This window comes from Arvicanthis niloticus, chromosome 8, assembly GCF_011762505.2.
Source record: "Arvicanthis niloticus isolate mArvNil1 chromosome 8, mArvNil1.pat.X, whole genome shotgun sequence".
Lineage (NCBI taxonomy): Eukaryota > Metazoa > Chordata > Mammalia > Rodentia > Muridae > Arvicanthis > Arvicanthis niloticus.
The window spans coordinates 50,920,104-50,972,894 of record NC_047665.1 but is presented as its reverse complement, the minus strand read 5'-3'; the positions used below and the strand labels follow the sequence as shown (position 1 = coordinate 50,972,894).

General features: G+C 42.8%; 2 protein-coding genes and 1 pseudogene across 2 annotated transcripts; 2 read left to right on the top strand and 1 right to left on the bottom strand.

Annotated features, from left to right (window-relative positions):
• Positions 1-27,966: 27,966 nt before the first annotated feature.
• Positions 27,967-42,946, top strand: LOC117714322 (isopentenyl-diphosphate delta-isomerase 2-like). Its single transcript, XM_076938803.1, has 5 exons — positions 27,967-28,054; positions 40,697-40,840; positions 41,666-41,758; positions 41,959-42,089; positions 42,629-42,946. The coding sequence occupies exons 1-5, from the start codon at positions 27,967-27,969 to the stop codon at positions 42,944-42,946; spliced, it is 774 nt and encodes a 257-aa protein (XP_076794918.1).
• LOC117714459 (small nucleolar RNA SNORA17) lies at positions 39,838-39,945 on the bottom strand (annotated as a pseudogene).
• Positions 42,947-48,706: 5,760 nt separating the features above from the next.
• LOC117714257 (isopentenyl-diphosphate delta-isomerase 2) lies at positions 48,707-50,942 on the top strand. Its single transcript, XM_034510956.2, has 4 exons — positions 48,707-48,848; positions 49,678-49,770; positions 49,955-50,085; positions 50,625-50,942. Exons 1-4 carry the CDS (start codon positions 48,707-48,709, stop codon positions 50,940-50,942), a joined length of 684 nt encoding a protein of 227 aa, XP_034366847.1.
• Positions 50,943-52,791: the final 1,849 nt, after the last annotated feature.

Genomic DNA, 52,791 nt, shown 5'->3' with positions numbered 1-52,791 from the left:
CCAGAACAAAAACATTGAGCAAGGTAGTTTTGTCTACTATGAAAGTCTCTCCCTCTCCTTCTCTATCTCCCTCTCTCTTTCCCTTCTCACTCCCTCTCTCACTTCTTTCCCTCTTCCCTCCCTTTCTCCTCCTCTCCCTCCTGCTTATTTGATAAAAAAAGCAGAAGTGGAAAAAGACTTTTCCCATAGGAAGACCATATAGTCTTCACTGGTGGTCATCTTTAGGAGCAGTTCTGAAGAGCTTACTTGGACAGAGGACTATCCATTTAACCCAACTACCATCAGAATTCTGAACCTTATAGGTGGCTGTGCACTTCCCTCTAAAATCCTATGGGACAAGAATCTTGCTAGGTTCAAAAAGAATCCCCCATCCTGATACCCAATCAGGTTCCTCAAGCCCTATCAGCCCGGAGTGGGGGTGTACTGGATTATCTAGGTGTTATTTGTTTGTTTCTTTGTTTATTCTGAGACAGAGTCTCATTGTGCAGCCCTGGCTGGTCTGGAACTTGCTAGGAAAACCAGACTGACCTCAGACTCACAAAAATCTATCTACCTCTGCCTTAAAAGTGCTGGGATCAAAGACATGCTTCTCCAAGGCCAGCTCAACCTACCAATTTCTCCCAACTCTCCTTATTCCTCATCTTTATTTCCACTCACTTCTACTCTGCCACTTGACTGTAAGTGCCCACTGTCTGTTTTATGATCAGAGTTGATCCCAATTCTATACCGAGGTCTCTTTTCTTATTACAATAATCCTGAATGAAATCTTTTTGTCCTGATTTTGCTTCACTACCATCTAAATCTGTTTTTTTTTTTCCCACAAGTTTGTCAAGTAAGTTTTAATAGCTAGAGAGTATGAAACCTTGGTCCTATGAAGCATACACCTACAGCAAACATCTGCGTTTCTTTTGAGATGGGGGATTGAAGACAAGATGCAGGCAACCATCATGTGGCTGCATCGTGTGGCTGTCATGCATGCACACATGAGGACCTTTGTGTTTTCAGGGTTGCTATACTGAGCCTTTAGTGTTGTTTTGTTCAACTCTGAGAAGAAAATACTGATTCAGCACCAAGTGGACATGAAGCTTACTTTCTCTGGTAAGTTCACAATGGCTTAACAAGAACAGGCCTATGTGATTTGGTCTAGAGGAATCTGTAACACAATTTATCTAGCTGCTGTAGACGACAAATCTCTGTAGAGGAAATAGACGCATGCTTATCAGCCTGGTGTTGCCCCAAGGTACTGGCTTAGGGTGTTTTGTTTGTTCTGCTTATTTGATTAGGGATCTGTAGGGCCATGAAAGGGGTCTTGGTTTTTGGTAGAAGCACTGGCTGGAAGTGAAGACCCCCTCTCAGGGGAGACCCTTACTCAAGTCTCGGAAAGTCACAGCCACCCAAAAATTCACAAGACACTGAATCTGGATGCAAACAGCAGAGGCTTTATTCGGGAGAGTTAGCTGGCTAACGGTCAATTTGTTTGCTCGCTCACGCAGGAGCTGAATTGACAAAGACCGGCTGGCTGAGAGGCTTTTTAAAGGGGAAAACCACAAACCAGGGGAATGAGGAGGGGGTGAGGGGTTGCTAAGGATACACAACATAAAAATAGTGGAAAATTCCAGAGGAACCCAACCTGAGTGAGTCAGGGTCATGTGGAAAACACTCTGTATACTCATTTTTCTCAAAATGTGGTCTTGCCATTTCACTGTGGCCTTGCCCTGTCACTTGCTCAACTATTTCTCAGTTGCTCCTGACATGGCCCTGCCCTGTCATCGTGGTTACTAGTATCTCAGCACCACCTAGATGACTTGCATTCTTCTCTTCCCTTTGTGGTTAGCCGGTTCCTGAAACCAGCCAGTCTACATTTTTAGCTTGCTTCAGAGAAAAATTTCCATGCCCTTTAAAGTGAGGCCTAAAGAAAAGCCTATATATATACATTTTATAAAATGATTTTTATAATTTTTCACTCTACAGAAGTAGCCCAGAGACCCTGCAAGGGACCAGCATTTATTCTGCTGTGCTCCCAGAATCCAGGCTTCTAACACGTGGCATGGAACTCCATTAACCTGCGCCTTTCAGTAGGGCAATGCAGCCCCTCCCAAAGAGCACAGGTAGAGGGCGTGACTACAGGCCTCAGCCCTAGAGAGATTTACATACTAATGAGATACCTAAAGGCCAGAGGGCATAGCCAATTAAGCATTCTTCCCCAGACCTTCCCCCCCTTTCTCTCTCCCAATAGGAGGGAGAATATAACTCAGGTCTGCCCTGAGTTTCACGGGGGTACTGCAAGATCTATCTATATCCACCATGAAAATAAATCTCTTAAACCCAATGGATCCATGGACTTCACGTGTCTTTTGGGATAGTTCTTGCCTTTATCAACAGAACCATCAGTTATAAAGAATTATAAGACAGTACTCAGAAAAATGAAAAGAACTGACCAAAACAAACGATCACTTGATGTGAAAATAATTGACTATGATTCAGAAAATAAAAACATCAATGCAGAGTCTTTATTTTTATTAAATACGTAGCTCAGTAATAAGAGCACAAAACTTACAATTACTCCTTCAATGCAGGATACACCACAGCAACCAGACAGACCAGAGTGCTCTAGATGAGAGCTAGACAAGTTATCTCGGAGCTGCTGTAGTCCAGATCATGAAAGCACAGAAATACCTCAATAGAGGGTCCTCATTTGAGAGGTGATCAGCCGGCCAAGAGCCACCTTCAGGGCCAGAATCCAGCACGAGTAAAAAGTGCATAGGAGTCTAACAGACAAGCAGTATATTGAGCACAGCCAAGCAGTTGTATAATATGGTCTCCTCCACTGCCAGTGTGAGGTCCCCTGTGGTCATCATTTCCTGTGCTCCCATGAGAAATAAAGCAAGCCTGAGCCTTGTTTCATAACCCTCACTCCCTAACCCCCAACCCCACCTCCCTTCTTTTTACACCAGTACTGTGTTGTGAGTACCAAAGAAAACACCTAGAGATGATTCAAGCTCATGCCACTCATAATGGCATGTCTGAAAACTTCCTAAGAAGAATGGGCAAAGAGTGTTGTGGAATTACTGTCTCTTCCCTTCATGTCTGGGGTTTTTACAGGTCTTTTATCTTTAATGTATATTAAAGGATATGAAGTAAAACTTAAATATTATAGCCATTAACCTAATAATTACAACTACATTAAAATGCCAAACATGATGTTGCTGCTTGTTAAAGAAAAAAAAAAGACTTCCATATGCTCTGGTTATACAGCTCTTGTACATGGGCCCATAGGAGTCTTTGTAAGGGTGCAAAAAAGATACCTGTGTATGTTCCTTGTGACAGTAGTCACAGCAGCCAAATTCTAGAGATAGCCTGGATTGGATATATACAAAGTTGATTGTATTAAAAAAAAAATAGTGTGTGTGTGTGTGTGTGTGTGTGTGTGTGTGTGTGTGTGTGTGTGTTTATGATGCAAACAACAGTGGTTAGGAAAGAGAAAGGGTAACAACATGAAGTATAAAGAGAGGTGAGAGATGTGAGTAAAGTACATTATACACGTGTGTGAAAATAGCGTAATAAAACACATCATTTTATACAAAAGATCTACAATAACAATAAAACAAACGGATCAATCAGTCAATCAAATTAAGCTTTAAGCAATTACCAACCACTAAACAAAGTTATTTGCTTTATTTCTCTACGTTGTCTGCAATTTACATCAGATTTGTTGACATTGTACCAATTTCCACCACAGGTTTCTCTAGAGGACATCCGTGTTTATGACAAGATATTATTATAAGGCAAAATCTGATGTAGTATGGGGAGAACACAAAGTTTGTTTCCTTCTGCTTATCAGGAAAGAAGTCAAGATCAGTGCAGATCCGAGTGAAGTCAGTAGCTTCAGCTATCTGACCCAAGAGGAACTGGAACAGCCCCTAGAAAGCGATACCTGGGGCGAAGTCCCAGTCAGCCCCTGACTGAGAATCATTATGGAGCGGTTCCTGTACGCATGGTGGCCTTGCTTAGATGAAGTGACTCAGTTTGTAGAGCTTGACAAGATGCACAAAGTGTGAGGAGCAGGGAATCAGACATTAGTTGTGAGGATGCTCCAGTCCAGCGCTGAACTCAGGGCAGACCCACAGCTCAGATGCAGCAGTGCACCGGGGCCAAAACAGGGAAAAGACTCTTGCTTTCAGAAATCCATAAATCATAATCATTACCATTAACTCTCAGTCTTTTTTTTTTTTTTTTTTTTTTTTTTTTTTTTTTTGGCTTTTCTTTTTTGACTCAGGGCCATGTATCCCAGACCAGCCTCAAACTCACTGTGTAGCCTAGGATGACTCTGTATTTCTGATCCTCCTGCCTCTGCTTCCCTTGGCTCTTGGGATTCCAGACATACACCGCTATGCCTGCTTGGTGCTGGAGACTGAACCCACAGCTTCACGTGTACCACACAAACATGCTACCAACAGCTATATCCTATCCCTGTTTTCTTGCCTTTTTTTTTTTTTTCAGTTGCTTCATTTCTTTATTTTCAACTGCTTCAGTGCAGGGAAGAAATGTATTGTTTCTCTCTAATTAGAAATAGAAGAACCAGCAAAGAGACGGTCCCTACAGGTAGAGCTGATGTCATCACTGTAGTAACCAAAGTTATACAACCACCGGAGGCAACCTTGAATGAAGAGCATGCCAGTCCTCTCAGAGGCCTGAGGCTTTGTGTGGAGAAAACCACAAGGACATTAAATCCAGAAAAATCTGTTAAGCACCAAAGTTTGGCAAGACTAGAATACCTAGACAGTACTTACTTGCGTCCTGCTCTGGCTGGCGGCTACTGGATAACCTGTGCGCTGGGAGCCTTTGTCTTCACTGCTTTACTAAGTATTTGTACAGAACACAGAGTCACACCGTCAAACTCAAATCAATTGGATAAATGAGTGAGCAATCATTTAAACAAACACAGTTTTTAAAAGTAGTTGATTTCACAAACTATTTTGATGTACTCAAAAGAACACTCCAAACTCCAATTTCTAGACAGCTGTTTTGTTTTTTTTATGGAGGAGAGAACACCATTTTTGGAAAAAAAAAATTGGACCCTTTACATCTTGTTAAATTAAACCCTGTATTTGGAAAGCAATTTGGTTTTGTATTGTCTAGCTTCTGTTTGTTTGTTTGAGATAGCATCACACTATATAGCCCAGGTTAGCCTGGTGCTCAAAATTCTTCTTCCTCAACCTCCCAACTTTTCAACCTACCATGCTTGGCTGCTGTAGTATATATTTTTAAGTCTGCCCCTCAACACACACAGGCTGTTGGTTCACCCTGTATTTTAATATACATTCAATTTCTCTTATATCATTGCCATCAAGCACTGAGATTGCTTACTGGAGAAAAACTGGCTTGGCTCATGATTTCAGAAGGTCACAGTCCATTATGGTGAGGGAGCAAAGCAGTGGGAACATGAAGCAGTAAGTAGCTCGTGCGTGTGTGTGATACAGAGGAAAGAGAAGAAACTGGGTCAGAGCCAGGGGCTAAAGCTCAGGCTAATACTGAGACCACACTTTCATGTCAGAATGAGGATGGTCAGAAGAATGGACAACTGAGAGAGTAGTGGAATGTGAGGTTGTGTTTGGGAAAAATGGTGTTCAACCAGTACCAACCTAACATTTGCCTGGGGACTTCTTTGTCGTGAAGAAAGATGCCCCTCTTCACCCTAGAGCCACAGGAGTGGGCTGTAAGTAGTGCATGCACAGGGTCCCAGACTCATTTGCCCACCAGAAACTTCCAGTACCAGGAATGCCAAACTTATCTTCATATCACTTTATTAAAGACCACATTGTGTAGAAGTCTGTGTGACCCACACATTTCTGAACACAAACACAGGTGTGCAAACTCCGGTTTCTTTTATCTTCTGTCCTTCTGTCACATATTCACAGTGGAAAACAAATTATCTTTTTTCAAGTTAGCTTTAAATTCTCTTCTCTCCTACTCAGTATGATTTTCTCCCAAACAGACAACCATTCATTCTATTATAAGGAGGTAAAATTGAACTGAGCCTAGGGTTCTCTGCAAGAATAGCAAGTGCTCCTAAGTGCTAAGCCATCTCTCCAGCCCTAAGAATAGAAACTTTGGTGTGATGTCTTTTGTTCTTTTGGTTGATGAAATCATTTGGTTTTCTTTATATTTTGAGAACAAATCTGTAACCAATTCTGAATTTTTAGTTATCATATGTAGAAGTCTCTTATACAACGTATGTCTCTCTTTAATGGAAAACCACAGGGGTTCTCCATTAAACCCCTGTGGTGTTTTTTAAATTAGTTTATAGGACACCATGTAGTTATTTTGTAAGAAGATAGTGGGTACTTTCTAAAAGGAATAGACTTGCAAAGAAATCCAAAGCTTCAGATAATTTTGACAAATTATTGTTGTTTGTTTATATAATTAGAATTAACCATTTGTCCTTTAAAATGAACTGTAAGATTACTATGTAATTGCCCCAAGTAGGAATAATTCTTGTATTTGGTTCGTTCAACATTTGTTGAGACACGATTTTACTATGTAGACAAGCTGTCCTGGAACTCATAGAAATCTGCCTGCCTCTGCCTCCTAAATTCTGGGATTAAAGGTGTGTATTACCATTCTCAGCTAGGAACAATCCTTTTAAAGGTATTTTTTCCTGCTGTTAAGGCAGTGGCTACACAGCAAGTGAATGCTTTCCTAATAGAAAACTGTATAAAACACATATCATAAAACTGATCACAGATTTTTCAATTTTCATTTATCAAAAAAAAATAAATAAATAAAGGAAAGAAAGAAGAAACTTTCTCTAAGCCAGTTGTTTTTTGTAAACATTACTAAGAATGAATGGATATTGGTGTAAACAAGAGAACCAGGTATCAACTTATCTCAGAGTATTGAGTTTTGACTGTATAGTTTTTAATAACATGTATATTATACTCGGCTTAATTATAGCCATGTCCACTTTCTTCAAGTTTAGTTCCCAACAATCTTACAACATGCTTTAATCTTCCATTTTGGAACAATATCTTAGCATACGAAATCCTTTATATCATCCAAAGCATTTTCCTTATTTTATTACCTTTTTTGTGCCAAAAGTATATCTCATATGTATAACCTTTATATCTCTTCTTTTCTCATTTGATGGTCCCTTTCTTCCTTATTATTATCGAGGTTATTAGTTTTAAAAACTTATAAAACACTTCCATATATATATATATATATATATATATATATATATATATATATATTTGTATGTATTCTAAATAAAAGCCTAGGAAGCTGTATCTGAAGCAGAAAAAAATATGTATAATATACCTTAACTATCTAACAAGTGTATTCAAGTAAAACATATAAGGAGTCATGTTTTCTTAGCAAGCTTAACTATTTGTTAGAGATTTAAGTCATTATGACTCTCATTTTTCATTTGGGCTTATGAAGCATCCAAAGCAGGATAAGACTTTGGCCCTTCTGCCTGCACTCCTTCTAACAGCAGAACCTCCGTGATGGAAAGTACTTATTAGAAGGAAAGGCTGCCTCTTGAGCAGGAGCACTTACCTCTTAAAAGTCAGTTTATTTGTCAAGCAATATGAACCGTTAGGATGATCTTGTAGACCCATAATTCATACAAGAATCCTGGAGACAACACCTTGACCAGAACTGTCCAATTACACATGCACACACACATTTTTCCAAAGACAGTGTTTCTGTGTGAAGTCCTAGCTGTCCTGAGACTCGCTTGCTCTATAGACCCAAGTGCTGGGATTAAAGCATGCACCACCACACCCAGCTTTATATTTTATCATTTAAGAGAAAATATTATACAATGGGAAGACCCTTCATGCTCCTGCATTGGCAAAATTAATATTGTAAAACTGGCTATATTCCCAAAATTAATCTACAGATCTAATGCAATAAAAAACAAAACTCCAATGTAATATTTCACAGGTCTAGAAAAAGCAACCCAAGAATTCATATGGATACACAAAAGGCAAAAAATACTCAAAGCAATCCTCAAGGATGAAACCACTGCTGGAAGCATCAGAAAACCCTACTTCAAATCATGCTACAGAGCTCCATTGATAAAGACAACCTGATAAAAAACAGTTAGACCAAGGAACAGAGTAGAGAACCTGGAAATAATCTGAGAAAGCTATAGACATTTAAAAAGTTTCCGACATCAAAGAGACCTATCAGCAGAGCAAACAGCTCACAGAATGAGTGAATATTTTCACCAGCTACATGTCAGACTAGAACATAATACCCAGAATTTACAAATAACTACATAAATCGAATATCAAGGAAATAAAACTGCCAATTAACAAGTAGGCTAATAAAATGAATAGACAGTTTTCAAAAGAAGAAACATGAAGGCCAATAACTGTACTTAAGAATGTTCTGGGCTGGAGAGACGGCTCAGCAGTTAAGAGCACTGATTACTCTTCCAGAGGTTCCAGAGTTCAATTTCCAGCAACCACATGGTGGCTCACAACCATCCATAATGGAATCCGATGCCTTTTCTGCTGTGTCTGAGGACAGCGATGGTGTACTCACATACATAAAATAAAAATAAAGTCTAAAAAAATGTTCAACATTGTTGATCAGCAGGGAATTGCAAATTAAGACTATTTTGAGAGACTACCTCATTCTTTTCAAAATGGTTATCATCAAGCAATCTGGCAACAAGTGTTATATACAGGGAAAGAGGAACCTTTAATTCACTGCTGGTGGGAGAGATGATTAATACAGCTGTTATGAAAATCAGTTTTGTAGGCTCCTTTAAGAAGTAAAAAGTAAAGCTTGGCACTAAACCCAGTGCCCGGAAGTCAGAAGCAGCCAGGTCTCTGAGTTAGAGGTCAGCTAGGTCTCTAGCAAGTTCCAGGATATCCATGGCTACACAGGGAGACACCGCCTTTAAAACAAAACAAAACAATTAAGGGGCTGAAGAGATGACTTAGGGGTTAAGAGCATTGACTGCTCTTCCAGAGTTCAATTCAAGCAATCACATGATGGCTCATAACCATCTATAATGTGACCTGGTGCCCTCTTCTGGCATGCAGGTGTACTTGCAGATAGAGTACTCATACATTAAATAAATCTTAAAAAAAAAAATTCAAATAGAACTACAGCATGACCCAGTTTTCAATTCCAGGGTGTATACTCAGGAAACTCAATTTTCTGCCACAGTGATATTGTACATCCATGTTTATTTTTGCTTTCTTTACAATCCCAAGGAAATGGAACCAACCTCCATGTCTACCAACAGATTAAGTGGATAATGAAAATGTGGTATATATGCAAAATGGAAGATTAGTTAGCTACAAAGGAAATGAATTTTCTAGAAAAATGGATGATCTTGGAAAGTATGATATTAAGCAAAGTCACCCAAACTCAGAAAAAAAGTGCTGTCCCTCATATGTGGCTGCTAGATGATCATAATGCATTTTTATATGTAAACCATTGTGTTGGTAGAGTCTCGTATTTAGAAAGGAGACCACAAGGGGTCATATTAGGTGATCAGGAAGGATGAGATGCACACGAAAGGGCACACAAATCATGAATGAAGATAGAAAGCTAATTGTGCTTCTTGTTTCAACTCTGTCAATTTTTTTTCTTTTTTTTATAGTGGACGAGTGAAACTCTTGAGTGGAGATCCATGGCTTCAGACCAGCCGTTCCACCTGTATAGAAACCCACTGAGATACACAGGACTTGGGACTGTGGATGTGTCTGACTGGATACTTCACTTCAGCTGTGTGACATTTGGGAGTCCTTTATAAAGTGATTTTTAAAATTTAATTTTAAAAACTCATGTTAATACCCCAAAGAAAGATCTGAGAGCGTCACACGTGGCTGTTTCCCAGACTTGGTCACATTGATTAAATAACCTCTCTTTTTTTTGTGTCTTTCCATGCTGTCTCTTTTACAGGTGAGGCAGACAGCCAAACTTAACCAGTCAGGATGCTGGATTTGGATCTTTTCCCCTTGAAACTGCACTTTGATATAACCTGAAAATTGAGCTTAATTTAGCAATTATAATTTATATGATAGCTATGTGTTTAAAAAAAACTAAACACATGCAAACAACACAAAAATTTGAACAGTTATAAGTAAAGCTGGATTTTTCAAAACCTATCAAAAGCTAGCCATAGTGGTGCATGTGTTTAATCCAAGCACTTGGGAGGAAGAAGCAGACAGATCTCTGTGAATCCAAGGCCAGCCTGGTCTACATAGCAAGTTCCAAGACAGCCAGAGCTATCTAAAGAGACAAGTCTCAAAAATATCAAAAATCTCATAGATTTTATTTGGATTTTTTCACTGGCAGTTCTAAACTGTTTATCTGATTTTTAAAAAAGTGTTTAGCAATATTTTGTCAAACTTGTACATTGGAAAGTATGACTCCATATGAATAAGACTGAAGACTTTTAACTTTCAAAGACACGGCGACTTATGTGAGGCAGGAAGGCACCCTAAACCTGGGCCACACCTTCTGGTGACAACCTACACAAAAAGACATGGTAGAGGGTAACTTTGCGCTTGGCCTGCTTGGCCTCACTCTCTCGGGCAAGCACCATCCTCTTGCTGAGGCATTCCTTCATCAGTATTAGAACAATTTCTCCTGGATTCCAATGTATCCTCCAGGCAGGTCTCACCAGAGCAGACTGCTGAGACACCCAGTTCAACAGACTGAACAACTACTGGATTCTCAACCTTTCCTGTATGAAACAGCCATCAGGACCACAGCTATCAGGACCACAGCCTGTAAACCAGTGTAGCAAATGTCCTTTTAATAATACTTCCATTATTAGTTCTACAAGAATACTCACTAATACAACACCTTAATAAAGCCTTAATCGATCACTTGTATGTTAAGAATATCTCTGAAGGGCTAGAGAGATGGCTCAGTGATTAAGTGTACTTGGTGTTCTTCCAGAGAACCTGGGACCAATTCCCAGCAAGCCCTCACATGGTGGCTCACAGCCATCTGTAACTCCAGTTCCAGAGGATCCAAAACCCTCTTCTGGCCTCTGAGGGTACTGCATATATGTGGTGCACAAACATACAAGCTGGCAAAATACCAACTCATAAAAGATTAATAATAATAATAATAATGACAATCAAATTGTTTAAAATTAATCTATAGTGATCAGTCTAATAAGGGTTTTAAAAAATATTTACTTATGAGCCGAGCAATGGTGATGCACGCCTTTAATCCCAGCACTTGAAAGGCAGAAGCAGGCAGATTTCTGAGTTTGAGGCCAGTCTGGTCTATAGAATGAGTTCCAGGACAGCCAGGGCTATACAGAGAAACCCTGTCTCAAAAAAAACTAACTAACTAACTAACTAACTAAATAAATAAATAAATAAATATTACTTATGTTAATATGCTTATATACCACATACATGTCCTTGGAAGCCAGAAGAGGGTATCATATCCCCTGGAAGTGGAGTTACAGGTGATTGTGAACAACGTGATATGGGCACTGTGAATGTGAGTCCTCTGCAAAAATATCAGTTGGGAAAATATCATCCTGAGTGAGGTAACCCAATCACAAAAGAATACACATGGAATGCACTCACTGATAAGTGGATATTAGCCCAAAAGCTCACAATACCTAAGATACAATGCATAGACCACATGAAGCTCGAGAAGAAGGAGGAAGACCAAAGTATGTGTGCTTTGGTCCTTCTTAGAAGAAGTATCAAAATACTCAACCAGAGCTCCCAGGGTCTAAACCTCCAGCCTGGGAACACAAAAGGAGGGACTCATGCCTGTATAGGTAGTTGAGGATGGCCTTTGTCAGGCATCAGTGGAAGAGGAGGGCCTTCGTCCCTGAAAGTTTGGATGCCCTAGTATTAGGGAATTCGAAAGCAGGGAGGCAGGTAGGAATGGGTAGATGGGTGGGGGCATACCCTCATAGAAGTAGGAGGAGGGGGAATGGGATAAGGGGTTTGGGGGGAGAATGGGAGAGGGCATAACATTGAAAGGTAAATAAATAAAATATCCAATCAAAAAGCATAATGGAGCTGGCAATTGTAGTCAAGCAGTCAAGACTTTTTGTCAACAATTTATTAAGGGGATTCCATATAATCTTCAAGGACAAGGTATTGTGGAAGAGGCCCATGGAACTTTAAAAAGATTGGTGAAACATGTTGCTGAGACAAAGAATGATGCTGACCTGTGAGCTTGCTGAGTACCCTGACCAGGGTGACTGGGGAGCTGTATTGGACATATGTTCCTGACCCACATTTGTTTGCCTATATTCCAGATGGGACAAGCTGCCTTGCCTCAAGTTTTTAAACCTTGTGGAACAGAGAAAAAGAGAAATTATAATGTCTCTTGTATTATTCTTAAAGGTGACCAGCTATTAGGACTCAATCATGTACTGGTCTAGAAATTAATCCAATATTGGATATAACAGTCTACACTTGGAAGGCTGGATCTGGACATTTTCAGAGACATATTTGGAAGTTAGTTGTAGTTCCCTACGATGTTATGATAGCAAGAGATAAAGTTGGGACAGGATCTGGATTTCAAACAAGGGTTGGTGCATGTTTTAAGGCTCTTTGAATTGTCAAGTTAAAATTGGTTTTGTCTCTTCTACAGTATTTATTGTAAGTTGTATTGACTGTATAATTTCCAATTGTGTTAGTGTGTTGAAACCTGGCATGTCTGTTACAGGGGTCTATCAACCCACTTTTGTCTTACTACCCTGAGGATTAGAAAACCTTGATTCTCTGAAAAAAGCTTGAAAGTGCTGGAAGAAGTGAGTTGGGCTTTAAGCAGAAGCAAGAGAGTAGCTGGCTTGATTATTGCTGGTATAACAGCTTTAATTTCATTAATTGCTAGCACCACTGCTTCTGCAATAGTATTGACACAAGGAGTTAACTATTTTTGTTAACCATCTAGCAAAAAAATGTTACTAATGTATTGAGTATGCAAAAGGATTTATATAGGTATCTGGAACAACGGATGATGCTCTATAACCTATTCAAATTAACTGAAGGAGGTTCAGGGTTCAAGAGTTAGGAGCCATCCTAAGTGCCATGACAAATATCATTGGAGTAGTGTTACTTCTAAAATTTACAATGATTGTCATTATAATTAGAAAAAAGTCTAAAGACACATGTAGGGTATTTGGCATAATCCTAACACCTCTCTGGGTGTGTTAACTTTGCATAGTGAGATTATGAATTTAAAAAAATGCTGCTCTGTTGAGCTTTGATGCTGTAGATAATGCCAATAAAATTACCCATGGCCTGAGGTCAATATTTCCATTTTAGTCAAACCTCAGGAATGGCATATATAGTTTGATTACGCCAGCCTTTCTTGTCCTGGGAATACTTTTATTCCTGCCCATCATGTTAATGCTTGTCTCTAACTACATCAACAGGCTGGCAGCCAAAGTACATGACTTGAAACTGATAATGGACCCCTAGACAGAGTTATTAATTTAACAGGCTGGCAAGCCAAGAAAGGGTAAGATTCTGCACAGAGCCTTACCAACCTAAGATAGAAATTCATTGCTTATAATAATGCATATTCCACGATGGGTAAGGAAGGTTTTCTTGTCAGAACGACCTAAGACAAGTTCAGTCTGGTTTATGCAATAAAAAGGGGGAGATGTGGAGAGCTTTTGGGGCTGCCTGGCAGGAATCTGTCATTGGCCAAGGAGAAGAAAATGAGCTGCTTGGAAGGAATCTGACATAGGCCCAGGACAAGGAAATGGACTACAGGCAGGAATCTGACATTGGGTTGGAACAAAGAAGTAATTTCAGGCAGAAATCTAAATTCTAGGCTAGAACAAAGAAGAAATTTCAGGCAGGAATCTAAATCTTAGGCTAGAACAAAGAAGTAATTATACACAGAAATCTAAATCTTAAGCTAAAACAAATAAATAGGCTTCAGGCATGAAAATGACTTTGGACTAGGACAGGGAAGTAGGCTCAGATATTTTGGTCATCCTGATAAACCCTTAGAAATAGTGATCACAGGACTGATCAAGGGACTTTGTTTATTGTCGTACACGTTCTTTGATTATCTGGGTTTATTTTCTTCCTTGTTTCTGGACTATTTGTATCTGCTAGTTCCTCAACCTAGAACTGACCTTAATACTTGCATGTAATTTAAACAGTATAAAGGCAAAAAATGAGGAGGAGAAATGGGATAGGGTATTAATGGAGGAGGAAGGGGGGAATGGAGAAGGGGGATGGCATCTGAAATGTAAAAAAATAAAATATTGAATAAAAAACAAAAAAAGAAGACAATAATAAATAAAAACAAAACCTGAGGGGGGATATATATATATCAGTTGATCTTAGCCACTGAGTCATCTCCCAAGATCCCCACTAAGGATTTTTAAGATATGCTTGGTCTTCTAATTAGCATAAAACATTTTATGTTAATATTTTCTCCTTTACAACCTGCTTTGTAAGAAAGTACTTATCAAAATCTATGTATATCACATCAAAAGTTAAAAGTTATAGCTTAATGAAACCCTTATTATTCCAAAGAATTTCTTTTTATATAAACAAACAGGTTTTTAATGTTTTATGAAATAGACCTCCGAAATAGCATTTAAATAGGATTTTTAAAAAAGATTTATTTACCTTAATTTTAAGTGTGTGTGTGTGTGTGTGTGTGTGTACCCAATGTGTGTGTGTACCATTTGTGTACCCAATTCCCTCAGAGACCAGAAGAAGACACGGAGTCCCTGAAAGTAAGCTACAGATGGCTTAGTTAAAACTTTTACTAGTCTATATTATCTGTAAAAAGTATGGAATTTGATTTTGCCATGAGCTTGGATCTTACCTGCCTGCTTTGATATTTCCTTCAGCCTTTTCCTGTGGTTAAAAATCTCCCTGTCACATTAAGAGTCTTCTGACAGTGACACACTCATTAGGCAACTTGCTCTGAGGAATCTTAAGAGACAGCTCATTTTCTCATGCATCACGGTGTCACAGAGCTACCATTCTTTGATGCCCATAAACATGAGTGTAAGGCATAGAAATTGCATATTATGAAGGTAGGGATATGTAGTACTGACAGCTGTTAGAGAATTTAAGGGTCTGAGTGAAAAGGATCTTGAAGAAACTAGTCAATAATCAACAGCCAATAATCTCTACCCAAGGTTGGCCCAAAGCTCACTGGGTCCATTTTTGTCGTTACTGCTGCTAACTTAAGTCCAAACATCCCCCTCAAGGTCGGAGAGTGAGAAGTTTCACAACATCTCACCCCTCTGAATTCTGTTTCTAGCTGGATGGGCTGTTTGGGAAGTTGGGAAACCCCATGGTAGCGATATCCAGCAGGAGAAATTGAGTCATTAGATGCCATGGGACATGTCAAAACCATGGAAGCAGCTGCTTCACACTCGTCTTCCTGAGACCCCAGCTATGGATTCCCTGTGCTTAGAGAGCCTGAAGCACAGTAAAACCTATGTACTCTATGTTGTTGCTTCTTGGGGATTTTTGCCATGGCAGGAGAAAAGTAATTCTCTGCTTGGAGACAGAAAGTGAAGACATGCTTTATTATTTATTCATGTTTGGTTGTGAAGAGCTGTGATTGGTTCATTATGTGTAACCTCACAGAAACCACGGTGAAGAGTTGCAGACTCCGCCCACATGAGGCACTGGTTGCTTGCTTGGCTGCAGAGTTGCTGGCCCACGGAATCTGGAATATTATTGACCTCCTAAAAACAGATTCTGTCGATGTGCTTTGACCCCCAAACAGTGAGTTCATTCTTTTGTTTGTTGATTTTGATTTATATCTCTTAAGTTGTTCTTGGTTTAATTTGTGCTTTTACTTAATTTTTTTTTACCGGCATCACATTTCTTTTTTTTCTTTTTTTTTTTTTTTTTTTTGGTTTTTTGGTTTTTCGAGACAGGGTTTCTTTGTGTAGCCCTGGCTGTCCTAGAACTCACTCTGCAGACCAGGCTGGCCTCGAACTCAGAAATCCGCCTGCCTCTGCCTCCCAAGTGCTGGGATTAAAGGCATGTGCCACCACTGCCCGGCCACATTTCTATTCTTAAGCATGATTCTTTGACATTTTAAATTTTAATTTTTCTGGTTTTGACAGCTTTATTAGTATGGACAGGTTGTTAAAAAAAATAAACAATAAACTTTTTCATCACCAAGAGTACTTTCATCACGTCTACCTGTGCTATTACCTCCTGCAAGCTTTGGTCAGCTTGAACACGCATCTATCCTGGTAATTGTCTTTTACACTTGCTATCTTTCACTCTAACACCCTGCAAAAAGACCAAAACCATGCCATGTGTATGTAAGCACAGTCCATTTCATTTCAGCATTGCAGTGTTGGGGAGGGCTACCATCTTTAGATGATCATCTATACGAGCTTAAGATAAAGAAACTGAATATCACAAGTGTAGAGACGATGTCTATAGGAGTCAGATTTACTAGAGAGTATCAGGGTCCTAACAGAAGGCCATTGGAGTAAATGTTGCAGGATAAATGAGCTCTGCTCAGAGAGGTATCCTGGCCATCAGGAGCCAAGGAATACCACAAAGTCACACCACACAACAAACCTCACATAAGAGATTTAGGAAAACCCAGGAGGGTTGCTGCCTCTGCTTGGGTAAGAAGCAGCAGGAAACTGAGCAGAAGGCAGAGCTTAGATAGGATTTCTTGGGGGGAGGGGGGAACAGAGCTTTCCAAGGTTGCCTGGGATTGGAGGGAATATGTGGCCTGATTTTGAAGCTCAGAGATAGGTTGGTTTTCTTTGTCCTTTTATCCTACAATTGGAGCAGACCATAGACTCATTCTCTATTGTCCTTTGTGATACCCAGCCATACCCAGATTAGCACAGAGTTCCTGAGTCAATCCTCCTTGTTACTTACTGTGGGACTTATTGTTATTAAAGTCAAAATGTCCTCCTCAAGGCTTGATGTGAATGGTCTCTCAACTCGTGTGTCTGAATGCTTGGTCTGTAGTAGGGGATGCTGTTTGGGGAGGTCATAAAACCCCGGGACTGTGGAAAACAGCGGGAGAAATTGGGTGACTGGATGCAGTAGGGGCCCACCAAAGGCACATCACCAACTACTTCAGATCCATCTTTCCAAGTCACCAGTTTCTCCAACTGCCATCCCTTCCTGTCCTCTGAGAGCCTGGAGGAAGAGAATACCCTTCATCCCTTCAGTTACATCTTGTTGATAATTTGTTCACAGCCATGACAAAAGTTACACAGTCCCTGGAGCTGAAACAGCTTTGGGTTATATCCTGCTATTACCGGTCCATTCTTGCTGTGAAGTCATAAAAACAAAACAAAAAAAACCTTTGTGGGAAGTGATTGAAATTTTATATTGAAATTTTTGCATAGAAATATACAATGAACTGGGATCATATTCATGTGCTCTGTTGAATTGCAGCTGCCTCTGGCGTGTGCCAAAATGTTCTCATTTCAGTTAAAGTTCCACTTATTGATCCATGGCTCTAGTTAGGCTAACCATATCTCTGGAACTGGCATGTTACAAACAACAATCCCAAGGTCTATTTCTATTTCAGAAAATGACAAACTTTCATTCTTGTAGCTGAGCACAGGCCTCTTCCTCTGATGACCTTACATGAATGTTGTCAATGAGATCCTATGTGGAATTATCCTAGAATTCCCTGCTGAACTGTGACCCTCACTGTGAACATGAAGCATCAACCTTGTCACATGTTGTAGAACTTTGTGTGAGCTACCGAGGAGTCTCATAATACCAGTATACGTGGATATTCATCAAGGACATAGCCTTATAATCTCTCTCTCTCTCTCTCTCTCTCTCTCTCTCTCTCTCTCTCTCTCTCTCTGTGTGTGTGTGTGTGTGTGTGTGTGTGTGTGTGTGTGTGTGTGTGTGTGTGTGTGTGTGTTGCTGTTGCTGTTGCTGTTGCTGTTGTTGTTGTTGTTATGGTTTCCATATCAGGGTAATACTGGCTTTATAGCCAAGGTTTGGAATGAGCTTTTCTTGTCTCTTTGGTGAAGCAGCTTGAGGATCATGGTCTCCACTATACTCTAAGGCCAGTAGGTAAGATCCATCATGCAATCTGTTGTTGGTCCTGGAGTGTCCTTAATGACAGGGATTGCATCACCCTTTTCATCTTGTGCCTATATTGATCACTGTGCATTCTTTTAATGTCCAGAGTCGATCACCACACCCAGGGTGTAGCAGGAAGCAAATGGTATGCATGTTAAATAACATTTTACCAATGTTGGTGTCTTATGATTGAAGAAATTTTTTCTTTCAAAATCATCAACTCCCTAGAGTATGAGTTTGCATCATCCTCACCCCTAGGGTTCCCATGGATCCCTCTCATGTTTCTTATTTTTTGTCTCACATTTCAATAGTTTGTATCTTCTCTATGGGTGACACAGGCCAAGGGCTAGTCAGACTTGTTCATCCTTTCAAACCCCAGATCTTTGAGTCTTTGGTCTTTGTTTCAACCTCTAAGTGTCCACATATTTCAACTCTGATCCTTCTTATACTTTCTCATATCTTGTTTAGGGCTTAAGTTGGCAAAAAAAAAAAAAAAAAAAAAAAAAATGCTGTGCCCTCACATGAATCATTAGGATGTTTGAGGTAACTATGATTTTCATGATGTAGAAACTGAAAGCCATAAACTTGTCTCCTAGACCTTGTTTTGTTTTTGTTTTTCTGTTTTTACTTACAGTACCCCAAGGTGATCCCATTCCCCACCTGTTACAATGGAAGACACAGAGGAGGAAATCCCATCCATGGATCTCTGTGATGCAGATTTACCACCAGCATCCAGAGAAACTGGTTCCAGGCTGTCCATATCCACCATTGTCGATGCTATGTGTTGCTTAGGCCACATGGCCGAAGAAACCCTGGGACTCATAGGAACAAGTAGGCTTGATGATGCCCTGGCAAAACCCAGTATGTTCAACAGGAGAAAAAGTGTTGGGAACATCCTTGGAGAAATAGGGCATGTTCCAAAGATTTATTCTATCAGGAGTCCTGCAGGTCCTTCCAACCTCACTTCCACCCTATGGAGGAGAGAGAGTGAACCTGCCTTGCCCTTGTCTGTGGCATCTGAGCCCAACAAAGGAAAAGGGATGACTGAGAAAAGAGGTATCAAGAATTCTTCTAGGTCCTGCTCTCCAGATTTATACAAGCTAGTGGAGATCAGCTGGCCGTGCAGTTGGGCAAAACAGTGCTATGCTGTAGAGGCCTGTAACTGCAACAAAAATTCTGAGGAGCCAGAGAGTACTGTCTCACTTAGTGACTCCTCTGAGGATGACCTCTCTTACCTGGAGGACACCATTTACCCTTCTAACTCGGCCTCACAGGATGCTCATGTGGAGGCAGAGACTGAGAAGACAGACAATGCTGTCAGGGTCAGTTACACATTCCTCAATGTTGTATTGTTCCTTGAAGACACCAACTGCAAACAGGTCCCAGAACCTCAAGATGATGCCAAGGTTACCAATAGCATCAGTGCCTCCAGTGATGTGAATGAAACTGACCTACAGTTTGGTGAGAGAATACATGATACTATATGCTCTGTGGTCTCTGCCCAGAATTGCAACACTGTATATGAAGATGACAAGAAATAACCCAAGAGGAGTCACCACCTCCATCTCATAAGGACCAGCCTCAGGAGGTGCCCAAAGCCTCCAAAAAGAAGCAAAGAAGGCAGATTAGTCAGCTATTTTACAGTTCATTCTGTTGCCTCGCCACCCCAAAGAAAGAAGACATAATGCCCAGGTAAGGGACAACAAAACATAGAAAATGAAGTCGCAAGGAAACCTTGTAGGCAAGGCCACCAACTTGTTCTTGTGTATTTGATCTTTGCTCTCTCAAGGCCCTTTGCCACAGATATGCTGGCTGCACGCATTTATAGGACATGAGCCCTAAGATTGTTGTGATCCTAGAAGGACCTTTCCCACTGGGCCCCGTTATTTGGATTCATTGTCTGCCTGAAGCAGTTCTCGGGTGGAGAACTATGGTGTCAAGCAGAGTAGCTGAGGTTAAGTCACCTATGTCAAAGTCACTGGAACAGTCCTTTGCTTCTGTCTCCTTTCAAGGGCTGAAGATTATACCTGGGTCCAGGGTTCTTAAAGCCACAGATCTCGGTTCAGCCTGGTATGGCCTACCAGCCATAGGAGGTAGCCAGGCCAGAACAAGATAGAGCTGTGTACCCCAAGACCTGTTGTTACCTATCAGATACCTCCCACCACCTGGGCATGAGCTCTCTACCCCTTCTCTCCACCCCTACTCTCCCTGCAGTGTAAACTATTAGCTACCCACTTCTTAAGTTTGTCGTGTCCCAACACTGTGGCTGGACAGAGCAGTCAATCACTTGTTATGAAGAGACAGCGTGGTCCAGCTGCTGCAAACCTCATGAAAGAAGTTTGTGTTTCCCATGATATGGAGTCTTCAGCTCGCTCATCACCTAATTTTGATTCTTATCAATGACCAGATGGAATGAACTACATATACTCTGCAGCCCAAGAGGTAAAAAGCACAGGAAGAGGGGCGAGAAGGAGGAGGAGAGGGACATGTGGGACGTGTGAAGAGGGAAGAAAAGCAGTCGGAGGGTGAGAAGGGAAGGGCATGAAGTGTGGGAAGAAGGAGAGCCTCCCCATAGGAAGCTCCAGTTCTGGTTCGGTTGCTGAGAAGAATGGATGAGCATGTTGGTTGGGGACGGGCCATAAACAAGCAGGAGTAGGAGCAAAGATGCCCTGAAGAGGAAGGAGAGTTGTAGGGCCCAGGACATGGGTACCCAAGAGAAGAAGAACATGCCAAGCTACACAAGTTTGTTAGTGCTTGGGAGATCAGCTGGGTTCTGGGTGCTGAAGCACTGTGTGGCCATAGAGAAAAAAGTCACCCCTTGTCCGGGAGCCTCTCTTTCTCTGCTTTAACCAATCTTGGCCTGATCTGGCGATATCTGTGTCTTTTTCTTCACAGCCTCCTTCCACGAAGTGACCCTTTCACAGAGGTCACTTAAGACCACCAGAAAACACAGATATTTGCATTATGATTCCTAAAGAAACAATGTTTCCTTCTAATACTGAAACATTGATTGTCATGGAGCTACAAAATGTCAGCCAGTGGTACTGTGTATATCCTTACTGACTGTGGTGTCTGCAGTGCCCTCATGGGTGCCATCCAGGTAGAGAGCAACTCTTTTAAGTCAGCAGGGACTGCCCAGGTGACAGGGAATGCAGAGGTCTTGTCTGAGGAGATTATTTATATTAGTGGTTCTCAACCTTCCCAATGCTATGACTTTTTAATACAGTTCATCACGTTGCCATGACCCCCAACAAGAAAAATTGTTTTCATTGCTACTTCATAACTGTAATTTTGCTACCTTTAGGAATCATAATGTAAATATCTGTGTTTTCTGGTGGTCTTAAGTAACCTCTGTCATTTGATCCCCATAAGAGATCAAGACTCACATGTTGAGAACTGCTGATTTAGATAAAGTTTGAGTTTGCTGAGTCTCTCTTTGTGGTGGAAGATGAGTCTCTGAAGCCTGCTCTTGACATAATAACACCAATAAAACGGGCTTGCTTTTCTCTGAAGAGGCTGCTGGCCTTTGTGGTTGGGAGTATGGGCCTCTGTGACAGGTTAGCAAATTGGCTACAAGATGCTTCCTCCGCCACAGTTGTAGCCAAGACAAGTCTCTATGGCAGCCTACACAGCCCTGCCCTTCTGGCAGTGATGGCACAGTGGGTCATCAGGGATATCACAATGACACACAATATTTAATATTCCAGCTTTTACTGCCTGAAGTCACCCATTCCTGCTATGTCCCTAATCTATTGCCATGACAAAGCACTGTGACCAAGGCAATTTATAAGAGAAAATATGAGACTTAGGGGTCCACAGTTGCAGATGGTAACAGTGTATGGGCATCCTTGTAAGGAATATAGCAACAAGAAGGCTGGCACGGCATTGGTGCTGTAGTTTACCTCTGATTCTTAAGCATGAGACACGTATACACACACACACACACACACACACACACACACAAATAAAAATTTACAAACCAGAGAGAAAGGGATGGGAGGGGAGAGAGACTGAGATTACTTGGAATGCCTTTGTCTATCAAGTCTTTAATGCTTTGTGACCCTCTACTAACACACCTTCTCCAAAAACGTTGTACCTCCGGATCCTTCCCAAACAGTTTCACCTGAGGGGGCCATTCTCATTCAAACTAATACCACGTGTTAACTCAAAGTTTCAGAAGAGGAGCCCTTAGGGTAGAATCCCACTGGGTGTTGACTGTTGAAGTCCTCACCGTTGTACTTTACTTGTATTTTCAGAAAGCAGAAATGACACCCATGTCTATCTTCCTACGCAGACAACCCTATGCAATCACCCCTTAAGAGTTACAGACCTAAGCTTCCGTGAAAACATTAGGATGATATAAAGGGACTCTTGAACACATTATCCACTAAGAAGCTTTTTTGTGTAGCTGCTCACATAGAGGAGCCATGTTTGGCTTCCTGCACCCACACTGGATGATCGTGACCACCTCACAAGGTCAAAGCAGGCTAGATCATGAGCCTGTGTCTCAGAAAAATAACAAATAACATGTACACCCCACAATTCTCATTGCAAGAACACAGAAAATCACCACTGGTCTGCCACATGTGACAACAGAAGTCTGACCACAATGGCAGAGCCTCAACCATCCCCTGCCATGGCCTCTGTGGCAATCTGCTCAAACAGGTGGGCTATTTAGTCTTAGTGTCTCCTAGCCCCTAACTGTCAAAGACCCACTGTGTCAATGCAAGCTTAAGTTATGACCAGTTAAGAGCAACCTGGTGTTTAGGCAATGCCTGTCAATTAGCTCCTTGGGTTAGGAAAGGTTTCTAAGAAAGCAATGAATGATGTTCACAGCTTTGCTCATGAGGCCTTGAAAGCTGTAAAAAGCTACATCCTGCAAGACTCTTACATCATGATCTCTCTCCTCTAATTTGTGAAGTAGCACAGGGAAGGGGTAGGCAGAGAACCTGAGCCATATGTCTACCCATCTCTCCTTAAGGCAAAAGCTGCCTAGCCAAAGGGCAATGTGAGAGAAATCTATCCTGACAGACAAGATTACAGAATCCATTATGGACACCAACCAATAAGCAAGGTCACTGCCTTTCAACATTAAGGCACTAAAACTCCTCTACCTTGGGGCCCTAACTCAGCAAAGCACATGATCACTCCTGTGGCCCTTTCAGCCAGCAAGTGCACACTTCTGCTCTTACCACAAGTCAAGGCATAGTTCTTTTGGCTCACCCACCCAAGACTGCCCATCATGGCAAGAAATGGATAATCACCCTTGGTCTACCTTAGTTTGCAGGCTATCATGAGTCCTAAAAACTCTGTAAGATAGGGAAAATATTCAACCCCAGCTCTGTGGAGATGGAAGGGAACAGTCTCATTTGGTCAACCTGCAGCATTAAGGAGAGTGTCTCCAAAAACAAGGTTAGTATGACACTTGAAATCCTCTCCTACTCGCACATGAACAAGCATATGCACGCGCTCCAGAGCACACATAAGAACTGATACACGTGTACCTAGACACACACATAAAAGACAGGAGGCATGAAAAGACAAAATAAAGAAAACCATTGATTAAGAGTTCTTTTTTCATAATCGAATGTTCTTAGGTGTGGGATTTATTTCTCAACCTGAAATAGTTGGGTTTTTTATCCAGCAGCATTCTGCATTCTGCATTAACATGGTTTGGATTTAATTTTTGTCTCATCAGATGTGTCTGCTGAAAAGCAAGCATGTGGCTTGGATCTGTAAAGGAGAGCAGGGAAACTATTCTCAGCTGCACTTGTGGGACCCACTACAGAACATCTGTCAGCTCTATGTGGGAGCCTGTCCCACAATGACCTGGCGCTGTGGACCCTGTGGATTCATTTCTTGCTTGATGTTGTCACATCAAGACTATGAAACTGAAGCGGTGTTACACTCTCCATTGTTGAAACAAGATTTCTCAGACCTCACATGGAAAGTCCTTCATTTTTATTAAATGCTCACTTGAGTTTTATCCTGGTGCATCTCTTCTCCTTGAAAGAAAACTATGATATATCCAATCCCAGGTGAATAAAACCACTGTGACACACCTTCTCAGCCAAGAGCATCTAACCCTGAGTTCTCTGCTGCGCCATGGCATGTACTCCCCAGAGCTACTTCACCCCAAAGCTTTGGCAATGATGCTTATAGGTGCTCTTTGGTCAGGGCACCTATGTCTTATTAGTAGCTGTTTCTGAAGCCCACAGACATGTCAATTCTGCAACATGATTGTAACCGTAGTTTTTTGGCGACTCTATTGAGGTTTTATATCTACCACCCTTCTCCACCCCAATCCCTTCAACCCACCAACACTGGGTAGGTGAAGAAAGGTTAGAGTGGAAAGAGCTGTTGATCTCCTCAGATGACTCACTGTTGATGAGTAATGTCATAAAGTTCCTTGAGGCAATTCCAAGGAACTGTCAGGACATCTCCAAGTAGCAATGTAGCCAACCAGCAAACACCAACAGCAATACAGCAAACAGAACAGCAGCAATTCAGCCTAGAGCAATCCAGCAACCCAAGCAAACAGCAGCAGCAGCAGCAGCAGCAGCAGCAGCAGCAGCAGCAGCAGCAGCAGCAACAGCAGCAGCAGCAGGGGGAACAGCAGCCACAGGCTCACCAGGGCTTCTGTCATTTTCATACCCTCTCCAAAGTCCCCAGAATTCCAAATGTAAATTATCTTCAGTTGGCAGAATCACACCCCTGCTAGAGCATGCGACAAATCATAGTCAGCTGCTCTGGACAATAAGAAGCAGTCCCACATCCTACACATGGGACTAAAATAAAAACATATTCTCATAACTGGGGTTATTTTTTTTTTTAAGGAAAAAATTCTGGCTACATTTAGGCACAAGGATACCTAATTCTTCACTGTTGGTGAGCCTGTGCCCAACCATGTTGCAACTTTAAAAACCAGTAATCTGTCACAGAGTATATGTTGAAGCATCATAATTCCCTGTCACAGAGGGATTTTTCTTAAGGCTCAAGGAAAGTCAGATTGTTATCCAAGGCTGCAAGTGCAGAGATCTGTTTAGAGCAGCCCCAGCCCAGCAACCCAGGGCTGTCAGTCTGGATTCATTCCTTCCTCTTTCTGGTTCCAGGCACTGCTGTTCCTTTTGCAATTTCACAAAAGCTTTTACATCATTTTTTGCTTTTGGTTTTCAAGACAGGGTTTCACTTTTCACTCTGTAGACCAGGCCATCATCAAACTCAAAGATCTACCTGCCTCTGCCTCTGCCTCTGCCTCTGCCTCTGCCTCTGCCTCTGCCTCTGCCTCTGCCTCTGCCTCTGCCTCTGCCTCTGCCTCTGCCTCTGCCTCTGCCTCTGCCTCTGCCTCTGCCTCTGCCTCTGCCTCTGCCTCTGCCTCTGCCTCTGCCTCTGCCTCTGCCTCTGCCTCTGCCTCTGCCTCTGCCTCTGCCTCTGCCTCTGCCTCTGCCTCTGCCTCTGCCTCTGCCTCTGCCTCTGCCTCTGCCTCTGCCTCTGCCTCTGCCTCTGCCTCTGCCTCTGCCTCTGCCTCTGCCTCTGCCTCTGCCTCTGCCTCTGCCTCTGCCTCTGCCTCTGCCTCTGCCTCTGCCTCTGCCTCTGCCTCTGCCTCTGCCTCTGCCTCTGCCTCTGCCTCTGCCTCTGCCTCTGCCTCTGCCTCTGCCTCTGCCTCTGCCTCTGCCTCTGCCTCTGCCTCTGCCTCTGCCTCTGCCTCTGCCTCTGCCTCTGCCTCTGCCTCTGCCTCTGCCTCTGCCTCTGCCTCTGCCTCTGCCTCTGCCTCTGCCTCTGCCTCTGCCTCTGCCTCTGCCTCTGCCTCTGCCTCTGCCTCTGCCTCTGCCTCTGCCTCTGCCTCTGCCTCTGCCTCTGCCTCTGCCTCTGCCTCTGCCTCTGCCTCTGCCTCTGCCTCTGCCTCTGCCTCTGCCTCTGCCTCTGCCTCTGCCTCTGCCTCTGCCTCTGCCTCTGCCTCTGCCTCTGCCTCTGCCTCTGCCTCTGCCTCTGCCTCTGCCTCTGCCTCTGCCTCTGCCTCTGCCTCTGCCTCTGCCTCTGCCTCTGCCTCTGCCTCTGCCTCTGCCTCTGCCTCTGCCTCTGCCTCTGCCTCTGCCTCTGCCTCTGCCTCTGCCTCTGCCTCTGCCTCTGCCTCTGCCTCTGCCTCTGCCTCTGCCTCTGCCTCTGCCTCTGCCTCTGCCTGTGTTGAGATTTAAGGCATGTGCTGCCTGATCTCATTTCTTAACACTTTAACTAAGTATGCGTTTCACTGACCTGAGAGAGATCCTAAGATTCTGGGCAATGTTCTTTTCCATGTGTGGTTCCATGAATGTCAGCAATTAAGTTCTCGGATTCACATGCTTGAGATGCAAAATCGGAGGGCTGCTAAATCTCTCCTCAGCACTCCATCAACTCACAGACATTTTTTTTTCTTCGAGCAGCCCCAAACTCTCTAGACAACTGACCAGGACATAAGGAGCAAGGCAGAGCTGACTGAGAATTCAGGACAGTGGACTTGGCTATCACAAAACACAATTTGGAATGGAGATTTCCCCATTCAGTTCATCAAGATGAATTTCCTTTCTATGCTCTGAGGCAACTCGATCTGAAGAAGGAAAGGGCTGCTTCTCTACAGTGATACAGCCAGATATGCCCTCAGCCTACTCCATGTGTTAACAGAATCTAAAGGCTACAGTAGCAGAATTATATCACCCTCTGCCAACGATGCACAGATTGATGAGCATTGATTTTTATAACAGAACTGCACTGAAAGACCTTCATGTTGTCAACTGACACGGGAGTCTAGACTTCTGGACCACATGAACATGAGTAGCTAACAGGTCAGTAACAGGAAGGAGCTAAAAAGACCCTCTGCCCTTACAGTCAGAAGGTCCTAGGGCTTTGGTGGCTGAGAACAGAGCAGACATTTTCTGGGAGGGGTTAATTAAAAGGAGACCCTAAAGGATATAAGGCTGCCAACCACAGAGGAAAATATTTACAGGTCAATAAATTAGAGACCAGAGAAGGTGCCTCAGTTCAGATGTCTCTACTTCAGCTGTCCAGCAACCTGCACAGACCTGCTTCAGGAAATTGGGAGACACAGGAAAATATCAGAGCAACTGGGGAAAATATGAAAGCAAAAAGAAAAGCCAACATGAGAGCCTTGAATTACACAGCTTAGCAGGCAAGCCTCAGGCTCTGACTTCCCTCTTCACTCCTTTAACAAACAGGTAATGCTGACATCTGCCTGGAATCCCATCACTGATAGAGATGTGTGGATTTTTGGATCTCAGTGTCGATCCAGCCAGCCTAGCAGAATCATTGAGACCTGATATGAATGAGAGACCTTGAGTCAAAAATCAAGATGTATCTAAGAAACAAACACTGAGGTTTTCCTGTGGCTTTTACATGAAATGCATGTATACTTACATACAGTGACAGTGTATCTGCACACATGGAATAAAAAGTGTGTGTGTGTGCGCACACACACACACACACACACACACACACACTCCTGAGAGGTGAAGAGAAACATTAAAAAATCATTTGAACTTTAGTGGAATGATTTGTGTCACTCAAGGTATTTTTATTTCTGATTCTTTAAGACAGGGCCTGTAGTCCATTCTGAAGGTGAGTAAATGCTTTATGCATCTAAGGGTGACCTCAAACTTCTGATCTTCTGCCTCCTCTCAAGTCCTTAGGTTCCTGTTGACCTTCCTCCTCTGCCCATATAGTATACAGATCTAACTTGGGTATTGTAGCATGTTAGGGTAACACTTTATGACTAGGGTACAACCCATTTTAGGAATTTTATAGAGAGACCTGGTGTCAGGTAATGGCAGAAGGGATCTCCTCTGGACTTGGGCTCATTGTGGATGCTCTCAACTCAGCAGACAGACACATAGAGGATAGGAGTTGGAAACTGGAGAAACAGTGTCACAGGTAAGAACTGACAATGGACACCAGGGTCACCTGCAAGCCCCAAAGCTCAGAGAAAGATAAAGGACAGAGCCCTCTCAAAGCCTCAGAAGAGACGATTTCTGGTGAGAACGATAAGGCCAGGGGCTGTGCTGACCACACCTGGCCGATCCTCTAACATATTGGTGAAAGCTCTGGCCAATAGGCAGGAAACCCCTTAGTGTTCTTCATCTCGGGTGGTCATCTTTTGGTCATCGCACAGCCAAAGTCACATTGACACAGATGGACAGGCACCATCTAACCTCTGCTCTGGGGAACTGGACATTAAGCTTCTGAAGACTTCCACATTCTGAGGAACAGTTTGCTCAGGAGAGTGACATAGATTAGCAACCATGGTACACACTGAGATTAAGAGGCTGGAAATACCTACCCTTGTAGGAAGCCGCTGTCAGCGGTGGTATAATCTACCATCCCAAGATGGCGCTGGCATCGTGTCTTCCCAGTAGTAAACAAGTAACTGCGCAGCTGCAAAGGCAGAAAGCCCGCCAAAGTCACTGCCAATCCCGAGGCGTAATATTGGGTGGTGAGCGAACAGCCAATCAGAAGTGAATACGTCACTCTAGGGTGTATTTAAGCGGTGCCTCTTCCTGTGTTTCGCCCTTCCGCGTCTTTTCCGCTTTTGCTGTTACAAGAAGTAAAGCCTCGTCTGTAGTGATACCCGATTACTGCCTCCGTGTCCTTCTTCGCGGGCAAAGGGGACACAAAAAAGGTGCGCGAAACATAGCCTCTCACGGACTTGATGTGCCAGGGTGGGGGCATACCCAGAAGGACCCCCACCTGCTCAGAGGAGAATGGGAGGATAGGGGAAGAATTGTGGGAGGGGGTGACTGGAAGTAGTTATCAAGATGAAAAGTGAATAAGTGAAAAAAACAAAAAAATTAAAATAAAAAATAAAGATTTTAAGATTCAGAAGGGTAGATTTTTAAAGTAAAATATATTATTAACAAAAAAAATTAACTAGGGAGTTGTGTTGTGGAGATGCCTCTATTGTCAATCTACTTGTCAAAAATCAATGAGGACCTACGTTCTCCCCAGTACCCGTATCACCCACATACAATGTTAGGTACGGCAACACACAGTGGTAATCCCTACTCTTGAGAGGCTCAGAAAGGAGCCTGGATGTACTGGTGAGCTCAGAATGGGAAAACTCCAAAAAATCAAGATGGGAGGCCAAAGAGGAGAAAATCTGGGAGTTGACTGGGGATCCATGAACAATGATACATGGAAATGAACACATAGGTGAACACACACAGACACACACACATCGACAGACACACACATACATATATACACACACACTCACACATGCACACCCCAAATCATACTTGGAAAGCAAATGATCAGGATAGGAACTGTGGGTGCAGCACAGTAAACCCTACCAGCTGAACATGGAGTCCGTGTTCCTAGTGATCACACATAAGGGTCTTCTGACTGGAGTCAATGCCTGTTTAGTGTCATTAGAATCAAGGATCGAAGCTCTATGCAAAATCTAACAAGTGGCCATAGCACAGGCCTGCACACCACTCGCTAGTTCCAGATGGAACCAAAACACTCAGTGCATTTGCACTCAGGTCCACGAGACCTCTAAATCCAGGAAAGCTGCTGCAAGCACAAAGCAACACCTCAGTATCTCTAGTCCTCTCTCCTAGGAAGCCTTGGTTCAAGTGCTGTGTCCTGGCCTGTCCCATAAGTGAGGTAGCTTGTCAGGCCTGGGGCAGGTGAGCTTCACTGCCAGTCATGAAGAATGTTCCTGTCCTTGCATGACAACTACAAGATATTCTTATATAGACATGTTGAGTCAGTAACTCCCCTGGCCCCGACATGGAAAAGAGCAATTCTGCTTATTGAAGGTAGAGGCCTGTGTCTATTTTATCTGAGCCACACAGAAGAAGGCAAGGCTACTCTACCCTATGCTGTGTTCTGGGTACTGAGCGAATGAAGGGTTGTATACCACACCCATTTAAATCACAACCTTGCTGCCAAGCACAGGTCTTTTTGGGTTAAGCAGAAGCTTTCCTCAACAATGGCATAATCAACTGAACATATCTGTGCATGCAGAGGCCATGTCTCATATTACACAATTCATACCGAACATCCATTCCATATGTACCCGGGGCTGTTTCTATAGGCCTGAGGCTGGCTTAGTCTAGAAATGACGGTACCTGCCCTGTGGAACTTTACAACAAGCTTCTCATCTATAAAGCACAGCATCCTGGAGGGTCACATTGTCATCTACTCAGACTTTGTGCTGTGGTTTACTCATGTCTTCCTTGTCTTTTAAAGCCCTCACCCTACACTAATTTACAACTGCAGTTTTTCATTAGCATTTTCAGACAGTAGGCTCAGGAGACTCTCTTATAGAGGAAAGTCCTGATTTTAAGACGCGCGCGCACACACATGTATGTGCATGCATGCATGAGAGAGGAAGAGAGAGACAGAGACAGAGACAGACAGAGACAGAGACAGAGACAGAGACAGAGACAGACAGAGGAGAGAAGGAGAGAATGTGTTTCTGAGCTAATGTGTTTTGTTTGCATTATTCAGTTCCCACCTGTGAGGTCCTGTGCTATTCACTATTCTTTGATTTCCATCTTGGTTCCAAGGGAGACGTAGTTTTGACTTTTCAACTTTCATTTAGAAATAAACTTACATAAGTTGTAGTACACACACCTCTCTATGACTTTATAGGACAGCCGTGAGTACTTTTCATGTGTGTGTTTTGTGTACATGTGTCTATACCTAGAAACACAAACAGTATTTCATGGTACAGAAGCAGACAGCTGGATCCAAGTGCAGCATGCATGTTTTTAAATATTTTTCACTCCTTGAGATTATCCTACAATTGCAACATTTCTCCATTGCACTTCCTCCACTCAAATCCTTCCTCATACTCTTCGTAGGACCCTTTCAAATTCATGGCTTCTTTTTCATTAATTGCTATTACATACATAAATACGCATAATACATGTGTATTCCTAAATTCATGGGTACAACCTGCCCCATCTGTACATTGTTCCTTGTATGTACACTTCAGGCCAATCCACTGAGTTGGATAACCAATGGATGTACATGGAAGACACATTGTATGACATCTGTCTTTTAAAATACTTCAGAGTCAAATTGCACAATCATCAATTCTAATCCTGAGGAGGTTCTCACTGCTCTTGAAAGAATAGAGAATCCCTGGTATTAATTAATGCTTAATTAAAATACCTCATAGATATTCCCAGTTGCTCAAGTGTCCTACTCTGTTTCCACCTTTGTTGCTTGTCTGGCAACATACATGCAATACATACATCTATGTATTGTGCAGTCCTATGTATTGTACAGTGTTCTCCCAGGTTTTTACCTGGCTTTTTCTATATTTGCCACCCTTACTGATGCAGTACTCCAAACACATGGCTGAAGACATAAGTGGAGGAAGAAATAAGAATGACTCCTAAACAAGGAGCTAGAACTATGGTTTTGTTTGGTTTTGACACAGGATATTGCTATGTTGTCCAGTTTGGGCTCAAATTCCTGAGGGGCCCACCCACTTCAGTCTCCACTCATTCATTCATTCATTCATTCATCCATTCATACATACACACATGTACATACACATACACACGTACATACACATACATACATACATACATACATACATACATACATACACACTTATATCTGATTGTCTCTCCATCCAGACATATAAACATGCATCTGCTTGCCTGTCCATTGGTCTATTTGTGTACCCATTTATCCATCCATGTATCCATGAATCCATTTGTCTATGGGTTCTGTTGTTTTGACAAAACACCATGACAAAAAGCAAGTCGGGGAGGAAAGGGTTTATTTATCACTGTTCATCATTGAAAGAAGTCAAGTCAGGAAAGTATTTTGGACATGGGTGCTGATGCAGAGGCCATGGAGGTATGCAGCTTCCTGGCTAGCTTCCCATAGATTGCTCAGTCTGCTTTCTAATAGAACTCAAGACCACCAGCTATGGGATGGCACTATCCACAACAGCCTGGGCCCTACCCCATCAATCACTAAGAAAATGCCTTCCAGGTGGATATTTTTGCTAATTAATTAATTACTGCACAATGTTCCCTCCATCCTCTCCTCCAAGTCCTCTCCCCCCCATCTCTCCTCCCCACCCCCATTCACTCTCCTCCCTTTCTCTTCAGAATATAGGAGGCCTCCCATGGATGTCAACCAACCCTGGCATATAAAGTTGCAGTAAGACTAGGTGCATACTCTCCTATTGAGGCTAGACAAGGCAGCCCAGTAAGAGGGAAGGATCCCAAAGGCAGGCAACAGAATCAGAGACAGCCCCTGTCTCTGTCCATGCCACACAACTGTTACATATGTGCAGAGGGCCTAGGTCCATCCTATCCAAACTATCTGGGTATCATTTCAGTCTCTTGACCCCTATGGGCCAAGGTTAGTTGATTCTGTAGGTATTTTGTGGTGTCCTTGACCCCTCTGGCTGTTACAATCCTTCCTCTCCCTCTTCTGCAGGATCCCCCAAGCTCTACCTAATGTTTAGCTGTGGGTCTCTGCATCTGTTTCCATCAACTAGTTGTACAGCTGAATCTTTTCTGGGGGCATTTTCTCAACTGAGGTTTCTTCCTTTCAGATAACTCTAGCTTGTGTCATGTTGGCATAAGACTAGCCAGCAGACCATTCATCCATTTGTCTGTCTGTATATTTATCCACCTGTACATCCATGCACATATGCATCCATCTTTCTGTCCATTAGTCTGCCTATACATCCATACATACATTTGTCCATATTTCTGTATTTGCTTATATCCATCTGTTTGTCTATCCACTTATCCATGCATCCATCTATCTTCCACTTTAGACCCTAGTCAGATGTGCTGTCCTTAGACAGGCCATCTTCTGGTCTACTTCACATGTGATCTGGATCTCCTCTTATTACTTCATGCTTTCAGAAACTCTGTATGTGTTCCTACTGATCCAATGCTTACAGGCAGATGGGTCCCTGAAGTCTCCATACTACCATTCATGTATGTCTCTGTCTGTCTGCCTGTCTGTCTGTCTGTTTGTCTGTCTGTCTGTGTCCTTCTACCATTGCTCCTACAGATATCAAAACCTGTAATTATGTAATGTTATCTCTCCATTGGACTATACACTAGCAGACTGGGATGGTCTAGTTTCCCAACGAGCTTGTACTGCTGCTTTCAAAATCAACTATGTAAACAAAGAACAAAGCTGGGATCCAAAAGATGTTACTTTCTGCTACCAGGTCTTGGACCAACATACAAGCCCAAGAACTCAGTTTGTAGAGAGAATTTGTCATGCTGACATTTCTTCTGAATCATATCCTCCTCCCTAGTTACCAGAAGTGGTAAGAGAAAACTAGAAGGAGGGGTTCTCACACTGTCAGAATTCCAGTCACAAAGATAGCCCAGATAACATATAAACCCAGAAGAAATGGCTAAGACAAGCATTGAGTTACACCCCAGACCTCAGAGGTGCTTCAAGACATTTCTGAGTTGAACCAAAGAGGAAAGGACCAGTGTGAAGTAGGTGAATGAAACCCCAGCCCCACCTGGGCCTCTCTTGACAAGCTGCCTTCTTGCCAAGAGAAAAAGGATAGTGTGCTTAGTAATACTGATCCCCTCCTGATGAGAGGATGAAGCGAGTCAGTCACACTTCATTATGCCTGACTCCACTGTATTTCATGGCCAAAATGTTGAGAAATTAGGATAAGAAAGGAAGACGCTGTTCTGCCTCTGTCTCAACAATGATGTGGACTAAGCTATCCTAATGACAGCCACATAAGGACCACACCTCAGAAGATAAGTAGGGCAAAATGGGGCTTGAATTCCTGGTCTCAGTTTTTTGTTTGTTTGATCTTGGGTCTGTATTTTCTCTTCTGTATATTTCCGCTGCCACCAAAGGCTGCGCAACAAGAGACTATTAACAGTACCAGATACAAGCCCCCAGCACACATTAGCTGATTTTACTATTGTTATTGTTCTTTGTCTGTTTGCTTGCTGGTTAGTTTGAGTTTTTTCAAGACAGGGTCTCACTATATAGTGCTGGCTGTCCTGGAGCTCACTATGTAGACCAGGCTGGCCTTTAACTCAGAGATTTGCCTGCTGTCTCTGCCTCCCAAGTTCTGGAATTAAAGTTGTGCACTACCACACTGGCTAACATTGGCTGTTCTTAAATCACTACCTTAAACTTCTCTGTATCTCTGTCTTTTTAATCGTGTGTGTGTGTGTGTGTGTGTGTGTGTCTGAGAGAGAGAGAGAGAGAGAGAGAGAGAGAGAGAGAGAGAGAGAGAGAGAGCTCACACTTGCATGTTTTTGAGTGTGATGTGAGAAGTGGAGAGCACAGGCATCTCATGCTGTGTGTGTGTGAAGGTCAGAGAAGAACACTGGGTACAGGGAATCATCTTTCACACTGTTTTAAGAAAGGATCTCATGTTTGCTACTGTGAGCACCAGACTTACTGGAGTGCTGGGCTTATAGATGTGCTCTGTCCTTCCTGGCTTTGCATGGCTTCTAGGGAGCTGAACCCAAGTTCTCATGCTGAAGAGGATCATGAATAACAAAGCCAAGGATTATAATCCACAGGAATGATGAAATGTGGCTGTTGTTGTGTTTCTGCAGTTAGAGAGACAAAGAATCACTACCCCAAGAAAGTACAGCAGGAGTCAGAAGGAAGCATTGTCATCCTGGAGCATCTGATGGACTATTGCATATGGTTATGAGGGAGATAGGTGGGATTGCAGATGGACTGGTAGTTCTTTGTTGCTGACCTAGTCCAGGGTCCAGGGTGTGTGTGTGTGTGTGTGTGTGTGTGTGTGTGTGTGTGTGTGTAAGATTAGATTAGTGTTAAAGAACTTGTTAAAAGACAGAATCACAAACAAATTCAAAGAATTTGATGTCGATGATGGTAGCTGGTTTGTTTTAAGGATCTTCGTTCTATACACAGTTTTAGCATTTTATTTATTTATTTATTTATTTTTTGGTTTTTCGAGACAGGGTTTCTCTGTGTAGTCCTGACTGTCCTGGAACTCACTCTGTAGACCAGGCTGGCCTCGAACTCAGAAATCTGCCTGCCTCTGCCTCCCAAGTGCTGGGATTAAAGGTGTGCGCCACCACCACCCGAATACACAGTTTTAGAATCGGGCAACAGGTGTGACCCCTTATTCTCTGAAGCAGAATGAGTGTTTCCAGGAGCTGAGAGTTGGAGACACACAAGAACCAAGTAAAGTAGAAGCAACAAACTGGTCCTGTCCATTCTTAACTTTTCTTGACACAGGTGAGGACTTCATGTATATATACATCACATACATGTATACATACACATATGTATGTAGTTCATAATATTAACTGCAATTTTGTTTGTTTGGCTCTAAAACAGTAGAGACCCTTCTACTTTCCAGAAAAAGAAGACATAAAGACCATTTTTTAAACAGTGTGATGTACAAATTCTCGCTTGGTGAAACTTCATCTGTCTGCCACATCCCAGCTCTTGCAATAAAAGCTGAATTCAGCAACAGGTTGAAGGTGGGGGGGAGGTATTGTTTTTGGAGAGATTCTAATTTGGCCTTTTTTGGGGAAGGGATACCTTAAGCTCAGGACTAGAGAGAGGTATGTTTAAAATCTTTTCGGGAGACTTCCTGCATTCTCTGAAGTGTATGGAGACACCTCAGAATCCCAGAAGGCCATGTAGAGAGAAGAGGTTACATGAGTGAGGGCATCATATACCAAGAACTGGAGGAAAGCGTGTGGCACGCATGTCCCTAGTGAGCATGGCAGCTGGTTGCCATAGTGACTGCTCCAGACACTTCTACTCTGCCATCTTGCTTTTAAATTTACTTCCACTTTTATTTTTTTCATTTGAACTAATTATTATATTTGAGATAAAAAGCATTCCCTGATCACTGTGTTTTTCTGTTACTCCATCTTAGACACACAGCTAATAATTTCAACTGCTAACCTGCCTTTTTATTTTGTTGTCTTGGTTTTAAATATAATCAAGACTTTCTTATTGGAGAGTTCAACAATGATGCTTGTAGCTTTCTTTTGCTACTTTGTGGGTTCTTTCTCCCACCTTTCTTCACCCTTTTCTTTTTGCCCTTTCAACCTCCTAACACTAGATAGGACAGGAAAAATGGATAGAGGGGAAAGTAAAGAGATCCCTGAATAAAATCAGGGGTTGGGAAAGGGTGACATTATTGTTTGACTACTTCCAGCTGGTTAGGGATGCTGAGTTCCTTGGGGTAAGTTTGATCTTTGCCATCAGGATATCTAATTTCTTCTTGTTTCATTTTTATACACAACTACTTAACAAATGAAGACCAATACCAGCCAATAAACAAAAATCAACCAACAAATAAACCACCAACAACCAACCAACAACCCACCCTGCCATACCCTCTCAAAAGTCCTAGAATCCCAACCACCACATAATCGCAGAACCTATCTGCAGCTGGAAAAATCACACCCCTGCCAGAGCATGAGACAAATCATAGTCAGCTGCTGCGGTCAGTCCAAAGCAGCCCCATACCCCACACCTAGGACTGAAATGAAAATGCCAGTCCCATAATACTTCTGTGTTTTCCAAAGAAACCAAAACTCCAAAATGGTTGCTACAGGAGGCTCATTTAGGCCTCAGAGATTTCACAAAAGATCAACTACACTGGCATATTTAAATTCGTGGATTCCAGGAGTAAAATTGCACACCTGTCATTGTTATTCACTCCATGCTGATGCATGAGGCAAGCACACCCTCCATCACTCTCCAGTGGGATAAGACAAAGATGTAGACTGTTTCGTCACACAGCCAAATCTGAAAAAATCTTCAAACAGAACACCCATGTGTGTAACCACATATATAGGACAGTTGCAGGTGAGGCAGTCTGTCTCCATTCACTCCCGGGTTTCAGAGGCTGCACAAGACTCATCTTCAGAGGAGGTGAGAACCTAGGTCTGTCTGTGCCTAACTGTGTAGCTGGTATTTCAGAGCTTTGCTATCAGTGCTGTGTGTATCTCTCTGACCCAGGCACTCTTGTCTTCTAACTTCCTTAGCATAATCACCTTGTATTAGGCTGGTTGTGGTGGAACGTGCCTTTAATCCCAGCACTTGAGAGGCAAGAGCATGAGGTTCTCTGGGTCTGAGGACACCCAGGGCTATACAGAGAAACCCTGTCTTTTAAAAAAAGATCACCTTCTATTAGGAGTTGGCTTGCATTGGGCTTGCTGGAATATTCATTTATCTATTTTGCAGTTCTGAGGACTAGTCCCAGGGCCTCGTTCATGTTAAACAGCATTCTACCACTGAACTACATCCACAGCCCCTGAACTTTTGATTTCTCCAATTTTGTATTTCATTACTTCTACATAGTCCCTGATTCCTTTTGATAATAAGGGAAGTACCATATGAAAGACAATTAATTTTAAAAAGAAGATAATTAAGTAAAAGAAGACATAGACATGGCACACCAACTTGTTACAAATACTAAATGGTCAGCCCTGATACATATGACTAACATCAAATGAACTGAGCAGATTATATTTAGGAATATATATGTACATGTGTGTGTGTTCATATATTCATGCAGTAATGATGTAAAATAGAGGCCATAAAGTTGAAAAGAGAGCAAGAAAAGATTTATGAGAGGGCAGGGGTCAGGGAAGGGAAGGAAATGTTATAATTATAATCTCAAAAATAAATGGTTATAAAAAAGGAAGTGTGTAACTTATTTTTTATTTTACAGGAGCCCATAGTTGAGAGGCTATGAATATTTAAAGAGACAGTAGTTTTAGAGAGACTTTGGCATTTGAGAGAAAATTTAGAGTTTGAGAGGTACTTTGAATGCTTAAAATGTTTAAATTTTTAAAACTTTTAGAAGCAGAAATGTACTATATATTGTGATATTTAATATTAATGTGACACCTTGGGGACAATGGAAAAAGAAAACGTTGTAGTTGAATAGTGATGTGTGTGTCAAGGAGACAAGGAGCCAATTGTTCTGGTTGCCTGTTTTGATTTTTGTTTTGGTTTGGTTTTTGTCAACTTGACACAAACTAAAGTCATTTTTTTCCTTTTTTTAAGAGTCATTTTTAAAAACTTTTTATTGTTCTTTGTGAATTTCACATCATACACCCCAGTCCCAGTCATTTTCCCCTCTCCTCATACCCACCCCCTACCCTTGCAACCTCCCCCAGAGAAAAAAATCACAACCTCCCCCAAACAGAGAAAAAAAATCCCGTTGTGGAAGCTGTCATTTGTTAGTGTGTCCCACAGTTCTTTTGTCCACACTTCTTTGCTTGCAAAAGTTATTGCAATGTGTCATTGGTCTGATAAGAGGCCTCTGATTTCTGATATTCTGTCAATAGTGGAGCCTCACTAGGACTCAGATGTATATAGTGGGAATTATATATTCTATCTAGTCTGTATAAAAGACACACAATCCAGGTATTTCATTTACAGGCCATAAGCCTAGATTGGGCAGGATTTGGAGCTATTCTGACTTACATCCCAGCCGTGTGTCCCTTGTTACTTGTTGTCTCCCCTGGCCACATGCTCATGGTCTGTCTCATCTTATGGCAACCTCCTCCTCTCTCTGTCCCTCTTTCCTTCTCCCGCTCCTTTTCTTGGTCTCTCCTGAGACTCCTCGTTCAATCCACTAAGTTCTGACTTTCTCTCTCTACTGCCTAATCACAGGCTCTAGCCTTTTATTAACCAATAAATGAGGTTTGGGAGCAGGGTTTGGACAACATAGAGCTGCTGTGTGTGAGGATGCATTTGTGGAGGGAGGGGGCAATCAAATCTCGAGGGGCAGTATTTAGCATTTAAATACATAGCAGCACCAGACCAACCACAACAGGGATATCCTGTTGTTGCCTTGTGTCATGAAGATCCTGTAGTTTGGGATCTTGTAGGAGCAGCCCCCTCATTCACTCCAGAAGTTCATTGTCAGGGTAGATGTTGGGGTGGGCCAATTCAAAGTCCTGGAATTAGAACTGAGAGGTATCTAAGTTGGTCAGCTGGATGGCTCTCACACTCTCAGGCCCTTAGGGTGGCCCACCTGCAACCGTCAACTCCCAACCCCACAAACTCTGAAACCAGGGCCAGCTCGACTCTGCTGCCCAGGCAAGGTGCAGGGTCCACTCTCCTGAGTACTGCAGTTGGCTAGGGGTGGGGTTGGCTTTCCTGCTTTCATGCCTCCAGAGCTAGCTCACCCACGATGTCCGGGTGAGGGGTAGGAACAGTTCTACACAGCCCTCCCATATATACACCTGCCTGGCCTTTAGTGGTAAGAGACCCCGGCTGCTTGAGGGTCATGGACCCAGATGTGGCCCCCAATGGCAGCACAGGCCAGAACCCCACCATGGTCCCAGGCGGCATCACAAATCAGGCTGTTCCTCACTACCCTTGAGTCTCTCTAGTTCTGCTTCTCTTCCTCTCTCGTTCTGCTTCTCTTCATTGTGCCTACATCCTTCTGTTTCTCTTTCTCTTCCATTTCTCCACCACTTACTTGCTCCTCTTGGTGGTGTCTGGGATCTCTGAGTGTCTAGGGTCATCTCAGGAGTGCTATGTCCATTTCATGCATTATGGATGGCTCCAGGTTGGTGTCATCTTAGGCATCTTAGGTGGTCAGCTCAGGCTAACTCCTTGTTTGGCCCCACTGGCACCCATCTGATGGTCCTCTCAGGCTCTCTCCTCAACCAGCCTGCCCAAGTAGCTCCTCCCTAAGATCAATCTAGGGTTCAGTTGGTCCCAGGCAGAGTTCTTCTAGTCTCAGGCATACTCCCAGTCCGGGGAGCCCACCCAGCCTTGCCTAGCTGATGGTTATGTCAGGCTCGATTTTTTAGGGAATGTGAGGCCACTAATTATTCATATGTCCCGAGGTCAGAACACTGATAGGCAGCGCCTTTCTGCTCTCTGCCACCTACGGACACACAGCAGCCACTTTAGAGTCATTTTTTAAAAGAGAGACTGCCAATTTTAGAAAATGCCTCCATAAGATTAGCTGATACACCCTGGGCGGTGGTGGCACCATCTTTAATCCCAGCACTTGAGAGGCAGAAGCAAGTGGATCTCTGTGAGTTCAAGGTCAGCCTGGTTTACAAAGTGAGTTCCAGGACAGCCAGAGCTACACAATGATAAATGCTGTTTGGGGAGGAAAACAAATAAAAGATTGGCTTATAGGCAAGTCTGTCAGACAGTTTCTTGATTAATAATTGACGTGGGAGGATTCATCCCTCAGTGGATGGTGCTAACCCTGGGTAGGTGATCCAGGGTTGTATGAGAAAGCAGGCTGAGTAAGGCTTGAAGAGAAAGCCAGGCAGCAGCACCCTCCACGACGCCTTCTTCAATTCCTATCTTCAGGTTCTTGCCAAATTCCCTACACAGATGTTCCTCAGTGATAAAGTATGATCTGAATATTGTAAACTGGAATAACTACTCCCACCATCACAACCACCAGCTTCATTTCAGAAAACTGTTCCTTCCACCAAGAGTGTTAAATACCATTGAGGAGTAAAATTAAGACCTGTGAACACGCTCTAAGTTGCCAGTGTGGCTCACTGTCTGATCATTAAAGCCTCATCCTTCTCCACATAACAGTTACACTTCCATTTTGTGCAACTTCTGTCACTGATATTACAGGGACTTGACCACCTCTTTTCACTTATGCTTTCTGTTTATAAAAAAGAGTCAATTCCTGTTCACAGGTATGTCCCAGGCAAGCAAAACTCACTTTGATGAACTCCAGACAAAACGTCTGGAGGAGATGTGCATTGTCATTGACAAGCAGGATCGGATCATTGGGGCTGACACCAAGAAGAACTGCCACCTCATGGAAAACATTGACAAGGGTGAGCAGGAAGGAGGCTGCCATGTGCAGGCCTGGTGCCATTGGCCACTCTCTGAGCCAGGCAGTGTCAAGAGGCAGCTGTCCAGAGTGTGCTGCTGGTACTGCTGACTTGATGCAGTTAACACTTACATCAGTAGACTTGGTAATACACACTGATTGCTGCCTTGAAATGGGTTGGAAAAGGCAGAAATGGTAGCCAAGCTGGGTGAGGGGCTGCACACCTTTAGTCCCAGTACAGAAGCAGAGGCAAGTTATCTCTGTGAGTTCAAAGTCAGCCTGTTCTACACAGTCAGGCCTGTCAGGTCTACATAGTGATAACTGTCTCTAGAAAAATGGGGTGGTGGGAGGTACCCCATGGTGAGCCCTCTCAGTGCCTCTTGTGTCACAACTTCCAGGGCATAAGCAGTGACTCTTATCTTGGGTCACCCCATCTTATCTTGATGGGTCATTCATATGGCTGCACAGTGTGGCAAAAGCACCTAGTGTTACAGCTTCAAGTAGCTAGCAATATAGTTTCAAGACTATAGCTTTAGACTCACACAGTAGGGTCTCAGCCTTCCTGGCAAGGCTTTACTTCTTGGCTTTCTAGGTTTTGTTCACAAGTGGAGGAAAACTGCAGCTCTCACTTGCAGTCTTACTGTGTGTAAATAAACACTGAATCACCAAATGCCAAGGGACTGGCATAGATTCTATCCCTGCAAGGATCACCAGCCACTCCTGGCGCCACCATCCTGAGCTGGATGAGAATTAGAGACAGAAGGGCATGGATATGCAGACTCCATGCTGACTTCAGTGTGACACTAACTTGTACACACTCACTTTGCAGGCCTGTTACACCGAGGCTTCAGTGTGGTCCTCTTCAACACAAAAAACCAGCTCTTGGTCCAGCAGAGAGCAGATGCCAAGTACACTTTTCCTGGTGAGCCACCCAGCTCAACTCCAGGGAGCATTGGAGTCTAACCTAGGGTTTGGGAGCCTCAGAGGAATGACTAGTGAGAGAACTCATCATCTGAGCCTGTGTGCGTGTGTGTGTGCGTGTGTGTGTGTGTGTGTGTGTGTGTGTGTGTGTGTGTGTGTGTGCAGGCTCTCACTAAAGCCTCATGTTGTACATTGTCCCAGGACATTTTACAGATTCCTGTTCTAGTCACCCTTTATATGTGCCTGATGAGCTGGAAGAGAAGGATGCTGTGGGAGTGAGGAGGGCAGCCCTGAGACGTCTGCAGGCTGAGCTGGGCATCCCCCAGGACCAGGTACCCACTCACTCCAGCATGGGGCTCAGTGAACTTATCCACATGCTCAGGGATCTGTTTGGCAGGTATAGTGTCACATGACAGTGCTGTCAAGTTTCATCCATCAAAATGCTGACTCAGGGACTGGCTGCTGGGCTAACATGGCTTCTGTCTGACATAGGGAACAGCTTTCCTGTGGAAGTGCCCAAGCTTGGTCCACAGGACGGGCTGTGAAAAGAATCACTATACTGAAGCTGTTTTTCTTTCCATTCTCAAAAGCAATCTTTCACATACCTGTATGTCCTAATGCTCAGAGCTGCACTTAGCCTCATGTCCTGTTTACGTGTGCTCTTCATTGTGAATGAAAAATGAAGCTGTTGTTGCCAGGAATTATGCCCTCGTCAGTGTGATCTACCTAACAGCTAATTATAGCTTAAGTGCTTCAGAGGCACTTAAAAGTGAAAAGGACTGAGGAAAGGAATGAACTGTTCTGGTTTGTTTTTAATCTATATTTTTGGTTTATCTATTACTGAATTAATACTGTATCAACTTTGACACAGATTACCATAAAGGACATAACTTTTATGAACAGATTCTACCACAAGAGTCCTTCTGATGACATCTGGGGAGACCATGAGATTGCCTACCTTCTTTTGGTGAGGAAAGACCTTATGCTGAACCCAGATGCCAGGGAAGTGAGAAGCTACTGCTACATGAGCCAGGAGGACGTGCAGGAGCTACTGGACAGGGGGGCCCGTGGAGAAGAGAAGATCACCCCGTGGTTCAGAACCATTGTAGAAGGCTTCCTATTGCCTTGGTGGCCCCATTTAGAGGATGTGTCTCCATTCGTGGACCCTGATAAGATATATGGTCTGTGAGTCATGAGAAGTACAGTTTATAGGAGAGGTTATCTCCAATCCATGATTGGAAGAGCATGCATAAGGGTGAGGGCAGTTACAGAAGTTGAGTGCTAAAATCCTTTGGTCACTTTACCAGCTTGAAATCCAACCTGCGAGTTTTAACTAATTGTTCCCTTGATTCTTCTATCTCTTAAAAAGTTTTCAACTGCAGTCTACAGAAACATCACTTTTCTCCCTAAAAGTTCTCTGTGGTGCATCTGTTCTCCTGTAGTCTCATGTATAGCAAAGGCTCAGACAAGGACCATTGCTGTCCTGATCATCTCTCTGCCTGTTATGTTCATCACTTGTAACTTCAGAATTCCCTCCTGAGGATGTGTTGTGCATGATGATAGCAATATACATGAGAAATCTGTAGCTGGACAATGATGATGCACACCTTTAGTCCCAGCACTTGGGAGGCAGAGGTAGATGGATCTCTGAGTTTGAGGCCAGCCTGGTCTACATAGTGAGTTCCATAACAGCCTGGGCTACACAGAAAAACACTATCTCAAAAAAACAAAAATAAATAAATAGGAAGGTAGGTAGATAGATAGATAGCTAGAATAAACTAAAAAGAGACAGAAATTTGCATTGCAGTCAAGCTCATTAACATCACAGAAGCTCTCACCCACTTGGTGAGCTAAACAGCAGAATTACAGTTGCTCTCTGTTCTGTTTGTACACTGCCCAGTGGTGACTTACAACAGAAAACACAGGACTGTTTTGTACAAATATCATGAGAAATCAAAACTTTTATTTTCTTCAAAATGAGAAAGTGGTGAATATTTTTGGCAAAATGCTATGCCTACATTATAAAAATGTTTAATGTCTATTCCAAACTATCTTAAATTTATAAATTTCATGGAAACACTGAACACATATACTTGAGTCATCAGCTTGTTAGTTGGCCTTCTAGAACTGTGACAAAATACCTGGGAAATAAACTTAGAAAAGGAGGAAAGAGTTCTTTGGGCTTATTGTATCAAAGTCTCAACATGGGGTTGTGTGGCTCAACTGCTTTAGGCCTAAGGTAAGACAGAAACCAGTAAGGCTGTTATATACCTCACAGCAGAAAGAGGAAACAGGCAGAGACAAAGATCATGTCCACAGGGAAGCAGAGAGAGGAAGAGAGACTCAGAGAAAGAAATATATCCTTGACAGGCATACTCCACCTAGGTCCTACCTCCTTACAGCCCATTAACTATGAATTCAACAGATTTGCCCACTGTTGCTATATTAGAGCCCTGATACCTCATCACCTAAACATCTACCAGCACTCCTGTGTCGGGGTCAACACTTAAACACATGGACTTCCAGGGGAACATTTCTGAACTAAGTAATAACAATCAGATGGAAAAAAACCAGCTATTTTGACTTCTTTCTCTCTCTTTTTGACTAATAAGAAAACTGATTTCTTGTTACTACATAAATTGCTTGTTAAATCCTTTGCTGTTTGCTATTGCATTGCATTAGGTTGTTTTCTCGGCAATAAATAAAAACCAAGTTCAAATGACCTAATCCTTCACAGAGTATTCTCTGCCTTACAGTCCTGGGGTGATTGTTCCAATAACAAATTCAGAGGATTTCAAGGCAGAACTGGTCACTTAGAGAGAAGGGCTTCTGCCATAAGGATCTCTTCTCTGTCATTTCCTGTCCTGTTTCTTACCAAATTTACACTCAGTGTGTGTGTCCTGCTGACACTCGCAGCAGAGTCGAGAAGTCATGTGTACTCACCATCACTGACCCTTCTTGGTTGATTTCACACTGTGGTAGTTCTCCCAACAACCTCCCAGCACACTGTCGGAGTGCACAGATTTCAAGAACATTCCAAAGATGAGTGTAGAACCCATGACATTTATAGGGTTTCCGACATTAAAGACCTTAACTAGTATATTCACTTTCTCAAGAGAGCAGCGCTATTATGCACTTTGACAGTAACAGATCCCACTTTCAGGGAAGGGAATGTAATTCAGTCATCAAAATGTTTGCCTTGCACCAGGCAGTGGTGGTGCACGCCTTTGATCCCAGCACTTGGGAGGCAGAGGCAGGCAGATTTCTGAATTCAAGGCCAGCCTGGTCTACAGAGTGAGTTCCATGACAGCCTGGGCTACACAGAGAAACCCTGTCTGGAAAAAACAAAACAAAACCAAAAAATGTTTGCCTCACAAGTTTAAAGACCTGATTTTTTTTATCCTCAGAACTCAGGTACAAATGTAAGGTGCAGGACCAGGTGAGAAGGCTTTACAAACAGCCCTTGTGAGCCAAGTCTGGCAAGCTGAGTACAATTCCCAGAACACAGGTAAAGGTGGAGGGAGAAAATCAACTCTGCAATAGATCGCTGACCTGCCCGTGCATGTTGTGGCACGTGACACCTCCCACGGTAGTAATCGATTTGATCAATCACAGTACTGAGGCAAAGACAGGAAGATGACTGGGGCTTACTGGTTACTCAGTCTAGTCTAAAAGATGAGGCAATGAGAGATTCTGCTCATAGGAGTTGGGTGGTGCTTATGAGGACAACACCCGTTCCTTGTGCTCTCTCTCTCTCTCTCTCTCTCTCTCTCTCTCTCTCTCTCTCTCTCTCTCTTTTTGTTTTTTCCAAGACAGGGTTTCTCTGTACAGCCCTGGCTGTCATGGAACTCACTCTGTAGACCAGGTTGACCTCAAACTCAGAAATCAGCCTGCCTCTGCCTCCCAAATGCTGGGATTAAAGGCGTGTGCCACCACTGCCTGCTTGTGGTCTCTCCTGTACACAAATAATCCCCACTTGCACCTAAACACATGAACCTGCACACACATGTGTACATACACACACTGAACCACTAAGCTCCTGAATGTGGCCCAAGCACGTGTGTGACATTAGACAGGCAGATTCTCTCAGCTTTGTCAGACCTGCTCATTCATCAGTCTTGCCCCAAACCCTTCCAAGAATTTTGATGTTGATTTCTCAACTTGGCCCCTCTTCACCTTCCAACTAAGAATCTGCATTGCAAACAAGCTTCCAAATAATCCTGCTGGCTCAAGGGCTGAGTGTAGGACAGGAAAGACTAGATAAGCACCTATATGGTTGCAGGGCAAGTCATTTAAACCTGAGCTCAAGCTGTTCTTAAAGTGGAACAATACACATATCCTACTTTGAGTTTTTGTTGCTGAAGTGAAACACCATAACCAAAGCAACTCAGGAAGAAAAGGGTTTATTTGGCTTATGCTTCTGAACCACTGTTCATTACTGAAAGAAATCAGGACAGGAACTTGGAGGCAGGAGCTGATGCACAAGTCATGGAGGGGTGCTGCTTACTGGCTTGCTCCTCATGGCTTGCTCAGCCTGCTTTCTTATACTACCTAAGACCACCAATCCAGCAGTGGTCCAACCCAACCCACAATTGGCTGGGCCCTCCCCACATCAATCACTAATTTTAAAAATGCCCTACAGATCTTATGGAGGCATTTTCTCAACTTAAGTTCCTTCTTCTCCAACAATTGTAGCTTTGTCAAATTGACATAATGCTAGACAGCATAACATACAAAATATTTTTACTTTTTCTACAAATAATATGTTCCATTTTTAGCAAATAGTGAGGGATTACAGAATGTTGTGTGTGTATGTGTGTATATATATATATATATGTATATATATATATATTCAATAAAGTAACTTTTGAAAGTAATGTTAGTATATATGTATATATATACTATATACATATATATAGACTTGATTCATTCAATACATATTAAATATATATTTAAAATATTTAAATTTCAGCTGAGATTATAAATACATCCAATGAATGAAACTTAGAAGAGACTGAATATTTTTTCCACAATACAATATAAATAAGAAAAAATTTCAAGCCTTATAGAATCTTTAACATAGTCGTGGCTTCTTTTGTAGCAACTTCCATCATAGTGTTAACTGCAATTTTGCTTCTTTGGCTCTAAACCAGTAGAGACCCATGTATTTTCCAGAGAAAGATGATAGACCACTTACAAAATGGTGTGGTGTGCAAACAACTATTTGGTGAAACTGCAGTCATCTGCCACATCCCAGTTGTTGGAATAAAAGCTGAGTCCAGCAGGTTGGAGGAGAGAGATGATGAGCTAGGAAGGAGAGTGGGTGTCATGCTAGTTCAGACTTAGAGGGAGATATGTTAAGTCTGCTGCTTTTTCTAAAGTATGAGTCTGCGAAGGCTGGAGAGAAGTAGATGCATGAGTGAGAGTGCATGGGATACTAGGGAAAGGGATGCGGACATACGTGTCCCTACAGGGAAAGGGTTGTGAATATACATGTCCCTACAGGGAAAGGGTTGTGGACATGCATGTCTCTATGGGAAAAGGGAAGTGGGCATGCATGTCCCTACAAGGAAATGAATGTAGACATGTGTGTTCCTACAGGGAAAGGGATGTGGACAAAGGGATGTAGGCATGTGTGTCCCTAGTGAGAGTGTGAAAGGCTGAGGCTGGGGAAGTGGTCTCCACACATAGTCTCTACTCCAGGCATTGATGGTGCTGCTTTTCACTTTTAACTTTATAGTTTTATTTTGTTCTACTTGACCTGATTACTGTATTTGAGATGAAAAGCAATCTGACATTACAATGGATTTCTCTTTATAGACATACGAATCTACCTAACTCAAACTGCCACCTTAGCTTTTTATATTATTTATTTTTATTTTCTTTTGTTTTTTAATGCAATCAAGACTCTCTTCTTGAACAATTTTATAGTGAATTAGGCCTCTGGGATTTTACAGATAAACTACATTGGAATATTTAATGCATGGATTCCAAGAAAAAAATTGCAACATCTTTCATGTTTATCCATTGGATGCTGATACATGAGGCAAACACACCCTCCATCACTCTCCAGTGAGATAGGACAAGGACAGAGACTGTTTTGTCACATAGCCAAATCTGAAAAGATCTTCAAACAGAACACCCATGTGTGTAACCACATATATAGGACAGCTGCAGGTGAGGCAGCCCAACTCCATTCACTCTCAGGATCCAAAGGCTGCACAAGACTCATCTTCAGAGGAGGTGAGAACCTAGGTCTGTCTGTGCCTGACTGTGTAGCTGGTATTTCAGAGCTTTGCTATCAGTGCTGTGTGTATCTCTCTGACTCAGGCACTCTTGTCTCCTGGCTTCCTTAGCATAATCACCTTGTATTAGGAGTTAAGTTGCATTGAGGCTTGTTGGAACATTTATTTATCTATTTTGCAGTACTGGGGATTGGTCTCAGGGCCTTACTCATATTAAACAAGTGCTCTACCAATGAATTATATTCTGAACCCTGGTGTTTTCAATTTTTACAATTCTACATATTCGCTGACTTCTTTTGTGAACAAGACAAGTACCAAATTGGCGGGGGGGGGGGGGGGGGGGGGCTGGAATTCACATATTAAAGGAAGACACAGAGAGCAACAATAGTGCCTGAGTAACTGCAAAGACTGTCATTGCTAGCATCCTTCCAGGAATGTCCCTTGCCCATAGTTAGCTTCTTTTCAGGAGACTGTTTTCTACACCAAGAGTGTTAAACACCATTGAGGAGTAAAATTAAGACCCGAGAGCACGCTCTAAGTTGCCAGTGTGGCTCACTGTCTGATCATTAAAGCCTCATCCTTCTCCACATAACAGTTACACTTCCATTTTGTGCAACTTCTGTCACTGATATTACAGGAACTTGACCACCTCTTTTCCCTTATGCTTTCTGTTTATAGAAAAGAGTCCATTCCTGTTCACAGGTATGTCCCAGGCAAGCAAAACTCACCTTGATGAACTCCAGACAAAACGTCTGGAGGAGATGTGCATTGTCATTGACAAGCAGGATCGGATCATTGGGGCTGACACCAAGAAGAACTGCCACCTCATGGAAAACATTGACAAGGGTGAGCGGGAAGGAGGCTGCCATGTGCAGGCCTGGTGCCATTGGCCACTCTCTGAGCCAGGCAGTGTCAAGAGGCAGCTGTCCAGAGTGTGCTGCTGGTACTGCTGACTTGATGCAGTCAACATTTACATCAGTAGACTTGGTAATACACACTGATTGCTGCCTTGAAATGGGTTGGAAAAGGCAGAAATGGTAGCCAAGCTGGGTGAGATGCTGCACACCTTTAGTCCCAGCACAGAAGCAGAGGCAAGTTATCTCTGTGAGTTCAAAGTCAGCCTGTTCTACACAGTCAGGCCTGTCAGGTCTACATAGTGATAACTGTCTCTAGAAAAATGGGGTGGTGGGAGGTACCCCATGGTGAGCCCTCTCAGTGCCTCTTGTGTCACAACTTCCAGGGCATAAGCAGTGACTCTTATCTTGGGTCACCCCATCTTATCTTGATGGGTCATTCATATGGCTGCACAGTGTGGCAAAAGCACCTAGTGTTACAGCTTCAAGTAGCTAGCAATATAGTTTCAAGACTATAGCTTTAGACTCACACAGTAGGGTCTCAGCCTTCCTGGCAAGGCTTCCTTTACTTCTTGGCTTTCTAGGTTTTGTTCACAAGTGGAGGAAAACTGCAGTTCTCACTTGCAGTCTTACTGTGTGTAGATAAACACTGAATCACCAAATGCCAAGGGACTGGCATAGATTCTATCCCTGCAAGGATCACCAGCCACTCCTGGCACCACCATCCTGAGCTGGATGAGAATTAGAGACAGAAGGGCATGGATATGCAGACTCCATGCTGACTTCAGTGTGACACTAACTTGTACACACTCACTTTGCAGGCCTGTTACACCGAGGCTTCAGTGTGGTCCTCTTCAACACAAAAAACCAGCTCTTGGTCCAGCAGAGAGCAGATGCCAAGTACACTTTTCCTGGTGAGCCACCCAGCTCAACTCCAGGGAGCATTGGAGTCTAACCTAGGGTTTGGGAGCCTCAGAGGAATGACTAGTGAGAGAACTCATCATCTGAGCCTGTGTGTGTGTGTGTCTCTCTGTGTGTATGTGTATGTGTGTGTGTGTGCAGGCTCTCACTAAAGCCTCATGTTGTACATTGTTCTAGGACATTTTACAGATTCCTGTTCTAGTCACCCTTTATATGTGCCTGATGAGCTGGAAGAGAAGGATGCTGTGGGAGTGAGGAGGGCAGCCCTGAGACGTCTGCAGGCTGAGCTGGGCATCCCCCAGGACCAGGTACCCACTCACTCCAGCATGGGGCTCAGTGAACTTATCCACATGCTCAGGGATCTGTTTGGTAGGTATAGTGTCACATGACAGTGCTGTCAAGTTTCATCCATCAAAATGCTGACTCAGGGACTGGCTGCTGGGCTAACATGGCTTCTGTCTGACATAGGGAACAGCTTTCCTGTGGAAGTGCCCAAGCTTGGTCCACAGGACGGGCTGTGAAACGAATCACTGTACTGAAGCTGTTTTTCTTTCCATTCTCAAAAGCAATCTTTCACATACCTGTATGTCCTAATGCTCAGAGCTGCACTTAGCCTCATGTCCTGTTTACGTGTGCTCTTCATTGTGAATGAAAAATGAAGCTGTTGTTGCCAGGAATTATGCCCTCATCAGTGTGATCTACCTAACAGCTAATTAAAGCTTAAGTGCTTCAGAGGCACTTAAAAGTGAAAAGGACTGAGGAAAGGAATGAACTGTTCTGGTTTGTTTTTAATCTATATTTTTGGTTTATCTATTACTGAATTAATACTGTATCAACTTTGACACAGATTACCATAAAGGACATAATTTTTATGAACAGAATCTATCACAAGAGTCCTTCTGATGACATCTGGGGAGACCATGAGATTGGTTACCTTCTTTTGGTGAGGAAAGACCTTATGCTGAACCCAGATGCCAGGGAAGTGAGAAGCTACTGCTACATGAGCCAGGAGGACGTGCAGGAGCTACTGGACAGGGGGGCCCGTGGAGAAGAGAAGATCACCCCGTGGTTCAGAACCATTGTAGAAGGCTTCCTATTGCCTTGGTGGCCCCATTTAGAGGATGTGTCTCCATTCGTGGACCCTGATAAGATATATGGTCTGTGAGTTGTGAGAAGTATGGTTTATAGGAGAGGTTATCTCCAATCCATGATTGGAAGAGCATGCATAAGGGTGAGGGCAGTTACAGAAGTTGAGTGCTAAAATCCTTTGGTCACTTTACCAGCTTGAAATCCAACCTGCGAGTTTTAATTGTTCCCTTAATTCTTCTATCTCTTAAAAAGTTTTCAACTGCAGTCTACAGAAACATCACTTTTCTCCCTAAAAGTTCTCTGTGGTGCATCTGTTCTCCTGTAGTCTCATGTATAGCAAAGGCTCAGACAAGGACCATTGCTGTCCTGATCATCTCTCTGCCTGTTATGTTCATCACTTGTAACTTCAGAATTCCCTCCTGAGGATGTGTTGTGCATGATGATAGCAATATACATGAGAAATCTGTAGCTGGACAATGATGATGCACACCTTTAGTCCCAGCACTTGGGAGGCAGAGGTAGATGGATCTCTGAGTTTGAGGCCAGCCTGGTCTACATAGTGAGTTCCATAACAGCCTGGGCTACACAGAAAAACACTATCTCAAAAAAACAAAAATAAATAAATAGGAAGGTAGGTAGATAGATAGATAGCTAGAATAAACTAAAAAGAGACAGAAATTTGCATTTGCAGTCAAGCTCATTAACATCACAGAAGCTCTCACCCACTTGGTGAGCTAAACAGCAGAATTACAGTTGCTCTCTGTTCTGTTTGTACACTGCCCAGTGGTGACTTACAACAGAAAACACAGGACTGTTTTGTACAAATATCATGAGAAATCAAAACTTTTATTTTCTTCAAAATGAGAAAGTGATGAATATTTTTGGCAAAATGCTATGCCTACATTATAAAAATGTTTAATGTCTATTCCAAACTATCTTAAATTTATAAATTTCATGGAAACACTGAACACATATACTTGAGTCATCAGCTTGTTAGTTGGCCTTCTAGAACTGTGACAAAATACCTGGGAAATAAACTTAGAAAAGGAGGAAAGAGTTCTTTGGGCTTATTGTATCAAAGTCTCAACATGGGGTTGTGTGGCTCAACTGCTTTAGGCCTAAGGTAAGACAGAAACCAGTAAGGCTGTTATATACCTCACAGCAGAAAGAGGAAACAGGCAGAGACAAAGATCATATCCACAGGGAAGCAGAGAGAGGAAGAGAGACTCAGAGAAAGAAATATATCCTTGACAGGCATACTCCACCTAGGTCCTACCTCCTTACAGCCCATTAACTATGAATTCAATAGATTTTTGTCCACTGTTGCTATATTAGAGTCCTGATACCTCATCACCTAAACATCTACCAGCACCCCTGTGTTGAGGTCAACACTTAAACACATGGACTTCCAGGGGAACATTTCTGAACTAAGTAATAACAATCAGATGGAAAAAAACCAGCTATTTTGACTTCTTTCTCTCTCTTTTTGACTAATAAGAAAACTGATTTCTTGTTACTACATAAATTGCTTGTTAAATCCTTTGCTGTTTGCTATTGCATTGCATTAGGTTGTTTTCTCGGCAATAAATAAAAACCAAGTTCAAATGACCTAATCCTTCACAGAGTATTCTCTGCCTTACAGTCCTGGGTGATTGTTCCAATAACAAATTCAGAGGATTTCAAGGCAGAACTGGTCACTTAGAGAGAAGGGCTTCTGCCATAAGGATCTCTTCTCTGTCATTTCCTGTCCTGTTTCTTACCAAATTTACACTCAGTGTGTGTGTCCTGCTGACACTCGCAGCAGAGTCGAGAAGTCATGTGTACTCACCATCACTGACCCTTCTTGGTTGATTTCACACTGTGGTAGTTCTCCCAACAACCTCCCAGCACACTGTCGGAGTGCACAGATTTCAAGAACATTCCAA

Bases quoted from the DNA above. Each gene is read 5' to 3' on its own strand.
- LOC117714322 (XM_076938803.1), top strand. From the start codon at position 27,967: ATGGACACCAGGGTCACCTGCAAGCCCCAAAGCTCAGAGAAAGATAAA. The intron at 40,841-41,665 runs GTGAGCAGGAAG...CTCACTTTGCAG, and splicing joins CATGGAAAACATTGACAAGG to GCCTGTTACACCGAGGCTTC. The intron at 41,759-41,958 runs GTGAGCCACCCA...ACATTGTCCCAG, and splicing joins TGCCAAGTACACTTTTCCTG to GACATTTTACAGATTCCTGT.
- LOC117714257 (XM_034510956.2), top strand. From the start codon at position 48,707: ATGTCCCAGGCAAGCAAAACTCACCTTGATGAACTCCAGACAAAACGT. The intron at 48,849-49,677 runs GTGAGCGGGAAG...CTCACTTTGCAG, and splicing joins CATGGAAAACATTGACAAGG to GCCTGTTACACCGAGGCTTC. The intron at 49,771-49,954 runs GTGAGCCACCCA...ACATTGTTCTAG, and splicing joins TGCCAAGTACACTTTTCCTG to GACATTTTACAGATTCCTGT.